Here is a 72,089-nt window from a genome sequence, read left to right as displayed (position 1 = left end):
CTCTTTTTAACTGTTTCACAAAGCAGAACAAAAACCTTCAGTGATGCTTTCAGTTATTACACTCTAACAACTCGTCTCTGGCTTTTATGTAGTGGAGTTTACTGTTTCATTATAATTGATTTATTTTGTGTGGTTTTTTATCATTTCCTTTTGGCTTTTTGTTTATTTTGCTGTGCAATAGTCTCGCTTGTAAAGCATTTTGAATTGCATTTGACTTCTCTGAAAGGTGCTTTACAAATAAAGTTTGATTTGATAATGAGAAGTTAGTTAATCTCAACCAGCGAGTGTAGATCAATGGCGTCATCTCACCCTGTGTTGTTTATTCTGAACCATTCAAACACCGGCTGCTCTTTGTAAACGCTGCGGCGTCCATGTTGAGCAGGTAAAATCATTTCTCCTTGTCTGAAGACCAAAGGCTCAGAGCGCTTTTTTCAACACTCTCTATCAACATCTCTGGAAAGAAGAAGTGTCTTGATCTTTACTGAAGAAAGTTCTCTCTTTTCTCCAAGCTTCAATCCATTGAGTCAGTAACCCCCCCCCGGTCGTCTGCGTAGCCCCGGGCGATGGTAGGAGGACGGGGAATGAAAAGCATCAGACGGCAGCCCTGTGGAATTAATCAATGAGAGAGGTGGAGAGAGAGAGGCCGTGTCAGGAGGAAGAGGAAGAAAGAGGAGGACGAAGAGATCAGAAGAAGAGTGTCAGAGAACAGATGAGAGAGAGAAAGAAAGAGGAACAGAGTGTCTGGCATTGGGTTTTATATTGGAAATGTGATCAGATATCATCCAATTAACTGCTTACTTTTACACTGGAAAATCAATTAATGTTAGCTAGGCGTCTTCTCAAAGCTCTTAACCTGGACTGCTTCTAATGAGAGACCTTTTTATTAGATTCTAGATGAATGTATGTGTGTTTCTTCACTTAATGGCCTGATGTCTTTTACAACAGTGGCTGCAATATGAAAAGTGATATTTCTAACCTAAAACATGTGATCAGTAGATCATATCGGGGCTGTCTTTTGCAAATTGTTTTATTTTCTTATTTAAAATGTATGACTTCAAAGAAATAGCATTTTCAGAAATACTTCAGGGAACATAGGAAACTAACCCCAACCCTAACCCCAACCCCCAACCCTAACCCTAACCCCCTAACCCCAACCCTAACCCCCTAACCCTAACCCTAACCCCAACCCTAACCCCAACCCCCAACCCTAACCCTAACCCCTAACCCCCTAACCCCAACCCCCTAACCCTAACCCCCCAACCCTAACCCCCTAACCCCAACCCTAACCCCTAACCCCCTAACCCCTAACCCTAACCCCCTAACCCCAACCCTAACCCCCTAACCCTAACCCTAACCCCCTAACCCTAACCCCCTATCCCTAACCCCTAACCCTAACCCCCTATCCCTAACCCCAACCCTAACCCCCTAACCCTAACCCCCTATCCCTAACCCCAACCCTAACCCCCTAACCCTAACCCTAACCCCTAACCCTAACCCCCTAACCCTAACCCCAACCCTAACCCCCTAACCCTAACCCCTAACCCCCTAACCCCGACCCCCTAACCCTAACCCTAACCCCCAACCCTAACCCTTTCTAAAATAATTTTGTTGCACAACAAACAGTCAAAGCATAACTAAATCCGAGTATCCGATTAGCTTGAGATGACTGGTTTGACATGTCACGTTTGTTCGAGTCGGGGAAATCTTCTTCTTCTGTTTATGGGTCATTTCCTTCGTTTCAGTCTCAGTGCTGATGTTAGTGTCCTGCAGGTTTTTTGTTCCTCCCTGATAGATAAAGAACTACACCTGGTGTCAGATTAGCTGCGGCTCATTAACCACGACGGAGGAAAAAGCCACATCTGGTCAGACAGTAGAAGAGAGAAACAACAGGGTCAACATTCTGCACAGCACAAACAGAAAACAATACTGCAGACAATAATGTGACACCTGTGATGTGATGCAATGATAATCTGCAACACCCTCCCCAAAAGGAGTTATATATTCTACAACTATGTTCATCCTCATTTCAAGTGGTGCCAGTTTTACAACTTTAAGATGACACATATGAGACAAAAGGACTCTGAGTGTCTTTAAACAGCTATAAACTGTTAAAGGCTGAATAGATGAGAAGCAAAACAATTTAGAGCTCAAATGTTTGTACAGAATAGACACAAACACGTCAAATCTTCTCAATCTGGGTAAATTATGTTTTTAAACATAAACATGATATCTAGTGAATGCTGACTTGTGCTATTATTTTATTCCCTCTTGTGTTTCTTTCTTAACATTAAGATAAAGACAGATGATGTAACTATTGATTGTTTGTTTGTCAGTAATGCTTTCTGGTGCTTTCTGTCTTCCACCTTTAATAGCAGTTCTTACCCAGGTCCAAATAGTCAGCATGTGTTGAGCTTATGGTCATCGGGTTGGGAAGTTACCAGAGGAGCAGTGATCAGGTTGATCAGACACTTGATAAACTGTCATCGACGGCATCCAGAGTGTCACAGAACCTGTTGTAGAAGTCGTCAAACTAGCCAAGAGAAGGCAAAGAATAAAACAGATAATAGAAATGTCTTGATGTTCATTTTCACCCCATCAGCTCTATCAGATCTGACCATCATCAGGCTGATCCTGGCTGGACTAGTATCTGGACTAGTATCTGGTCTAGTCTCTGTCTTGGAATCTAAGGAGGTTATAAAACCTTCCTTGTTTGGTCCGATTGAATCAGACTCTGGTATGTTTTCCCCCTCGGTGTGATTTGTTTGAGAAGAAACGGTCCACCACCTCCAAGTTCTACATGATTCTAATACAAGAAGCAGAGAGAACAAGTGTCTGCTTAAAAGATGAAGAGCGAGAGGGAGGAAAACTGGAAGTGGACCAGCCTGTGGACGACACACAGGGGGAACAGTTGTTGGGGAACTTTATGGGACATGAAGACCGCAGGGGGCTGTTGATTTACTTCTGCAGTGTGGTGCACACACAAAAAGGCACACACACACACACACACACACACATGCATGTGCAGGGAAGGAATCTGCAGCATGTTGAATGAACTTACACTGGAAAGCACAGCAGCTTACACACATACAAAAACACACACTGCTGCCCCAGTGCAGCTGTTAAAGCCTCCTGGTTTCACTATATGTGTCAAACAATGGGTGTCAGCGGTGGCAAAAGGCAGAGTCATAGAAATGATGATCCAGCAGTCAGCTCACAGCATGTTGGAAATGTGCTGCTGGGATGGACCTCCCGAGAAAAGAGAGAACAAGGACAGATAAAGCGTTATTACTCTCTCTTTCTGCTTGGGTTTTATTATGCGATATGTCATTTTATAGGCTTCCGAGGCCTTTCTTACTGCCGTATACTGCTACTGTATTGTCCTTGGTTTGTGCACACCAGTAAAACACGCTTTTATTGGTTCAAAGATTAGATACACAAACACATCCGACACAGACACACAAGAAATAAAATAGAACTTCAAAGAAAATCAAGAACAAAGCCAGATTAAGTGTCAGTGCTACAGCAGTGTGTTAGTCCTAATAGTACAGAACATATTGCATGATGTTTCCCTGGAGGCTGATGATTATTGTTGTAAATGTAACAGAAATGAGCAACTACAAAGATCATTATGGTTTGTAGAGAACATTGATAAGATAGAAACCCAGTTTGAGTCCTGCTGGATTCATCTGGACTCTCCTCAGTGGCTGCATCAGCTGCCAAGACAGTCAACAGTCTGTTGCCATCCAAATCTGGAAAACATATGAATGACATTTGTCTTTTGACTGTGGAATTTAATGACTTGTCGCACTGTTAATATAACAGACAGTGTACATATTAGCGTATTTACATCTTTAAACATGGAATCTCATCGTAAATCCCAGTGTCTCTGTAGTAATTCTGACTTGGATGTTGACATGAACACTTTTTACAAGTCAGAAACTCAAACCTACAATAACTGCTTGACATTTGTGCAGTAAAGTGACTTGTATATTTCTATATTATGAAGGAAACTGTCCTCCCAAGAAAAATATGGACCAAAATGAGCTTTATTTATGTTCAGGTGACAGATGTCATCCAGCAGCCTCAGGAATTATGACTGATGATGTCAATATAGCATGTAGGTAGGTCGGGGTGGATGGACGTTGCCAATGGAAACTGCTGTTCGTCTCCAATTTCCAATCACTTTCACATTTCCATCTGTGAGTCAAGACTGTTTTTCAAAAAGTGTAACTATGACCGTCCCCTAACCTTTAACCCCCAGGTTATTACTGTTGCCATGACGACCGAGGTGGCCTAACTTTAAGGCAGTAGTAACTTTAACCCACCACATGTTTCTCTAATCTTAACAAAGTGATCATTTTAACCCAAACCATCATCTTTAAACCTAACCAGACTTTAACCACAGCGCTGTCACATCATTAAAACATCATTATTGATTGAACAGTGATGTGTTTAAAGGTTTTATAAAACACAGGCAGATGATGTCGTCCTGCTGATTACTGCTGATAGAGGCGTTGGATTAGAAAACGCTGCTATGTGTCGTTCTGGAGTTGTAGAAGCGAAAATATGATGAACGTGTGGAATCGTGCTAAGTAATATGCAAAACACAAAGGGTTGCACAACACCAATGGATAGTTCTGGTTACAATCTCTGGGAAAACAAAACTTACCAGATCGGCTTAACCTATGCCGGTCATTGACCAATCCAAAAAGTGTTAGGCCACCAGACAAACAGGAGACACCTGGAAATATTAGGAAAGGGGGGAGCAAAGTACACCACACACACACACACAGCAGAAATTAAGAAAATGTCCAAATGGTGCAGAGACATCTATACCCATTGGTCAAAGTCAAAGTGATCATTTTCCCCACCAAAGTGCCAAAAACACAGGCAGGATGTCACGTCCGCTTTTGGTATAAATAGGTTTGGGTGTGAAGTTGAAGGAGAGCTGCGTTGGTGTTTTTCTGAGTTCTGTATGTTGGTTTGTAATGAAATAAACTCCCGTTGGTTGTCTGCTCATCTCTCTGGTCTCAGCGTTTGGTGTGAACATCTTTAATATAGCTTGATCTGAAACCCCTATAGAGTCACATGATCAAACCACATATCTGGTCGTTTAATGTGGAGGACTGGTTGTATGAATAATCTGAACAATCAAACCTTATGTATTTGTATTCATTCACAAAGTTGGTGAGAATTAACAAGTTCAGGGTTCCATAACTTGATATCTCCCAAAACCCTGATTTCTTTTGTGAACATAAAAACAAATGTTCTCAGACAAGTTTTCTTAACTACAACTCCAAGCTTGTGCCATTGTAACAGCTACTGTAGAAAGCATTCACCAGGCTGTAACTGACAGAACAGTAATTCAGCTACTTTTATAGTGATTTATACTTCAAGAACCTTCAATACTAAAACACTTATATGCACTGAAAGGTTGCAAACACTTCTCAGACGTGCTGTAAATGCTTTAATGTACACGTACAGGCCACTCTGTTGGAGTCAGTTAAATTGTTGCTAGGCAACGCCACAACATGACAGGGCAGGTTCATAGTGGTCACAGCCCATCACTTTGACAGGAGGGAGAGATCTCTCCCTCCTGTCAAAGTGATGGACATTTACAGCACATCTGAGAGGTGTTTACGACCTTTCTGTCCATGTAAGTGTTTCAGTATCAAAAGGTTCTTGAAGTATAAATAACTAGAAAAGTAGTTGAATTACTGTCTGAAGAACCACAAAAGAAGAAGGATAACCTGAAGTTCATGTGCTGATTAAAATGTCCCCGCCGCCGCCTCTGAAATTAAAACCACGTCTTTGCTTCATTACAGCTATTATCTGCTACAACCATTATTAATGTGATGATGAGCGTATATGAGGGAGAAGAAGAAGAGCACCAGCAGAGAAATCCTGCTGGAAACAGAAGAATATCCTCCTGGTTTACTTTACAGGTGATTGTGGTTTACAGACAGCAAGAAGCACCAACAGTTACTCTCTTTCCCTTCCAAAACTAACTTATATGTGTTTTAGAGTTTATAGAAGCAGCATTGCCTTTAGACTTTTAAATTCTCAGATAGTTACTAGAACTAAAGTGAATGTTTACTGAATTAACTGAGCTGTAAAGTAGCTTTTTAGCGCTCAACCCGCTCTAGTTCTTTTGTTTCTTATTAAATATTTAGTGTTACTGCTGCTGTTTGCGAAAAACATTGAAATTGAAAACTATTTCCTAAAACATTTTAGTTTTCAGCAAATGTTACTAAAACCAGAATACATTTATTTGGGACTATTTTAAGCTGCATTTGGTGCTCTAGTGTAGCGGACTCATATTTTACCACTGAATAAACTGAAAAACTGATATATTTCATGAATATTTCATGTTATATTTAATCCAAATAGTGAACTCAACGCCTGCAGGAAGTTAGTGTAATTCAACAGGAAATTTTCATGTTCATCATGAACGATTGAAATGATTCATGTAAAAATCATGTTTGGAAAGCTGAAGGAGACTCACACAACCGGCTGTGTTATACGTTGTTTTGCATAAGTCCTCATTCAGGATAGAGTACGTACTGTATGATGGACTCAAAATAAAACTACAGTGTTGATATTCATGGTAATAAAGGAATACCAATGTCACCCAATGTGCAACAGTGTGGCTCATTTGTGTGTTTTTAATGGCTGTTGGACAACAAGAGACACAGAGGACAAAACTTTATCATCAGGACATGAAGACACCGACAATACTTGTTATAAAGACAAAAAGTTTTACCAGACACAATTAATGCAAATAGGGATGCACGATATTGGATTTTTTGCCGATATCCAGTGTGCCGATATTTCCAACTCATTGAGGCCAATGCTGATATATGCACATATTTATTTCCAGCTGGCTGAGGAGACTATTATACATGCAAGCATAGATTGTACTACTTATGATCAAGAAAGACAATATATGAAGGAAAAACTTAGGAAGACTGGAGTTCAGGAGCTCAGCATTAAAACTTTAATGAACCTGCCAAGTGGGAGGAGCAGCAGAGTTTTCTTTTAGTTTATTAGACAGACAGGATTAATGTGTAGGATTTAATTTCTGGTCCACACTGGTGGCGGTAATGCACCTAATACGCTGGTTGCCAACCACCGTTATAAACCAAAAAGAAGAAGATGAAGTTTTTTATTCTTCAAACAGAGTGGTACATCCTGTCAGTTGAGGTGTAACCTATCTGTGCAGCCGAACATAGCAGCTCCCTGACGGACTGTTTCTCACTGATGGTCCCGGTGTTTTCTCTGCAGGCTGCACTTCACTCAGCTGCTTCTTCCCACTTTAACCTGAATAACAAACCGGGGCTCGGTGCTCCGGTTGGATCCACATGGAGAGTCGGGGCTAACGTTAGCTGAGTGGCTAGCGGGGGCTAGCTGGCTGTGCTTCCCTTCGGTCAAGCTGCGGCTAACGCTCCGCTGAGTGAAGTGCAGCCTGCGGAGGAAGCACTGGGACCGTCAGGGTGAAACAGTCCGTTGAGGGAAGCACAGTCAGGCGGTGGAGGGGAAGGCGACATATCGGCCTCTCATAATCGGCAGAAATGGCCGATGCCGATATTTCATTTTAAAGCTTTTTGTCAGCCGATACCGGTGACATGCCGATAATATCGTGCATCCCTAAATGCAAATATAAAATGTAACAAATAAAAAAAAAGGAGCAAATGTTAATGGATTTATTTTTAAAAAAAACCTCTTCCAAGTTTTCATAAAAGTGGTAGTAGCATCCAGTTTTTCAACGGCAGCATAAAAAGTGTTTTTTCCTGATGTCTCAGTAGGTTGTTTCAGTAAATCCCCAGGTTTAACATGCCGGTGTTGACCTTTTTACATGCTTTCAAACTGATGCCTCCTTGGATACTTCTGAGACAACAAAAGCCACAGTTTTTTTTATTGATGAGGCCAACAAGTTGATCATCCCACAGAGAAAAGGCTGTTAATTGGTAGAAAATGCAGCTTATTATAAGGAGGTTAGAGAGGGGGGCCGAGGGGAGCTTGTTGTGTATGCAGGGCCTGTGGTGTCTGATATCTGCTCTCCACATTTAAATTCAGTGTTTTACATTCTGCTTGGCGAGTGGAGTCCCACATCACTGATTAATTACAGCAAACATGGACCCACACTCTTAACTCAGTGGTTTGTGTGAGTGTGCATTTAGAGAATTTGACAAAATAATGTTCAACTCTGCAACATCTCTAATTAGTGGTGGGATCTAGAGTGGAAACGCTGACCACAGCAGGCAAACACTTGTTTATGAGACCTACTTTTTTTTTTTTTTTTTTTTTTTACTATAAATGCTGAGCAATACTATCCATATCCCTACACAGCCCGGGCAGCTTTGATCCTGATTATACAGCACACCGGCTGAAATGTTGTACAGTGCTCTGGTAGAACTCAGGAGGACAAAATCTTATGTTTTATGCCAGCAGCTGTGGGGTGAAACTGGGCTGGAGCCAGCTGTCCCACTGGAGAAACAAAGGTCCTGTTTGTTTTTAGCCACGCTAGCAGCATAGCTGGAGATCACAAACTCCATCTATCTGTCAGTCCGGGACTTTGCTCTGAAATTAAATATCTCAGCGGCTATTTGGATGGACTGACAGGTTCCTAGAGGACAAAAAAGTAATGATCTATGTGACTCCTTGACTTTTAATTTTAATTTCAACAAGATCAAGCAGGAAGTTGCGGGTCTGAAAAGTGAAACCAATGCAAAGTGCCTTAAACCTGCATTCTTTCTATTGGCCAGCAGGGGGCGACTCCACTAGGGGCAAAAATGAGTCAGTCTATGAGAAAATGACCCTACTTCTCACTTAATTTATTACCTCAGTAAACATTTCTTTGCAGAAGGGTGAGACCGCGGCCTGCTCTCCTATTGGTGCACGGTTTACCTGTGACTCCTCTGCCACCTTTGACCTGAGTAAGAACATTTCTTGGTCCCTACTTTGAGAGTCTGAGGTTGATTCATACCTTGGTGCGTTTGGGCTTATTGCTGTTGCTTTACATTGGCCAAAAGATGTGTGGGCAATACTTTTACAGTGTAAGTTAACTGGTAAGGCTCAGGAGGCTTGTTATTTTGTTGCTGTTGAAGATGGTCTTGTATATGAAAAAGTAAAAAGTGGGTAGAAAGAGATCCTGTTTGACCAATGGTGTTCTGCAAGGCTGAAGACCTCGATTCTGTGCGTGAGTTAATGCTGCTTGAGGAATTTAAAAACTATGTACCTGAGTGAACTGTGGTTTACTTAAACGAGCAGAAGGCAACCACTCTGCTTCTTTGGTGGATGAGTTTGCTCTCACACAAAGATGTGCTTACTAAGCATGATTCGTTTAATATTATTATTAATTAAAACAGTTTCTCCTGGTGGTCAGTCCACTACTCCAAAAGTGCCCAATGATTGCTTCAAACTCTTCATCTTTAATGGTTACGTGTTTGTCACAGGTTGCGTGACACTGGAGGTTCTCAGTCCTTCATCTTTTCTAATGCCCTGCCCTTGGGTTTGTGGTAGGGATGTGCCTGAATACAAATACGTTAAATACAAATTTCGGCAAAGCAGAAATAGTGTTGTTTTTTTTTTGTTTTTCACAAATATTTGTTTCATACAAATATTTTTAAAATTATTTGTTTTCAGGAAGAAAAATAAACCATGTCAAATACCAGAGCGCAGGTCAGTTACATCACTATCTCAGTGTCTCTCCTCTGCTCCGCTGTGACGTCTATCAGCAGGTCTCAGCGAGGGGAGTCACATCCACCTGCTACATGACGCACATTTCCTTATTTAGGCATCACTCCCAGAGTTGGGGGTGTTCCCCAGAGATAAAGCTGAACTACTGGCACACGCTTCATGAACACTTATTGCAACACTTTAATTTTTAAAAATTAAAAGAGTAATAAAAACAAAAACTTGTATGTACGACCACAACCAGCAGTTGATGCGTTGGGCTCTGCTGGTGAAAGGGTTCATCATTGAAATCAGGTACAAGAGAGGGACGTAGTGGATGACACCCAGTTCCATGGCTGAGAAAACTTACCAAAGTGTCTTTATTACATATCTCTGTTTGATATTGGGGTAGTGATGATGACCATGTAGGAAGGTTGCTGGATTGTGAATTTTTACGTTTATGGTGAGTGTAACAAACTGCATGTTAGTTCTTATGGGAGGGTTTTACAGTCGTAGTGTCACGTGTTTGTCTCTCCAGGTCCCCCCCTCCCTCCCTAGTCCTGCAGTGGGTGGATCACACCTATGATCAATGAGAATGATCAAGGCCTGGAGCTTAAAAAGCTTGAGAAGAGCTACAGACAGGGCCTGTGTATGTTTAACCATACTTGAATGGTTGTGTACTGGGTTCGGTAGGTTTGGTTTACTCCTTTTTGAAGGGACGGTGGTGATTGTTTTCAGTTTGGCTTGTTACTGTCGTCTCTGTTATAGGTGGACCTGCTCCCCCTTTTTGCAGAAGAAGTTGCTGCTCCACAGTCATTTTTGTTATACTGTAAATTAGAAAATTCTTTCTAATAAATGTATTTTGTAATGCACTTTTCATTCATAGTGAAACTTACAGTGCTGCAGTATTAATAACATAGAACAAACAATCTTTGGAAACAAGGAACAAATTTACAATTTAATTTTTTAAAGAGACTTTTTTGGCACTGGCACTGTAGTTTTTATTAAATATGACCAACTCTCAAGCAGAAAGTGTGTTAAGTGGAGCAGAGCAGGTGGACCCACATGCAGGAGACCATGAGCAGAGCAAGGCTGAAGAATAACTAATTAATTGAGGCTCATGCAGGCAAAACTAGCAGATCAGAACCAAATAGAGAAGAAGTAAACTGAATAAACACAACAGAGGATCCAACAAAGACTGAACTGAAAACCAAGACTTCAATACAAACAGAACTAATGAGGGAATGGAGAACAGGTGACTGGACGAGGACCAGGCAGGGAGCTGATAGGCCGAGGGAAACACTGGGAGCAGAGCAAGACTAATGAGGCTAATGCAGGGCAGGTGTGTAGGGAAGGTGTGAGAGAGGAAAGAAGGCTGGGAAGGAGCACAGAAACACAGGAGGGAAAACAGACAACCAAAAACACAGAAAACACAAGTAGGCTCAAGAAAGCTCTAAATGCCAGCAGGCCAAATACAAACAAAAACACTCTGTGCTGAGCAAGATAATCTGAGACATGGAAACTCTTCAAGTCCAAAACAAAGATCTCTTCCATAACCCAGAAACTGATTCACCACTCCTGAGTGTGAATTGCATGAAAAGTATTAAACCTGCAGCTCAGAGAAACTAACCTGAAACACATTATCTGATCATAAAACAAACAAACTCATTCTGAATCACATGAAGGCAAAAATATCTCTGATTTCACTTCTGTTTGCTCTTCCAATTGAGCACATGTATAATGAACATGAACATACAATGATCAACAGTATCAGACCGTAGTAAATGGTCCTTTAATATAATCTGCAACATATCTTATCTGTCCTTCCACTCAGTCCAGTTTAACAAATGGAAAAAGTCTGAGGGCATCTGGTGGACTGATGCAGGGACACAAAGCCAGACAAGGACAGAACCATGACCAAGTGCATTTGTTGGGGAATTTTTAATTTTTTTTTAGCTGCATATTTGTAGCAGTGAGTTGTTGACGAGGACTGTGTATGTGGGACTGACACAAAATCAACTGTAGTGGCTGTTTCATGGTGATTAAAGAACAAAAGTTTCTGAATAGTTTTTTTAGTTTTTCAATAGTTTTTGAGAGGAATAAGACAGGATTTTGCATGATTTTGTCTTTACATTTGTTGACAAGAAAAATATCACAGGAATATTAACATGCTAACATCAAGCAGCAACCTCGGGGGCTGTGAAATGGAAGCCAATGCGGAAGTGCCAAAAACTGCAGTTCCTTTGCAGTTTTTTTATAACTCACTCGTTTAAATTTTATTAAGCCGTAAAGTTCTGCATAATGAAGGACATGGCTGCTTTGAGTGACAGGTCCGCCAGCCGCTAGGTGGCTTGTTTCAGCCGTTCGGCCCCGCCTCTTTGCCCATTTTTGATTGGCTGGGAGTTAGGCAGCGTCACGCACTGCCAAGATGGCGACGGCCGGAGCGGCTCACTTTGAGCTTCAGAAACCAACGGGTGACATCACAGTAACTACGTCCATATTTTTATACAGTCTATGGCTAACATCCTACAGTTAGCATGAGTGGGCTCAAAACACAGCTGTAAAAAGTCCCATTACATCTCCCACAGTATCTCCTAAAATAAATACAAATGACAAAAATAGGTGTTCTCAGACTTTTCATACATATTTATCTGGTCTACTACTATGACGGACAGTAACAACACATCATTATAACAAGGATGAAGAAACAAGTTTTGTTAGCATTCAATAAAGCTCCTTTTTAGGCTTTAACTGCCTGCAGATGGCTGAGTTTAACACATATAATATGCAGAGGACCTCAGTAGACCTTTAGGGTTAAATATTACAGGAAAACCGAGGGAGGAACATTAGTGTTGTATAAGTCATGTTGATGTTACATCGAAGGAGAGCACATATTCATCTCTTATAAAGCATATCTGAGATGATGTCGCTCCCTAATGATACAGGCCGTCTGATTCTCGTCTATGAGCTGATTTTGTGAGGCTACTAAATGTGTCAAAGCCGATGTTCTCAGAGTTCATCTTGTACAATTTTTAGAAAGCTGCTGCTGCTGCTGCTGCAGAGTTCCAGCTGAGTGAAGTCTGTGGTGACATGAATCCATTAGAGGAATGCGTTTCAATTTTAAAAGTTTTAAAGGCAGTGACACCGTGCCATGAGAATTACTACGCCATATGAGTCTCCATGTGGCGCTAAAAAGGATTATCTATGACTACTGTAACACATACGACAGCTTCCAAGGATGCGAAAGGAAACTGTATGTGTGTGTGTGTCTGTCCACACACCCACTCAGGCATATAATCTTTAAATAAAACGCTTTCTCACGCATCATGGTTCTAATCCGGAAATTTCATTCACGGTTGTCTCTATTTAAAAAAAAAAAAAAAAAAAGGAAAACATATCAAAAAGGAGAAACACTTAATCTCCTCCTCTGATAAACCTTCTTAATCTTCCTCAGATTATTCATATTGGTTTCACATGTTAACAAAGGTAATTAATAATACAAAGTGTGCAGTGAGTGAGGGGGTTTATAATCCAAATTACTGGCTACATGTGTGTGTTTCTGATGATATCTGACACAAACACATTGTGGACATGCATGTACCACATTACTGGAGGACTGAAGGGGAAATCCATTCGGTCATGAGACACAACGGATGTAAAACTGCGTTTCTTTACTGAAAAGTCTGATGAATTGGAGGCCAGTCTTATTGCTAGCTATGTGGCTAATAGGAAAGCCTGCTAACCAGGCTCCCATCATAGACTGTATAAAAATATGGACGTAGTTACCGTGACGTCACCCGTTGATTTCTGAAGCTCAAAGCGAGCTGCTCCGGTCGTCGCCATCTTGGCAGTGCGTGACGCTGCCTAACTCCCAGCCAATCAAAAATGGGCAAAGAGGTGAAACAAGCCACCTAGCGGCTGGCGGACCTGTCACTCAAAGCAGCCATGTCCTTCATTATGCAGAAATGTACGGCTTAACAAAATCTGAACAGGTGAGTTATAAAAAAATTCACCCCCCGTACAGTTGTTATGAAAGAGGAAATTAGCTACAGAGACCAAAACCGTTGTTTGTACCAGACTGTAAACATGTTTATTTCTGCTGTAAAGTTGGGTATTTTAACATGGGGGTCTATGGGGGTTGACTCACTTTTGGAGCCTCCAGTGGTCATTCAAGGAACTGCAGTTTTTGGCTTCATTTTACAGCCCCGGAGGTCGCCGCTTGGCTCCCGTTCATCTGGAAAACAAGTCACTGCATTTGGAAAGTTCCTCACACAGAGTTGCTGATTTCTAAATATTTAGGCTCATAGTCTCCCATTTTTAACTGAACCCTGATGCAAGCAGAGAGGGAGAAAATGAGAGAAAAGTCTTTTGACATTCATGTTGTGTCCTTCACTTTTGAGCTGTTTCACTCTGTAGACTTTTAAGACGTTATCAGACAGGACACGGAGACCTACACCTGCCAATCACAGCGTCTGACAGAGTGCTTACAGTAGGTGTGTCTCAGTTTCCTGCTGGATGACACATGGTTACATACTGTATGCTTTCCTCTGAGACGCTTGGCGTGGATACTGGTCGCTAACAGAAACATAAGCAATGTACAAACATTACTGCCGGAGCAACATAGTGAAAAGGCCACTGCACATGTCAGCTGTGTGTGTGTGTTTCTGTTTGAAGGAAGAAAAATGAGAAAGACCTTTCAGTAACATTTTAAAGTGCAGTGTGATGCACTTCACCAACAGACAATAAGGACAGAAAAACTCTTTAATATACAATATAACCCTTACTCTGCTGGTATGACATCAAGTAAAATATGTGACCCTTTCAGACTTTTAGCAGGATGTTTATATCATGCTCTCATACACTAATAATTTGCACATAACGTTTGATTTTTTACTCACCACCACTTATAATTAGAAACAATACATTAGATGCTTTTGGTAAAGGAAGTTAGTGTTTGTTTCCATTTTTAGCACGATCCACATGAGATTTGATCAGGATGTAATTTACATATTAACTGTGTGGAGTTTCTTTCCATTCATGCATATGGACAATAGTATTTGTCTCAAACATGTCTCAATCATCTTGGGTCGTACTACTGACATGAAAAATGCTTCCATGTCTTAGTTCTTTACATGCAGGCAGTGAAAAAACACACAAACTTGCAAAGAGGCAGAAGCACTTTGACGGTTCTGCGGCGCCTTGAGGAGAAAAAGTCAGTGTTGCATAACTGTCAAAGTGCTTCTGCCTCTCTGCAAGTTTGTGTGTTTTTTTTTTTCACTGTCAGCAGTGACGTCTTGTGCGGTAGAGCTCACCTCCCTGCAGGTTTGAGTCGTAGACTGTATATAAATATGGACGACGCGTCTCCGCTTGCTGCCGCTATGCAGAAGTGAAGCCAAAATATCTCCTTTCCCGGAGCTGCCATCTTGCTTGTGTGACATCATTTGGAGCCAGAGTCTGGGCAGCAGAGTGACGGAGGTTTGAGAGCGGCTGTCACAGCTGTCAATCATGATGTCACACCCCTTTTTTTTATATCGTCAAATAACTAATTAAAAACAAACTTATCAGAAAAAATAGTACTTGAACAAACATCAGCATGAAAAGAACTTCCTAAAATGACAGAAACCATCTTTTGGAAAAATTTATTTCATGTGTACTTTGATTTTTTGTAGTTTGGCTCATGTCCCATCCGCTAACATGGAGGGGGCGGGACTTGTCCAGTTTCTAAAGTTAAAAAGCACCTAACAAACATTCCTCCTGTCCAGCGCTGCACCTTCTGATCTCAGAATGCAGGAATGATCTCATTGATCATACTTCTCATCATGTACCCGATCACTTCAACATCACCATGGCGACCGGAGGGAGGATGGAAACTGACTGCGTGTGTCTGAGGCTTCAGACTCATGGGACAATGGAGAACAGCTCTATTTTCTAATTGAATAATGATTCAATCCTCAAACTCAGCCAGCTGAAGTGTAAAGCAATTAGTCGATTGATGGTGACCAGTCTGGGTGGTGCAGAGAAGAGTGTGTGTGTGTGTGTGTGTTCTTTCATCACCATGCAGCCACATCAATCACCATCAATCATCTAATTGCTCTCTCAGTGCAGACACACACACACACACACACACACACACACACACACACACACACACCAGGGTTCCCTCCACACTTACCAGGACTGTGTGTGTGTGTGTGTGTGTGTGTGTGTGTGTGTGTGTGTGTGTGTGTGAAATTCCCTTGGCAGCAAATAACTCTGAGTAAAGGCATGAAGTCACAGTGTGAAATCCCAGTAGTGTGTGTGGTGGATTACTGCTACTCAATTCTCACTGGCCCTTTGAGAGACGAGCAGAGAGAGACTGACAGTCAGCCCGCCTCGCTCGGCTCCGCGTAATTATGACACACACACACTTTTACACAAAGCATGAAGAAATGCATGAGAGCACGACAGAAGGACGAACAGGAACATGGATTGGCGTGGAGAAGCTGATTTTCACAGAGTTTTGTTACATTACCGTAAAACACCTCCAGATAAAATTACAGTTGGATTTTAACAGGCGACACTTTGTCACAGAGACTCAGGTGTTAGTTTATAACACTGACAAGAACATAATGTCTAATACAGGACTGTAACTACTGATTATTCTCATAATTAAGTATTCGATTGATTGATCTGATGACTGATCAGGTAATCGGTTATGAATACTTAACAAAAAACTTCAATTACATCCCTTGAACAGTCTCACCAGTGAAAGACCTCCATAGCAGCTTATATTCATCTACAGCAGAAGTCACTAACTGGTGGACCGCGGTCTGGGTCTGGACCCAGAAGCTGTCCCATACGGACCCGGACCTACAGCAAAGACAGAAGGTTATGATTTAAAACCTGACGGGGTGCTTCTATTTTAACTGGCGCAGCTTTTGTAGTCTTTACGGTAGACAGTAGGGAAAAAGGGGAAATTGAAGCTTTTCCTCCCTTTAATTTTATTTTTCTGAAGTTAAGCACTTTATTTGAACATTTTATTTAGTAGATGAGATTATTATTATTATTATTATTATTATTACATTAAACATATCAGCGGTCATACATATATGTTTAGTATGTAAATACTGTCAAAAAGTTTTTGAATTGTACTGAATTATTTGATTTGACAGTCTGGTATTGATTACATGAAGATGTTGATACGACTACTAGGCTACTTAAATATATATCACACTAAATAGTTAGACATTATGATCTTTCTAACTGGACCTCTTTCAATTTTAGTTAAATGCTTCAAACTAGCATGTTTCTATCACCAGCGTCGTGCTTCAACCCTCCCAAAGCAAAAGCCAAATAATAACTAATCTTAACAAGCAACAAATCAATAATTAATTGGTGATAAAGTTGTATTTAGCAGCGTAGGTTCTGCTGTGTGAGCTGCACCCAGCAGACACGTCTTTGAGATGTGAAGTATGAAAACCGCAGAAGCCGAGAGAGACAACAAACAGAAACTTCTCTTCATTACTGATTCAAAAGAACAAAATGAGAACAATAGCTGAGAACAATAAAGATTTGTGTGTGTGTGTCTGTTTCCAAGTGATATAAAGAAGGGTTTAAGAGCAAATCAGCATTTTACTAGTTCAAGTATTGATCAGACAACATGCTGACTGGCAGTGAACCATTATTACACTGAGCTCTTTTGGAAAGGAAGATTGGCACTTCTGTCTTTAAGGGTGGAAATTGCTCTTAACTTGCTGTGCTGTACAGATATATCATCGGGTTCAAGCTCTACATCTTGTCTGAATCCTGGAAATGTTGCTCGAGTAATGATCTGACCAGCGTTCACACAAATTAAACACCTGCTTCACTAAAAAAAATCAATTCATTACAAGATATTGCTTTTTTGGCCTCCTTTTCCTCACACACAGACACACATATACAGCAGATACCCTATACATGCTCATTAAATTCACTTGTCACTGCAGATGTTTGAAAGCTTCTACAAAGAGTATTATCCTGCTTGAATAAAGTGCATGGATGAATGGCTCAATCCTCAAACTCTGGCTTGGATGTTATAATGAAATCTCCTGGGTAGAGTCCCTGCAGTGTCTCCCTCGTTCTCTCTGTAATTTACACGGGAATAGAACTCGGGGGTTTTGGGTAAAAGCCGGTCACCTAGTGGAAAAAAACGTGTCTGAGCACTCGGAACGCAACAGTGAGGAGGAGGAGGAGGAGGAGGATGAGGAGGAGGAGGAGGAGCAGCTGAGACAAAAAAAACAACAAAACAAACAAGGAAGAGAGAGAGACGGGGCCTTGATTGTCTCAAACAACAAGGCAGATTTCTGAGTGCCCTGCATAAAAACCCATCAATTATGAATGTACACTGCGGGGTGAAGCGTATCCACACAACGATGATGATAAACAGGGAACAGTTGGATCGGGGAGGGCAGCAGGCAGTCATTAGGATTTCTCACTCATCTCGGTAAGATTATTTTTTTTTTGCTCGAAGCCACACAAAGACACAGAGGCTCAAAGGCCTGACTTTCAGCTGGGTGGGAACGCCGAAGCCGCTCGGGAGAAAAAGGAAAAGAAAGAAAAGAAGGAAGATGAGCGGCAGAGACGACGAGGGGGGGGAGAAAGACTTGGGACAGGAAAAAGTGTGCAGTGGGGGGAAAAAAGTGAAAGGCAGCAAGAAAAACAGTCTCAGTATTACCATCCACATATTAGCCAGTTGTCCTCATTAATTGAGGTCAAGCTCTTTTAATGATTGTGTGAAAGTGCTTTAACCAAAATCCCCCGAGTGTCCCCGGCTGCAAAATGAGGTGGAAAAGAGTTTTGCACGTGTGTAATTATATGAGTCCTGAAGCTTCTTGAGCCATGAATAGCTGTTATTGTGTGTGTGTGTGTGTGTGTGTGTGTGTGTGTGTGTGTGTGTGTGTGTGCGTGCGTGCATTTAACCATGAGTTAAAGCGAATTAAGGTTGGACTGATACATCGGGACATTAGTGTCAGGACTCTTCTTAAAGGGAAATTACAGTTTCACATAACCTGGGTCTCATTTTTGTCATTTTTTTCCCAGAATTCCTATTGGTTAATTAAATCCCAGAGCAGGGATCGTCCAATCACAGCTCAGGCACAGCAGGTCAGTCAAGCAGGTCACGTCCTGCCTGGACTTTTATTCTCTTGAGTTTTCAGTGTTGCCTGGTTTTGGTTTTTTCTGTGTTTCCCCTGTATATTCCTTTATTCCTCCTGTGTTTATGTGCACCCCTGTTAGCCCAGTCCTGCTCCCAGTGTCTCCCCCAGTTTATCTGCTCCCAGTCTGCCTGTGTGTTGTGTCACCTGTTGTCTGTTTTACTTTAGTTTCCTGTTTTATTCTGAAATATTTTCTCCCTGTGTCTTTTCACCTTTACTTCCTGTGTTTGATTACCTCACGTGTTTCACCTGAGTTCAGTTTGCAGTCACATCCTGTGTATTTATAATCCAGTTTTCAGTTCGGTCTTTGTTGAGTCATCTGTATTTGCTCCTGTGGTCATGGTCAGTGTTCCTGGTTCTTGTGTCTCATTGTCTTCTGTGACTTTTGACATTAATTATTAAATATTTAGCATCATATCCTGCCTGCTCCACTCATCCTTGACAAGATTCCTCTATTAGATTCCTCTAAATGTCAGAGTGATGTTCATGTGGCTCAAGTGAGAGAAATACTCGGCATCCAAAGAGTCGAGAGGGTGATGTCTTCTTTTATCCTTTCTAAAAACTAAAAATATAAGCAAACTTTTAAAGAATGGATCAAACAGCATGTTAGCCAAACTGTCTGTTGTAAAAAATCCATCACAGTTCACGACTTATCAAAAATAAGATGAATGTTGTAATAAACCAGAAGTTTCCTTTAAAGCATCTAAAGAGTTAAGAAGTTGATGTCTTCTTTTAGGTTTTGGTTTCTAAAAACCTAAAACATAAGAAAAACTGTAAAGAATGTTTATCTGAATGTAAGCTGCAATTGTTAGCATATATGTTAGCAAACCGTCAGTTGGTCACTTGGATCATTTCGTTCCACAGGACAAGAAACACGAGAGAATCAGACTTCAGATTTCATACAAACCGAGAGATTAGTCACGAATCTGAAAGAGAAAACAAAGACAAACCAAAACAGTCTGTTGTAAAATCCACCACATACATCTTTATCCGTTCACTGTGAGTCTTCGTTAAACCTCGGAAACAGAAACCTCAGGGTTAACAAAAGCATTTTGTTCTTTAGTTAGTTCATTTAGCTTGTTCACAGCATGTAAGCATGACAAAGCACCTGCTCCCTCCTCTGATGTTTCTGCCTCTTCGCCACTGTCCTCATCATCACCTGCAGACTGCTTAAACAGATCCGTTATTTTAGCAGATTTTCGCAGCGTCAGCCGGCAAAAACCTTTTTTTTTTTTTGTCTTTTTGTGTTGCAGCTTCTCTGCACCGCCGGCTGCAGGTTTTCTCTTTTCTATCTATGATTCAGCAACCAGTGCTGGAGACTCCATACTTTCAGTTTCACTGTTGATGACAACTGCAACTACAGATTACAGCAGCTAAAATGACTTATTGAATATCTAGATATGAGCTTTATAATGCTGAGGTTGGGATAAAAAAAAAAAACCCTCACAAGAATGACCCACTGGTTCAGTTTAGGCCTGAACACTGGGACACACAGACATGTTTCACTGGGTGTTTGCTGCCAACCTTTATGAGGTTACTACATACAGCCTTTGCTTCACAGCCAAACACGCCGGCTGTTTTATGCTTTGTTGCTTCCAGCTCAATACTCGTTGTAAACAGCGGACTCAGCAGCGAAATTCTATCTTGTTCAAATTTGGTGGTAAGAAGAGGATTTGTAGAGGAGTAGTGGGGGGGAGTAGTGGTAGAGGATTATTTTAAAGTGTAAATTTAGACAATTTATCTTCCTTTGCGGGTTTGTAATGTATTTTTTTTTCTGTACCTACAGTATATTTGTTGATGTTGTTGTCATCTTTGTTCCCATTTAACCTCAGTGATTTACGCTCTGTTTCATTTAGTAAATGGATGAATAAAAACATGTGATGGCATTTTCAGCTACTACACTCTGCCTCAATTTGCTTGATTTCCCAACAATAAAGGAAAACAACCTGCGCTGCTGTTTATTACTGATTTCTTGTACTTCTTCTTTCGTCCTTGGTGGTGCATCTTCAAGAGTACAAGACAGATTTCCCTCCAACTGCAATAAAATGTATCTTAATCTCAAACTGCACTGACCTGAGTTTCTATATAGCAACTCCTCCATCAGAGTGAGTGAATGAGGCGTTCACACACTCTGCAGAAATGGATTGCTCCGGAGAAGTAGGAGCAGGTACACAGATAGCGCTGAAATATGTGACAGATATGGTTGATAAATCACAAGGCTATCTCAGGTTTCAGCATCCATACACTTAAGAGAAAGCATCACTGGCTGCTGCAGCTTTACGGTGGGCTTTCAGGTGACATAATGCTCGCTCTCGGCAGCCATATTGGAGGGTTTCATGTCTCGGCAACAACGTGGTAGAACAAAACACAAGGCTGCTCAGATGGTTTTTATTAACATAATAAGGAACAGTCTTTTTGTGAACATAATGTTGACCTTTTCTGGTCTTAACCAGAGTGTTTTTGTAGCCTACATCTCAACATGAACTCAAGTCTCTGGTGTTGATGTCCTGTTCATTGTACGTCCAGCATCCACTACAACCACTACAACCTCCCTCCGACCTCTGTAGGGCACAAGAACGTAACTCTGGTAGTGAATCTACACAGCAATTATGTTTCCACCAAGCTATAATATGTAACAACTAGACCTGTTCTATATGTTGTTGAGTTGTGTACTTACATTATCCCAAATGTTTCCAACAATTTTCAAACTCAGAGAAATCACCATCATTCTAATCAAGGTAACGGACCGTTTCATTTGGTCGCCTGTCGATGGCGTCATTTCCCTCTAGCAAAGAGTAAACATGCACAAGATGCATGTTTGTCCGCTACAATTGCGTCTACCGAAGAGTATACGCACATAAGATAATACATCGGCGTTGTGGTTGTTCAATAGAAACTGTTATAAATGGACTTTTATTCAGTTTTAAGACCCATTTTTATGATAAACTTTTTAGATTTTGGTAGTTTTTAACTATATCTTTTAACCGGAAGAAGGATTTTAGTCATCGGACGTTGACGTCAGTTATCAGCTAGAAGCCCCTCCTGGACAGCATCAGAGAAACACTGATTTTTAACATTAAACTGCTTTATTCAGTGTTTTTACCTGTTTTAATCACCAGGTCTGTTTGTTCTGGAGAGGAGGAGACCTCTGTGGATAATTCAGCTTCCAGTAAAAACATCCTGAACTCCCATAATCCCTTGCTACTTCACTCCATCATCACACTCCGTCTTTTGTTATTGTTTTGATTGAGACCCCTAGTGGCTGACATTACATATTGTGCATTTAAAGCTGCTATAATCAATATCTTTTATAATAACAATGTATGAAATGAGAATTATCAGTGACTCTGCAGCTCCTCTCGGCTTCACGGAGCTTTATAGTGAGTTTCAGCTCATTGTTTATCTGTCCGGCTGCAACTTTTACTGTTCTGGTTCACTCTCAGCGTCTCATAGCAGCTGTTTTCAGAGAAAAAGCTGTTCAAAAGCCGCTGTACACTACCTGCTCAGCACCAAACAGCAAACAGACACAGTTAGCTGTAGACTAGCTGGTGAACATAGTGGAGCATTTAGCAGCTAAAGAGCCAGATATTTCCCTCAGGAGTTGGTAGAGAGTAAAAACAGAGCTAAAAGAGAGTGAATATTGGACTTATATTCACCAGGTGGACAGAAACACGACTCCACATGAATGATAATGTTGCTCCGTAACTGCTGGATGTGGAAACTGTTTGCTAACAAGTTCAACATATCAACTTAAAAGCTGATGATGTGAGTTGTTTCCGCTGCCTTCAAGTGGCCAAAAAACAAACAGTTAATGCAGGTTTGATGTTAGTTCTCTCTGTTGACCCTCCAGTGGATCTCCATGATAGAGACGACTACGGAGGAAGAACGAAAAAACCTTTTTTGTAGACGTGAACAAACACAACATCCAGTAAATAAGTGATGTTTACTGCACGGTGAACACTTATCTACCAGTTACTGATGCTTCATGACCTGCAGGAACCTATTGGTTTGGCTTCGAGTTACCTGTTATTTGTCCATTTACACACTCCAACGCCTTGTGCAGAAGCCTGACTCGGCAGCATCAGAGGTTAACCAAGCATCCTGCACAATTTTCTGTCCCTTTTTATTTGGATCACAAGCGCTCGTCTCTACTGTCTGCGCTGCTCTCATGTTGCTTTCCAGGCTGTTCGAGACCTCAGAGAATGATCTATTTTAACACGCTATTAATTACTATGTAAGGTGTAATGACATTACCTCCACAGTCTGGTTACCCGTCCCTATCCCTGCACCACCCCGAGTCTCTCTCAGCCTCACTGTGTGATGTCTTTGCAAAGTGAAATATTCAGCCAAAGCACAAAGTGTTTTTTAGTGAAGCTGCAGCAAATTCAGCAAAACACCTGATTCACAATCAGAGAAAGAAAATGAATTGCAATGTTTCACCAAAATGTGAGTAGGATACTGCATACTGACAGTAAGATGCTATACTTTAAAAACATAAAATAACATTGTTAAAATATTAAAAAAGTTATTTTTTTGGACAGATTGTGTCTGAATTTCGGTTGTTAAATTGGTGTGAAATTGAATTCCGACGGGGCTTTAAGAGAAGCCGGCGGAGGTGATCCCTGCACCTGGTTAAGATGCCCGTCTGGGGGGGTTTTAGAGGACAGGACAGACTGGAGGAAGACCTGCGGGCAGAGCTGGGACATGCTGGGGGGGATAAAAACCTGATAGCTGGAAGTCCCAGGAGAAGCTGTCAAGGTAAAGAAGGTTTCGTCTGCTCTGCTGAACAGAGAACCTGAGTAGAAAACAGATGGATGAAACATGCAGATTTACGACCTTAACTGTCAACTCTTCATTCCCCCTTTTTCCCTCCTTTTTTTTCCTCTAATAGTTTCTCTCACATCTGTCTCATTTCCATGCATACAGCGGAGTTGTTAATGTTTGTGGCAGATGGCCTCGCGTGTCTTCAGCTACATGTGAAGTCAGAAATGAATGAGACTTGTTTTTTTTTCTTACTCGTCGTTCTGTCACAACTTATCTCCTTCAGGTCGTTGATGAGTGTAAGCAGAGAGCTCGGAGCGACAAGATAATTGTCACTCTGCTTACTACACCCACGTATAATGTGTGTGTGTGTTTGTGTACCAGAGATCTGCAGGCCTTGTGGCAGTCTCTTCTTCTATTATTTCATCTGCCATAATTAGCAGACTTCTCCGTAAATGTTACACACACACACACACATAAATAGAGAGAACCACAGACGTCCATGTTCCCTCCAACACTTGATGCCTTGCAAACACTCCTATTTTCAGGTTGAAATGATTGTTGAAACCTGTTATTTGCTTTATTTCTCCCCGCAGGTGATTAGTTGTAGTGGAGTCCCGCAGATGGGAGAACATGAAAGGGTCTCTCGTGGTGAGCGATCGACTCTGTCCTCTCAGATCTCAGAGCGGCACGCTGATCAATAAGAAGGTATCGTTTGGCATAAGAAGACATGGAGAGGAAGCCCGCTGTTTGTATGTCTGTATGTTCAGCGTGATGTTTGGATGCTGGAACCAGAAGATGTTTGTCGTTTTAGAAACAATTATTCAACTGTTAAAATAGCTGCCAATTAATTTTCTGTTGATCGACTGATCATTGAACCTCTAAATAAAATGGAAACAATTTTATGTGGATCCAGAAGAGAGGATGAAGAAGAAGCAGGTTAAAAGAACATTTTAAAAAATCACACTCTACATTTCTAAACTTCCAAGTGGCAATTTGTTTCACGTTGGATATTAAAGAGATGGTTTTTTTATGCAGAATTATGAATGAACTTAGATTGTAAGTGCATGAAGGGATCTTCTAATGGTCAGTGTGAACAGGAGGAATGATTACAGCAAGAAAAACATGTCCTTTTAAAATGTAGAGTAACCATAAGCAACTGGTGACACCAGACAGGTTACAGCAACGCTGTTATGACACTTATGACTTTTATTTGTTAAAGGAAAAAGTCTTGGAGAGTATGAAACTTTTGAAAGTAACAAAGATTTAAAGATAAAGTCGGTGATTCTAATCCAAAACACTTTTTTATCAGATTCAGTGAATAATAACAGTGTGTGCTTTGATCATACACAGCCCGGCTCTGTATATAGACGTGTAAACACTGAGCCAGACACAAAACACTATTCCAACCAATCAGCAGGGGGTATTGGTGCTCGTGCAACAGAACAGATACGCTTCCATTTTATTAAATGTATGGATTCACACTCATCAGAGACAGTCTCATGGAGATCTCCAACATCTTTCTACCCTCTGAGTCGGTTTCTGTCGCGTTAAAGTGAAGCGTAATCCGTGCAGGCAGCTGTTTAAGTCACACTAATGTCCCGCTTTATATGTGTTTTGAACATATTAAGTGTATCAATGAATCAATAAATACAAACACTGTGGATTTCTTCCCGTGGAGCCGACGTGAAAACTATTTTGTTTCACTAAATTTCTGCAGTCTGGTGAAGACAGAAACAGGGAGGCTGAGTGCAGGTCGACCGCAGAGAGGCGGACGGTGTTATTAGAGATGTGCAGAGAGACCAGTATTTGTATTTGTATTTGTATTTGTATCTGTTGAGGCAGCAAAATTATTTGTATTTGAATAAAAGTTGAAAGAGGCTGTTTTGTTTGTATTACGCTTTTGATTTTACAATAAGTGTTCATGAATAAACTACCTTATGAAGGAGGTCCCCACACCGGGTCTGGAACTGGAGTCTCCCAGGTCATAGACGACTGCGCTGATTACTGAGATAAAACTTTACTAAGACAGACCTCTACCTATTTATACACTCATAACACAGACAGCACAGCATGTAACATGTAGAAGAACTTCAAAGGTGATTCTTGCTTTGCACTTTTCATTTATTGCCTATTTTTTACAACCTAACTTTGTGGAAAGGAGAAGAGGAACAACAGGTTATGAGAGTCCGTTGGGAGCACTTTGCTTGTGTCAGTAGTTCAGTTTTATCTCTGGGGAACACCCCCAACTCCAGGACTGATGTCCAAATTAGGAAATGTGCGTCATGTAGCAGGTGGATGTGACTCCCCTCATTGAGACCTGCTGATAGACGTCACAGCGGAGCAGAGGAGAGACACTGAGATAGTGATGTAACCGACCTGCTCGCTGGTATTTGACATGTTTTGTTTTCTTCCTGAAAACAAATAATTTGAAAAAATATTTGTATGAAAGGAGGGGTGTATTTGTTTGGATGTTTAGTTCAAATATCTTTCTCCAGAATAACTGACTCCACCTTAAACCCTGACAGATCGGCACCGAGCGTCTGATCCTGTGGCAACAAAACACGTATGACAGGAAAACATACCGATCATGAAAAATGAAGGAGGTGATTTAATTCCCAGGTTTAAATACAAATGAGATGAAATTAACTTCCAAACTGTACGATTTGCTGAAGGGAACTTGTATCATTTTTATCTTAATGAGCCATGATACATAAGAGTCCTCTGGGAAAATAAACATACACAAGCGAGATTAAGCTGAGAGGGTTTTGATTGGAAAATACTACGAGATGCCAAATCAAATCAAATCAACTGCACATTTAGATTCAATGTTATTCACAGTGTAATAAGCCTCCTTATTTATTTATTTATTTATTTACAGAGGATGTTTTCTTCTTTCTTAGTTTTCCCCCCCTCCCTCACACACCTCCACCATCCCATTTCACCTTCTCTAATCTTTAAGCTTAATGGTTAAAATAATTAAAACTGAATATTTAAGTAATAATGGAAAAAAGGAAAAACAAGCTTCCATAACACTTTAGTATGTAAGTTTATTTTTTCTACTGCACCATGATGTTCTTACAACAGGTTTAAAACATCCAATTTGTGAGATATTCTCTATGTTTGTGTTGAAAATAAATAAACTATTCTGAGTAAGATCATCACAATCACCATTTCAGATACACACAGAGTTCTCCTACCGAGGAAACTCCACCATAAAATGCTTTAAATCTGAACAAAAAGGTAAATTTAAATGATCTGCTGACTTTCATTCAGGTGTTTTTAGAAAAAGAAATGCTATGTGTGTTACTCCTGGTGAGATCTTGCAGTCTGGCTGTAGTTACTGTATGTGTGGTCATTATGTGCTACTTTCTCCTCTGGTGCTTTGTTGGAATAAAACCACAAACAGCAGTTGTGAATTTTCTATAAAATCACCGATGAGTCACGTTTAACACCAGCGTTTCCCAACTTTCACCTCTTACATGAGATGGAAAAGCTCAGGCATGATAACTCTAAAGGGAACCATTTACATAAAAATGATTAGCTTGAACTAGACAAACACAGCTGACTAGCAGACGTTTCAGTTTGATGGGAAATAAATGTGCATTTGCTAAAATATTTTAGTTCTATACAGCAGCAAACTGGAAAACTGATTCCTTAATTCTCTGTTCAAATGAAATAATGCATGAATGTATATTTTTAAAAAAGATGAATACTGACCCAGTGATGAATCATTTCTGCAGATTCATTTTAAGAATATTGTGCAGCAGTTGTGCAGGAAACACAAAACAACTTCATGTTCTTTGTTCTAGAAAACAGTCTTAACATAATGAGCCTCGGTGTCCCGTGAGAATAAAAATAAAAGCAACAGAGCAGCAACATCTACACAATAACATATCAGTGTTATTACATCTCCCATGTATAAGTATATATGAGTTCATCTGCAAAAACAGATATCTCTATTTCTGTTATTGTGCAGGTAATATCCATCAAACTGCAGTCGGGTTGTTTAAACTCTATTGAAAATTTGTTGGGTTTTTCTTTCAAATAGTTTTTTGCAAAAGCAGATAATTTCACATTTCATGTTTCAGAGTTAAACAAAACCATGTGATGGATATAAGTTAACATTCTTTGACATAAAACAAGCAGGTAAAATGCTGAAAATTGCAACAAAAACAGCCCATTAATGGTCAATATTACACATTTATATGATCATACCTTAGAAAAAAACCTCTGAGCATGAACGTGCAGATGTTTTAACCTGCAGATTGTCCTTATTTAAAGATCTACCACAGTGGTGAGCAGACAAGCTCACTGCAGAACTGACTCATCGAGCCTAAAGAGTGAAACTGTGGGAACTGCATTAACCTGAAAAAACATGAACTATTTTACAGTATTCCATAGTTTAACTCCATATTCCACATTATTTATTGTTACTCAGTGTTTCGCAGTATTCAGCATAACTCAGTTCTCAGCTCACTACTTCTGTTTTACACCCTGAAGGAGGAAACATCACAGGCTCGTCAGTTTTGTCCAAATGATGCATCTTTTAAAGATGACTTTGAGCCAAAGTTAGACGGGAATTTGCTTTCAGACAGCAGGACTCCGGCTCATGGATGCATGAAGAGAACTCAGTGCATGAAGCCAAAAAAGCCACTTCATGCTGTAAAGGAATTACCCAGATTAAGACATGCTGTGCACACACAGAGCATGCTCACTAGAGACTTCCGCCGGCTAATGGAGTCGGCTAACTTCCTGTTTAGCCCTCCGGCTAACTTGAATGGGGATAAAACAATTCAATCGTTCGGCTTTTCTAGATGCTCCTTTTCTCATGATTGCATGCAGGAAAAATGCTTTCTGGGTCCCAGTCGGACCTGGAAGTTGTAATTATAAAGTTTTGCCACTAAATCAAATGAGCTTCAAAGCCCGACGCTGTTCCTGCTCCGACTGAACAGAGTCACGACCATATTGTGTCACCAGACCTGAATACTGTGCGCTGATTCGCTGAACGGATCGATCAGGTTCTGTTCAAGAACAGCACTGACACTTAATGTTCTCTGCCGTAAAACGTGAACTCGCAGCACATTGATAACGGACAATAACGGCTTCTGTGAGAAACCGTATGTAGGGTTCAGAATGTGTTAATAACTCACAACAGTCAGTTCATTTTTTTAAAGGATGGTGATTATCGGTTTTTGCAAATGAAGTCGTCTTTTAGTATCAATATACTGTAACAGGAGAACAGTGATGCAGCATATTGCCTCAGTGGTTTCATCCATACAGTCTATTTCATAAAGGAATATGTTCTATATTAGTGATATGCACACAAACACAAAAAGCAAACATACTATATTTCCCCTGGCAAATAAGATGAAATAATCTGTTTGTCTGTCTGCCGTTTTATCTGCAGTGTCCACCGTCCTTCCTCCTTTTCTCCCATCCAATAAATAAAACAGAATAAAAAGGAAGCAAAGAAGACGCTCACAAGGAAATGGACAGTTAACTCTCTTAAGACAGCAGCAATATTTATCATGTCTGTCTCTCTTGAAGTGCACATGTGCTCTTACTGCTGCAGGTATAACTCAGTAAAGTGTATCTGTGCTCAGAACTATTGATTCATCTGGAGTTTGGATCGCCAGTGAGCGACTGTGACAGAAGAATCTCTCCTGCCTGGAAAAACCAGAGCTGCTCCAATGATTAGAGTGACACTAAGCAAGATTTTTATGTACAAATGAAAATGTATTAAAAGCCTAAATCACAAAGTGGGGTCGCAACAGTGCACCATCCAGTTTTGCCTAAATCAAATTCTGGTGATGAGTGTGGTCACTTCTCTGCTTATGGAAAGTGATGAATCACAAATTAGAACTGAAGCGTTGGATCTGTAGTCTCTCTCCTCCCTTTGGAAGCCTTTTTATAAAGCGTCACAGGTTGGTAAACATCAGCATGTGTGTACGTTTAACGTGAATCTTGGAAATTGAAACTTACATTTTTTGTGCCAACGTGAAGCAGCTTTAAAGACACAGTGAAATAAAAAAATACATTTTCCAAGTTATAATTCTGTGTCTTTGTGTTCAATTATCTGTTGTTATATATGTTAAAATAATCACATATGAGTTTTAGGCTTGGTTGAGCATCAGTATGAGCAGGTTAATTAGCTTACACTGCTTCTACTGGAGGCTAGTTAGCCTAGTTTGCTAGCCTCCACTTCTTGAGTCAAATACAAAAAAAAGGGGGGAAGATGTCTTGTATCAACATTCGTGGGCTGTACAAGGTTATGATCCAATCAGTGGCCCAACAACGGATGTATTAAGGAGAACTTTCTCATCTCACAGGAAACCCTGGGTTGCAGGCCAAGCCTTCGCAGTCCTGTTGGCGTCCTTCCCCGGCTTTTGCTATTGTTGCCGTTATTGTTATTGTTATGATTGTTGTTATTCTGTCCCAACCCCTCCTCCCCCTCTTTCTCTCTCTCTCTCAACCCAACCGGTCAAGGCAGATGGTCGCCCACCAAGTTCTGCTTGAGGTTTCTTCCTGTTAAAGGGGAGTTTTTCCTTACCGCTGTCACCAAGTGCAGCTCATGGGGGAATTGTTGGGTCTCTGTAAATTAAAGAGTACAGTCTAGACCTGCTCCATGTGAAAAGTGCCCTGAGATGACTTTTTATTGTGATTTGGCGTTACATAAATAAAAACTGATTGATACTGTGTTTGAAGAACGTCCGTTCATTTCTGTGAGAGTTGCACAGTGGCGCATAAAGCTGAAAGAAGTCTGCCATGTTTCTGCAGGCTTCCTCACGCTTCCCTGAGCATGCTCAGTAGAGTCCTTCTCCAGCGTCTCTGAGACTCCCGTTGACTGAGCTGGTTGACTTCCGGTCGGCTCCTCGTTCACTTGAACTGGGATAAAGTAATTTAATCATGTACCTCTTTTACTCTTTCCGAATGTTATTGGACCACATGGATCAAATTCTGATAATAACATAAATTATTTCGTGGCGTTTAAGATGCTCAGAAACGTTTATTCACCATTTTACAGCTGCTCGTTTTCTAATGACGCCCAACCAGACACTTAGTTTACAAGCTTAGATGCTTAAATATTCAAGTTCAAGTAAAAAAATGTGTTATACTCTTTTGAAAAATGGAAAAATACATTATGCACAATAGCTCTGTTATTCTCTTTTCATGCTTTGTTGTCCTGCTACGTCTCTCTCCACACTACAGTGACGACATAGACGGCAGCGTTCGGTAATTAGAAGAGATAAGATGCAGGCCTCGGATGGTGAGCGTTGACTAAGCTCGGGACGAGAATCGCACACAAAAGCTTCTGCAGTGGTCAGCAAAAGGCGTAGAAGGCGTCTCGGATCAAAGAAAGGCTGGAGGAAGAGAAATGAGAATATAGGCGCGGACAGAGGGAAGAGGACGGAGGGATGACGAAAACTACAGTCGAAAGATTTCCTGCATCAAAGAAAGGTTGGAGGAGGAGGAGGAGGAGGAGGGGAAAGAAGCAGGAGTGTCAGGGACATGAGGATGTGGGAGGACGAAGAGAAAAAACTCAGCAAAATTTAAGACTTCTTTTGTCATGAAGAGGTGAAAGGAAGAAGGATACGAGGGAGGAAAGCTTCTAAAAACTTTTTTACACTTTCTTGACAGGAAGAGATAAACAGCAGTTATCTTTGTACTTCTATCAATCTAAGTCACTGAATCCTTTTATACCATTTTAGATCTATTGGTTTTTTTACCAGAATCATCTGCCAACACGATGCACTAATGCACTCTCTATAAGGTCTGGTGCTCTATCTGACATTATCCATTAGTTCCTGTAGATCTCTTAAAAGGCTCCGACCCTCCCCGCCTGCCTGACTCATTTCTTTCTCATCCACTTTCTCTTTTCTTACATTCCCACTTCTGTCATTACTTCCCACCCCTTAATTTTTCCCCTCTCCCTTCTCTTCTCCACTCTCATCAGCTCAAGTGACAAAAAGTATCACTTGGCGTCTAACGTTTCATACAGCGGCAATCTGAGTCATCTCAAAGGACCCGAATGTGGCTAATGATTCTCAGAAATACGGCTCAGACCCTCAGGCCAACTCATACATGAAAGGAAACTCGGAGAGAGGAAAGGTAAGGAGCTAACTTGCTTCACAGGGCCTGCTGTGCTAATTATTCATACCACTCTTAACTATTTGGTACATCAATCCATGTACTGTATAAGCCCTGACAGCAGCCCACTGAGAATATGCATTCAAGCTACGGCCAGAACAAGGACATCATGAGTAATCTGTCTGAATTTCCCTTTTCTTTCTTCACAGCACTACACTGCCACCACAAGAGAAATAATTATGGACAGGTTCCTTCACTCCTTGACAAATAAGCCTATAAATGTAAATATTCATGTCTGTCTCCAATTAGAAAAAGTAATGAAAAAAAAATGTGCAAGAGAAGAACAGCTCAAGGTGTATTTGGTACCATTGTCATAATTACTCAAAAAATTCATATGAAGACTATTTTTATCAGTTGATACCAGAGAACAGCACAGCAGAGCAAAGTTTACCCAACCGTCCTCGCAAAATAGGTGGCGCTACACGCCTGGTGCCCATTTTACAAAAGTGGTTTGCGAGTACTGCTTACATGGAGATTACAAATAGTACCAGTGCCCCGTTTCACAAATGTTTGGCACTCGCAAATTGCTGATGAATTTGTGCGTCCTACAGTCCTCTCGCATCCTGGTGCAGAAAGTATGGATCTCCTTTTGATTAATTAAACACATCGAAATTAATGTGAGAGGAAATTTGTTGAAACAGGCTCCAGGTGATGTATAATGATTGACAACTCACAGATTTAGATGGTGAACTACTGTAGCTGGTGAGCTAACTGCTAACACGTTAGCCAGCTGCGAACATGCTAGCAGTCAGCTAGCAGTATTCACTCACAATAGACTGGCTGTAGCAAGACAGCTAACACAATCACTAACAAGATGACTATTACACACAGTTTATCCAAGAGATGTATTTGTACCATTGACCCCTGTCTCGTAACTGGATCTGGCAAACCATGCCTCTTTAGTGGAGCAGTTTATATTCCAGCAGAGATGAGATAAATTTTCATGAACTGGCTAACAGAAGTGCAGAAAAAGCAGATTTAACCAAAATGGCAGCCAAAGATATGGAAATGGAACCCATTCCCAAATTATCTTCAATATGCAAAGTCAGCAAATGGCCGTGAGAAAATTAGAAGAGATTGGCTTATCTATAGTGAGAGTGTTCAGGCTCTGCAGCATCCGACGCCTTCTGTTCTGTCACGAGAAGACGAAGCCGTCCGCAAGTGCACTGAACAGCAAGGATTGAGTTCAGCTAGCAAATGGCCAAAAATGTACAGAAACTTACCAGAATGTGTGACAGTGCGATTTAAAATGGACAAACCCTCAGCACGCAGCAACATGAGATGATTCTCACATAAAAACACAACTGCAGACGAAGAAGAATAAAGCTATTTTACAATGTTTGGATACAGCCCTTCACCTGGCGTCCAGACATCTTGCATTAAGAGGCAAAACTTCCGATTTAGATGATGTTCATAATGGAAATTTCCTCAGAACTCTTGCCCATTATTTCTTGTTGTCCTACTATGATCCCCTTTTGTGCGAGCACAGAAGAAAGGTGCTTAACTCATTATCTGCTGAGACACAGAATGAGCTTATTGAGCAAAGTGACAAAAAAGCACTTAACACCATCCTGACAGAGGAGGCCATCTATTACTCTGTGATATGTGATTCAACGCCAAACATAACTCACACTGAACGAACACTTTATAGGAGAAAACAAGATGCTCTCCTCACCGTCTCTCTGACACTCAACAGGATGATTTTGCTGTTGTATGAGTTGTGGCAAATCACTTACCTTCAGTTATTGAGGCACTGCAATGTGTCTTACCCACAAGCAGTTTGACTAGTGAAGCAAATGACCTGAAGAAAACCTCTGATGCTATTGTTCTAGCTGTGTGGGTAAAGGTCCTACAGTGCATTGAGGAACTTGATTCTTCAGGCAGGAGATAGATATTAGAGATGGATATTTCAAAATCTGGACAAATAAAACCTTTTATAGCCTTGCCCGACATACGCTTACCTCCACTAATATTATACATAATAATCACCTCCAACCCCCAAATATTTGAATCTCACTCCAGCTGGTGGTTAAAAGTTGGCAACCCTGTTAAACAGTTATGTTATGAGTTTGTGCAATGCATGCATTCATCAATGTCCTGTGGCAGCAGAGCAAATTACTTTCCAATCAGATGTAATAGTTAAAATTAGAGACCAAAGCTTAAAGTAAGGCTGTGGTTATCTCCTCGGGCATAGATTGCCCTGGGTTTAGAAAATTAATTAGAGGCTGCAGAGAGAAGTGTTCATAACAGACAGGATGGCATTTATTCTACTCAGCAGTCTTCCTCCCTTTTTATCAGTGATGACTGACGAAAAGGACTAAATGAAGTGGAGAACAATCTTCTATTACCAAAAGGGACAAGATGACAAAACCGAAATGTGAATCTTTAATAGTACACTAATGTACAGTAGAGTTGGATGGTGGTTCTTTAGGTGACGTGAATAATTAATCTTCACATTGTGCCAAAGTCTAAAAGGCCGTTTGCTCCTGTGTGAACTACCTTAATTTGAATGCAATTACCGAGTTCAATGCCTATCCAATATCCAGGGTCAATGAGCTCATGGAGTGCTTAACATTGGCTTCTTTTTATTTAACACTGGACTAAACAAAAGGCAGATTTCCCAACAGAGACAAACAAGAGAAAGGCTTTCTCCACTCTATACAGCTTGGAACAGATTGTTGTCACTGGAATGACAAACGCTGACAATGAACCGTTGGGAGTGTTTAGAGAAAGCTTTTATTTCTTGATGTCCGCTATTATATGCACCAAACATCTCTCCTAAGTGCCACTGATTCACCAGGCAAACTAAGTAAAACAATTGACTCACAGAGAATGTGGACTATCTGGTATTATATGCAAAAAAAACTCTTGCAGCATATAGACAGACTTAGTTATAACCATAGACTGTAAAAAATACGGACTTAGTCACCGTCCAGTAGTTTGTGAACCGCCGTTCTGAAGCCTGGAGTTTAGTGATTTGACAGTCACCATCTTGGATTTGACCATCACCCTAGTGCTAGATGCTAGCTTGATTAGCATGGTGTATTTACAGTCTATGGTTAACTGTGATAATGCCATTGCCAATTGCCAGGGCTATAACAATTAAAACAAAATGTACTTACCGGAAAAACAGAACAGCCGACTCCTCAGAGGGTCTATTAGTACAACGAAACACTGAACAAGACTTTTTTAGGCGACAAAAATGTCACAATTAACTTTCATGAACTGAAAACAAACTGTGAAATAGCGACAGCTACTCCTAGTTGTCCACATACTAGGAAAGTGTTTAGTAGGGTAATAAATCAAGTGAGAAGTAGGGTCATTTTTCTCATAGACTTCCATATAATCGGACTTCTTTTTGTAACCAATGTAGTCGCCCCCTGCTGGCCATTAAGGAGAATGCAGGTTTAATCACTTCTGCATTGGCTTCACTTTTCAGACTCAGAGCTACCCGCTTAGTTCTAGCTTTTGTAGTGTGTACTTGTAATATTAAAGGGAGTGAGGGTTGACAATAGACAACTACACTTGCCAAACAGTATTTGCCAACCAATATCAATATAATGATACTGGTATTGGTATTTTCAGGGATCCAATACAGGAATCCTTAAGCAGTGCTGCAGTGCATAGTCTATAGTTTACAGCACAGATCGCTCAAGCTGAGAAAATGAACAGCCCAGCTCAGATTTTAAACTTTGTTCCCTGTTGTTTTCTTTAGACTTTTCTCTAAATACTGCCAAACTAATGCCAGGAATCCATCTGATCTTCCAACGGCTGGGTCGATGACCTTTCGGGCAATTAATCACGTCTTGCAACTCTCCGCTGCTCTACTGCTTAGTCCATACAGAACTTTATCAACCACAACACAACTTTGTCTACTCAGCATCTTGGATTTAATTTAACCGAATATTCTTTATGGTGTAATTATATTTCCGAGAAGTGTTTTGGCTGGCAGTAAGATTTGAGTTTTAAAGGCCCTCTGTAAGCGTTGCATCAGGAAAATTGTTAAAATGTACTTATTAAGTGCATCAAAACTGCACACACACGCTGGATGGATGATTGTCATTATAAACTTAATTTAAAGACTTGAATAAATATCAGTTCAGAGTAAGCTGGGGTTTGTCATTAATGTTAGTGGGCAATTAAAGGACAAATCTGAGGAATTATCCCTTTTTTGCTTGTACAGTTTAGTTTTGACTTTAAAATTAAGGGTTTCACAAAAAAGTTTTCAAGACCGTGATATGTAGTTGAAAGCTCATTGCACACCAACAAAATATTTACTAAAAGGCATCCATATCCAACATTTGAGCATGTATTTGTATTAATTGCATTACTTGTATCAGTGTTTTGTGTCTACCAGCCCAGTGACTATAGATGGAAATTAGCTAGCAGCTGATTCTAGTACAATATAACCTTCTCATACTGTATAGTAGTACTTGGAGTCAATCAGTCACATATTCAATATCTATGGTATGTGGGTGTGTATATAGTAAAAATCATGTTACCTGTAGAGGGCGCTCAGATTACACACAGGCTACTGATGAAGACTGTGTAGCTAAAAGCTCCAGAACAAGCGAGTAAGTGGACCTTGAGCTTGACTTCATTCATGACTTTGGAAACAGCAGCTGACGAAACAATCTTTGTTTCCAACGTCGTGAATGAACTGTTAAGCTCAAGTATGAGAAGCCCCAAAGGTGCTCAGATTGATTGATGGAAAGTTCAAACATCATGCATGCCATTTCCATGGCAACTGAGCAAATTTAATCTGCAAATGAAAGCTCCAGAACAAGCAAATAAGAGAACCTTGAGTTAAGATTGTTTGGTCAACTTATTTTCCACTGTTTCATTTAGCTGTTTTTGAAATGTATCTACTGTATGCTTCCTTCCATCAGTATGTCTTTTTGATGTTAACCATTCAGGCAGGGTAATCCAGAACTGCTACCCTGGTCCTCTAACTGCAGCCCGTCTGTGCCCCTCTTTATTTGAGAGATGATAGGACAAAATGCGAAGGCACAAGCCTGGAAATTGCACTTGACATCAAGGCAAAACCTCTCCCATTAGACTATGACTTTTCCAAAAAAAAAAAAAAAAAAAAAAGTGGCTAGTGAGTGGTGAGGTGCCGTAAGGAACACCTCAGATCTCGACATTATAGTAATGGACTTCCTGACACAGGCACTACACCAATGGGCCTTACATTACGTATTATTGGGGGCCATCTGCAGAGCTTTCAGCTTTGATGCACTGTGAGATGCTACTTATTATGCTGCAGCAGAGGAGTGCCTGCTGGACACTCACGATTGTGCGAATGTGTGTGTGTGTGCGTGTGTGTGTGTGTGGCTGAGGAATGCTGGCTGGTGAGAGGACTGATCTAATATTTGTGAACCACCACATTACTAACCCTTTAGGAAGTTTGTCCACATACTAAATGTGGCCTCCGTGCAGAGAGGGCCACGGCTGCCAAGAGGACTACAGAGTGAGGAAGTGATAATAACAAGCAATACTGATGCAAACCACAAAGCTCTTTAGTCCGCAGAGGAAAGAAGAGCACATTAAAATATTTCTCACATAAATATTAAGCTTAGATAAGACAGCAGTGTAAATTACTCCCATCATTGTGCTTACTGAATAATGTTGAATCGTTGAAAGGATTGAGTAGCCCCTGTTTATAAAGAAAAGATCTGGTCATAGTTTGTTTTTCATCTTAGACTTGAGAATCGCCTGGAGGGTCCTGTCTGAGCATCTTTAGTCTGCAAATGCTCAACAGGAGATTTGAAAGCACTGAGATGCTGCGTAGCTGCATTTAAAGTCAGAGTCAGTCTCAAAAGCTTAAATATTGTTTTATGATTTCTTCATTGGGTAGCTGGCAGCGCGATTCAGGAAAATCCTGAAGCTGTGAAATATTTTTTAGACAAATAAGAAAAATATACTTCAGTATTCAATGCAATATTAATGCATTTTTTAAGCCTCTCTGTGATAACATGATTAAGACAAATCTAATCTTTGTTGTGTTTATAAGTTGATAAAAACAGATCCAAGCCAAGATTTAAAGGATGCTTGAAGCTTGTCTGTTTTTGTTTTTAAATTTTTATTTATATATCATAGATTGGCTGAGCATGCATAATCTTTAACTCTAAAATCCTAACCTGACAAAAAAAACCATTATATAACAAAGCAAACAGAATCACAAACAGAACAGAATAATGAACCAACAGTAATCACAGTTTCTTAAATATGATTATGTGTCACAATGAGACCAACAGCTTTACATTTAGAGGTGGTTGAACATTACTACACAAATCATTTATATAAAATTATCTGCAACATACAGCACCAGTCAGAACTTCGGACACACTTTCTCATTCAAGTCAATGGGAAAGTGTGTCCAAACCAAGCAGCAACCTCCGGGGTTGAAAATGAAGCCAAAAACTGCAGTTCCTTGAATGACCACTTGAGGCTCCAAAAGCGAGTCAATCTCCATAGACCTCCATGTTAAAATGTCCAACTTTACAGCAGAAATAAACATGTTTACAGCCTGGTACAAACAACAGTTTTGGTCTCTGTAGCTAATTTCCTCTTTCATGACAACTGTACGGGGGGTGAATTTTTTTATAACTCGCCCGTTTAAGTTTTATTAAGCCGTAAAGTTCTGCATAATGAAGGACATGGCTGCTTTGAGTGACAGGTCCGCCAGCCGCTAGGTGGCTTGTTTCAGCCATTCGGCCCGCCTCTTTGCCCATTTTTGATTGGCTGGGAGTTAGGCAGCGTCACGCACTGCCAAGATGGCGACGGCCGGAGCGGCTCACTTTGAGCTTCCAAACCGCTCTTCAGAAACCAACGGGTGTCGTCACGGTAACTACGTCCATATTTTTATACAGTCTATGGTCCAAACGTTTGACTGGTCCTGTATGTTTACTGTGATTTTGACCTCAAAGTTCTCAATCAATACTGTCAAGAAAAGGAAAAGTGACAACATAAATACAACTGTTCTTTGAACTTAGATAAAATTACCATTTGCTATCTTACGTATTTGCTTGTACCCAGTGTGAAATTGAAATAATAACTGATGGTTCTGTTATGCTAACAGAGAAGACATGAAATATATTTGTTGTGATTTGAAAACATCTGTACATATTTAATGTCTTCTGTCTTCATTTTATTTTACTTTTTTTTTTTTTTTTTTTTTTTTTTTACTTTTTTACAAATTTCACTTTCTAACTTTGAGCACACATTTGCATTTAGATTGTCTCGTACTTTTTAACAGATATGGCTCTGACATTTATTTGAAGTTCTTCAGACATTTTTATCTGTTTTTCTGATAACTTTGGGTAATCAGTGAAGTCTACTCCTTGATTACTTCTACTATCACCACTTCTACAACTAAAACACAATGTCCTGACGCAGCCTTACAATGTAAAATCAATTGACATACATTGCTGGTTGATAAGCAAACAAGCCCAGAACTGTCATTGTGATTCAAATGTTGTTTAATGCTAATTGATAGACTGATGTACAGCACCAGTCAAAGGTTTGGACACATCTTCCCCTTCACTTCAATGAGAAAGTGTCCAAAAATTTGACTGGTCCTGTATGTGACATCATATTTTTTCCAACTCAGCCTTCAAACTGCTCAGACTAGTGATGCTGGATGGAAAATACAGAAAATCTCTCAAGTGAAATAACCAAAAATGTTTTATCTTTGGCAGAAAATGGTGTGTTTATGTGGGAGCCCGTCACTCATAGTCAGAAGCTTATTGAGAATATAAAGGCTGGAACTTTAACATTACAGAGGATGTCACAATGAAAGCGATTTTATAAGTTAGTCAGAACTACCTGCATCAATAATGTAAGAACACAAAGAAAATCACAACTATGTGACAGATGAAAATATTACAGTAGCATCACACCAATTAAGTAGTTACCCTGCTGCACCGTACAGTAGAGCTGCATTAATGTTTTAAAGGGTTTCTGTATATTTTGCCTGTTTTTCTCACTGTTTTTACTTTGACATGTTCTATACAATGTGATTTATGATTAGGGAGGCCGGGAACTCCTGTCCTGCTGTCCCATGGAGAAATAAAGCCGCAAGCAGACGCCGCAGTCGAAATGGGGAGTCCAGACTCATCCAGATAAGACAATAAAAACAGAGCCGGACTGTCTCTGTACAAATGACCAGAGATAACATGAGGAAATAAACTCACTCAGCGTATATACAGTACGCTACAGACACACTGCACTGTATGTAACTGTGTCACACAGTCTGACTGCAGTACTCATATTTTTGAGATATTTCATTTGTCATCGACTTGCTCATTCTTGCTCCTTCACAGCTCATTTAGCAACCACTTTTGTTTGTTTGTTTGTCACTCAACATCGACTCCAGATACCCGTTATACTCATATTTACACATACCAACTACTGCATAATAGCTCTCACCAAACACTAAAAGCCAGTGTTCAAATAATATGCACGTGTCAAATAATACTCAGTAGTGCCTCAGTAGTGGAACCTATAATGGATCACATGGTAAAATCAGCTGTTCCAATGATCGATAGGTGGCTGTAATGCACCAAAACCGCAGCAATGTGCCAACAAAGGCAGGGAAGAACAAGACTGCAAGCTGGTAAACAGATGTAAACAATGCAGAATTTAAAATAAATCTTAAAAAAAATGGACTTACAGATGTTTTTTGAGGAAGGAAATACTTCTGTTACACCGTGTTAGACCTCAAAGGGCCTCCACATGTCCCCTTTAACTAATTCTGACTGATTTCCCTCAATGTCAGGCTGCTGATAATAAAACTCAAGACCTCCTGCTGATGTGTCATATTAATATCCTTCCAGGAAAGACAAGGGTCAACCCGTCATAACATCCATAAACAGTGGAAGCGTTTTACTGTGAGTGAACATAAGAGCAAACATCAGCAAGACTTGACATGTCAATGATTGTTATGTCATGCCATTTACAATTTTCTGCAGTATTTCCACATTGCTAAACTGTAGTTATGAATAAACTCCTGTATTATTAAATACAGTCAACTCAATAAGTTGAAAAGGATGATTTTTAGTTTTGTTTTATCTGCTCACAGAATCCAAAGGCTGACTGTGGGTCAAGCCTGAGAGGTGATTAACAGTCCAGCCTCCACGGACACAAATGAAGAAACTAATGAATTCCATTAGGATTTAGCAAATGGCCTCTGTCAAGGAGTAGCGACCGAGGAATCTATGCGAGTGTGTTCGTATGTGAGAGTGCATGTGTGCAGGTGTTTAATCACTTGGCAACTTTTAATTAAAGTCTACGAGATTACCTCAAGCAAACGGAGTAAAAATCTGAAACACTTAGACCTTATTTGGTATCAAAGTATGGCTTAATGGCCGCTGGAGTACTGTTGCCGAGGAATACAATGAATTAGTCCACTGCCTTTCAAGCTCTGTTTTAAATCCAGTCACACTTCACTGGCAAGAGAACAACAGCCCTCACAGAGCAGAGCCATGCATTTCAATTTAGAGCTCTTTGGCCGGTTTAAATTGCTCACCAGTTATTCTCTGTCTCACCAGTTCAACCTCTTTTAGCAAACTGTAGGACCTGATTACTGCCAGGGGTGGACTATAGGATATAATGACAGAAGCAGGTCTGGGGATGTGCTTTTTAGGGTTTGCTAAAGTATGCACAGGCAGTCTGTTGCCAGGGCTGAGTATGTGCACAATGTTTATTGATATACTCAGCAGTTACCTACATTTTAAGATATATCACAAATAAAAAAAATACCTCCGACTGGTATTGATGCTCAGTTGCTGTTACACATACTAGACATACTTAGATGAGAGTAAAGCCTGAGTATAACTAGTCTTGAGTATAACTACACTTATTGACACAAATAATGTGACCTGTAGAGCTGAAACTATTAGTCGATTAGACAGAAAAGTCGATTAATCATTGAAATCATTTTGGTTCCTTGGTTCCTCTTTATTCCGTCTTCTACATCAGACAAACCTCTCTGTCTGCTGAGGGAGCAGCTCATGAATTATTGAACACAAATTGGACCATGATTCACATGGAGCTGTAGGTCTTCATGATTATCTTCCCTTTAATACTGAAGTCTGAGGCTCTTTATAAGAGATACTGCATGTATCATGTTTGTTGAGGGAATTTGTAATGGACCCTGAACCATTGTAATACCATAACAATTACTGTTTGCTTTTCTACTCGGATGGTGACTCAGGTGGTTTCTCTTGGTTTCATCATGGTTTTAACGTTTGTTGATGACTTTCTAGATAATAGATTAGAATTCATTGTGTGAATCCTTGAGGTCTAACAAAATGTTGAATGCATTTCCTTCCTGTTGAAAGTTTGAAACCTGCATTACTTACATCCGTGACTACTTACTCTCTTCGTCTTCTTCTTCACTGCCTTCGCTGTGCGTTTTTGTGTGTGTGTGCACAAGAGGAACAAAACATGGACACATGTAAAATTCATCCATAGCACGCGTAATCGAAAGAAGCTCTACAGGGTACTTTTTCAAGTTGTTTTTTCATTAGTATTAGTTTAGTAATTTAAATGTGTAGCAGCTTTTAGTTTTTTTCCGTATATTTTTGGAACAACATCATACAGTATGTTCACCACTATTCTCCTGTTGTCTCTTCACCTTTGAATACGCGTATGTAAACATTACACAGTGTATTATACGGGACACAGGAGACGTTCCTCACCAGGAGAATGACAGCAAATCGTCAATAGTTCATTCAAATGTCAAATGTTAAATGCCAAACACACCGCACCGTAGTAAATGTGATGTCAAAACATCTTGACAACGGGAGGTTTTTCCTTATCCACTCTGAGAGTTTGAGGATATAAGATGTGATGTGATTTGTGATTTTGGGCTACATGAATGAAAAGTGACTGTATGAAGCATCTAACTCTAACAAATAGAATTACTGTTCTCATCCCATCTTGTACCAACAGCCAACATATAGTAGGTTTCTTTTAACTGTGAGTATGATCTTTCTCTAACTTAACGTATACAGTAAGTACTTCCTGGGCTTAAGCATAGTGGAGGTATATCAGAAAGCTGTCATATGAATTGTTTTTGTAATGCTTATATGTGTTTTGGAAGGCAATAACAACCTATTTCACCCTGCTGATAGGTCAGATCAGAAAACGCTTCAATTGTTCATCTTTGGAAGGCAGTGAAATCAAACTATTAATTTGGAGGACCTGTTAGTACACAGATATCTATAGGGACGTGTTTAGCCTAGCCTAGCTTAGCACAAACATTGAAAATGTGGGGAGCAGCTAGCCTCCCCCAAAAGACAATAAATACACCTTTAAACAACTCCAAAAACTTCTTATATACATAATTATGTTGTTAGCTATCAAGCTAGACATTAATTCGCCTGAGTCTGAGTTAGAAAGTTGTGCAACTTTACTTTGAAGATAAACACTGGGACCAGCTATTGCTAGCATTCTTTAGATGTTTTGTTAAACCACAATGTGTTTTAAATCACCATGTCTTGACTTTCCCACAAGCACTTTGTTTGAAGCACAGACCTGCTGACTGCTGAACAGTTTCCTCCCCTGCTGTGTTGTTATCAGGTGTGTAGATCCAGTTCTAACAAGTGAAGCCAATGCAGAAGTGACTTAAACCTGCATTCTCTCTAACAGCCATCAGGGGGCGACGCCACTGGCTGCAAAAAGAAGTCTGAGAAAATGACTCTACTTCTCACTTAATTTATTACCTCAGTAAAAATATTACGTATAGTAACACCAGATTAGAACAGGAGTGCAGGCGTAGCGAGAGCTGTTGCTATTTTAGTTAGTTAATTGAAAGTTAGTTGAAAGTTAATTGTAACATTTTGGTCACCTAAAGAAGTCTTGTTCAGTGTTTGGCTGAACTAAAACACTTTTTTCCAGTAAGTACATTTTGTTTTAATCCTGTTTTTCGCTAGCCAAAATTAGCATTAGCGTTATCACAGTTAACCATAGAGTGTAAATGCACCGTGCGAACCAAGCTAGCAGCTAGCAGCTAACATTAGGGTCAGCTCCACCCTCTCGTCCAAATATGGTCACTTCTGGCTCCAAAAACCCAAGATGGCGACAGTCAAAATGCCAAACTCACGGTTTAAAAACCATTGAGTGACGTTATGGTGGCAACATCCATTATTTTATACAATCTATGGTTGTTATTGATCTTTAACTCCCAGTAAGAATGCAAACAAGTGTATTTCCAGGCGGCAGAAAATTCCTTTTAAGCAAGCTGAAGCAGGCCAAGAATGAAAAGAAATGAACCGCGCAACATCTGACCTGTAAAAGGGAAACATAACATCATGACAGCTGAAGTCCCACATGCTCTGTATAACATGAATAAATGAAACTGACTTAAATAATGTGTGAAAAAGAAATGTCAGGAGAACATCTCCAGAAAGTATCAGGATGAAGAGATAACCACTGTCAGTGACAAGTGTCTATCAATCTGACATCTCCATTGAGAGATGTGGTTTCTGCTTCTATGTGGTTTGTCTTGTGAGTTTTTTTTTTCATCTGCAGCCTCCCCTGAATTCACCAGGAGTGTTTTTAAAATAATCTGTTGACTTTAAAGTGAAAACCAACCGTAGTGTTGTTCTTCCCCATCCCTGTAAAGCCCCTGGAGGAAGCATTTGATAACAGATAATGGATTTACTGTGCTGAGGAGGAGAAAACTTGCTTTATTATATAGTCTTGGGAGGGAGGTTGGGGTAGAATAGAAATGTATGGATGTACATTTCTATTGCTGCTTGTGTCTCTTTCTTTTCAAATTTTTCTGTCTCCTGTGAATTTTCTGCTTTTTGATGTCACAATGTTTTTATAGACAACCGTGTGGTTGCACTCAATTCAACCTCCTACACGGCATGTTGGATACAAAACACTTTGAACTTCTTGTGGTCTGACCTCAAAGAATTTTCAGCATTTTGACAAAATAAAATTATCTTGAGTGGGATGTACACAATTCATGGATCCGCCCAACTTTTCTTTTTCATTTAACATTTTTATTCAAAACAGAAATTCCTTTCAGTCTAAGGAATAGCTTATATTTATTACATCTCACACACTCTGTGGCCCCTGACAATACTTCAGTAAAATGCAGCTGTTAACATTCATGTATGCAGATTGGGACTTGACTATATCGCAGGTACTGTGGCACAAAATCAGTCGAAGCTATCCTTCATCCCAAGCAATGTATTCATAAAAAAACATGAAATCACACACACAGATACTTCAAAGACATTTCCCTTTGTCCTACTTTACATGCAGGCCACACATGAAAACAAAGATTAAATGCACACACACACACACACACACACACACACACACACACACATGCAAACACACAAGAGTGCTTCTCTCTCTCCTTTCTGTTCAAGACACAGTAAATAACCACCTCAGCGCCACCGGAGCCCAGCAATTTATGCATGAAGAGGATGCAGAGAAGAGAAAGATGCATCCATATTCTCCAACACACACACACACACATAAACACACACACACACACACATACAGATTCAAGGCTACGTGTTGCTCTCAAAACAGCAGCATGTGGCTGTTGTGGAAAGCATCACGAGTTGAATTACAATGTGGTGATTGAGACATAGCACATAAATGAAATTTAAAATGGAAGGAGAAGCCTCACAATCAAACACACACACACACACACACACACACAGCAGATGGGTTGGCCCCATTTTCAGATCAGTTAGCAGTAACAGATGGCAGCAGTGTGTATGTGTAAGGACGGGTAAAGATAAGGAGGAATACATAATAAAAAAAAAAAACACCTATACAATCCCATAAAATCAGATACAGTATCTCTACAACAAGGCTGATAATGGTTTAATTTAAACATCAACAACTTTAGCAACAAACAGAAGTTGAAACACCAGTGATCTGGTCATAAACTAACAGTCTTTTTCCTTGTTGTAGTCCAAACTCTAATAAATTAGGACGAAATTTAGCAAAAGGTAGAAGTGATATTGCGAGAGGAGTCTCCAACACAAACAAGTAAGTAAAGTTTATTTAGTATAGCACAGAGAAACATCATAAAGTGCTTCACAAGGGTAAAGATTCAAAATAAAACCATAAAACAGTAAAAGAGAAAGAATTCAACCTAACACACAAAACTACAAACACTAGACAGCAGGAGGCGACACAAAGGCCAGTCTGAATAAAAGAGTCTTCAACTTCCTCTAAAACCTTTGAGATAAAAGGCAGCTTAGAGATATACGCCTGTAGTTTTCAGGAAGGGATGGATCAAGGTGAACAACTGCATGTTTTAAAGAAGCTGGGACACAACCAGATAGCAGGGAGCTATTTATAACAGAGACCAGGCATGGACTAACAGACCATAGAAGTTGGTAAAATATCTGCAGGGCTGGAGGAAGGTTTTCATGCTGCCCACCAGATCAATGAGGTCTTGCAGGGAAATATAGAAGAGAAGCCGTCCGGAATTGACGGCTGAGTTTTGAATAAGCAGAAATGAGAGTAGAAGAAGAAGAAGGGGGGGTGATGCTCACCAGGACATCTCTAATCTTATCCACAAAGAAAGAGAGAAAGTTTCTGCAATCTTTATTTGAAAAGACACACCAGGAGGTTCAGGAGTGACAGTGTCGATGGTGTCGAACACGACTTTAAGCCACTAGAAACTGGAGACAAATCCCTTGTATGTATAAACATATTTGGCCATTTAAAAGCTATAATATGTAATTATTCCACATTAAAATGTCTAAAAACAACTAGACCTATGTTATATATGTTGTTGAGTTGTGTACTTACATTATCCCAAATGTTTCCAACAATGTTCAAACTCAGAGAAATCTGTAATTTAATCAAAGTAACGGACCGTTTCATTTGGTCGCCTGTCGATGGCGTCATACCTCCTCTACCAAAGAGTAAACACGCACCAGATGCATACGGCGGCGCTGTGTTTGTCCGCTACAATGGCGTCTACCAAAGAGTGACTTACACACATACAAGATAATACATCGGCGTTGTGGTTGTTCCACACAAACTGTTATAAATGGACTTTTATTCAGTTTTAAGACACATTTTCATGATAAATTTAGGTGGTTTTTAACTATATCTTTTAGCCGGAAGAAGGATTTTAGTCATTGAACGTCTGGATCTTAAGTTATCAGAGAAATAAACTGGACAAACGTTAACAGCAGCTCGGCTAACAGCCCCTCCAGGAAGTCCGATGGTCACCAAACATCGTCGGAGAAACACTGATTTTTTTAGGTGAAACAGCTTTAATTAGTATTTTTAACGATTTTAATCTGCGTGTCCGTCTGTTCTGGAGAGGAGGAGACCTCTGCGGGTAAAAACATCCTGAATGATGAACACTGGAGTAATCCTATCCCAATGAAGACAACAACTCCCATAATCCCTTGCTACTTCACACCGTCATCACACTCCACCTTTTGTTATTGTTTTGATTGAGATGCCTGGCGGCTGAAATTACATATTGTGTATTTAAGCTGATTCTGGTAAATGTTCTCTTTACATTTCCAATAATTCAGATATGTGCAGCTGTGTATTGAGACATATTTTGGGTATATTTTTTATGTTTGCAACATATAGACCACACAGACAGAAGCTGGAGAAGTGGATTATTGGGAGTTACATGGATGGAAAGAAGTGAAAGTGAAAGTGGGTCATGTTTTGAATCCTCTGCAAAGGAAACTACAAACCTTTCAGAGCCACTTTTCAAGCCTACAGGGGGTCAGTGTTTGATACTCAAAACACAGATTTACAGGGAAATATCTAATCCAATCATCCCTACTGTATGTATAATTGATTAGTGCTGCAATTGTCTACAGGAAACCCAACAGAACAGAAACCCAAGATCACCTTGACGAGGAGAGAAGACACCATTAGAGATGCACATAGAGAACACAGAACATGCTACGAATAGATAACTCAGTGACTGACACACATCCATCTACTCACCCAGCAGCTAATGCTTTTTTTTTTTTTTTTACACAGACGTCGCTCCTTCAGACTGGTATTGAATAATAGCTATAATAGCCTGGCTCTGGTGTGTAGACTCGGTTGGAGGTTTATGGGTTTTACAACAAGAGTAATTAAAGTGACTGACAGGCAGACTGGGGCAAAGGACATACCAAAGCCAGGCTGTTGAGATAATTATTGAATTCTGTTAAAAGCTTACAATGCTGCCTGCCTGGGAGGGGGGGGGGGGGCGAGGGGGGGGATGGAGGGGTTAATAGGAATTTAGCAGCAGAGGTGACGAGGACTGTCAGCAACTCTGCTCTCTCCACGCCGCATGTCCTCTAGAGAAACGGTAGACAGTGTAGTTAACACTTCAATCATCCTCCACTTCTAAACGTTGCCTTCGCCGTCGCTACCAGATGACAGCGTCTCTGTGAGTCTGTGATTCTCTGTGTTAATGCGCTTGACAGCGGAGGCCACGCGTCTGTTGGAAATGTAAATGGCCGTGACGGCGGCGCTGACACAGTTTTGGATTCCACGGGCATTTCAAGACGATTTTATTGTTTTGGGTTTAGTCCGTTAATAATCGATGATAACGATCCAGCACAGTTCAACTTTGTTCTCTCTTCTGTCAGTGTTGAGCAGAAATCTATAAATACTGAACGTAGCGGCTCAAAACGACGACTCTCAACATGAGTTTCTTCTTCTGAAACTTTTGGAGTTCAACTGCAAAAACTAGTCAGGTTCTTTCAATTCAACTGTTTCTATGTCTAACGACGAGCTAACAGTGTTACACTATTACTACGACTCCGTTGGACAGAGCTAGGCTAGCTGTTTCCCCGTTTCCAGTCTTTATGCTAAGCTAAGCTAAGCTAAGCTAAGCTAATGCCTCCTCGCTCCAGCTTCGTATAAAGCTTATAAACATGAGAGTGATTTCACAGCTAACTCTTGGCAAGAAATTAAACAGTTTTTTAAAATCATAAAACAGGACTTGAGACATGAAGCCACACAACATGTTTCTTTATTTAGACTCTGACACTGAAGGGACCTGGTTTCTACTACTGACAGCTTTCAAAAGGAAAATATCCAAATGCTGTTATTTTAATGGTCAGCATTCAGACCATTAAAATAACCTGACAGACTTATGAAGAATATAAAACTGACATGAAGATTCTCTAAAAGGCCTCAAAGTACTTCAGACATTCAGTGTTTTCCTTCAAAACTTTAATCTTGTCAGAGTTGAGATCATCACAGGTCTAATCTCACTTATTATCAACCAAAAATATGGTTCTACTTTTTCTGTGTAAAGAATTATGAGCTAACAGGACTCTACAACAGGGGAGATATTGAGGGAAGAGGGATGAAGAAACCCGCACACTTCTCTTGTTTTCACTGGTTTATGAAGGCAGAGAGCGCGATGAACACACACATTACCTGTTTGTACTGTTTACTCTCCGGCTGGATATTCTCCACAGTAATAACCTTTAGCAACATAACCGAAATAACAATAAAATGATGTATTAAGAAAATAGAACACGAGATATATAATTGCATAATTCTGAAAAGAAATAAAATTATGTTTCTGAAAAATCAAATTATTTTTAAACTCTTTACCACGTTTACCTGCATGCTGTCACTAGTTCCAGTGATTCCCAACATGAGGGGACGTTACGCTGAGAAGTCGCTTAATAATAAATAAAGTTTTAACAAAATGATTAACAAGAAAGCAAAGAAGAAGAAAAACATATCTGCTGCAAAACAAAACTTTCTTTTTTCTTGTTAAACATGTCATTGCTTTACCTCTGCAGGTGTCTAAAAATGTATTCAGATGAAACAATCTGAGGGGAAAATCACTGTTTGGTTGAACTGCTATAAAACCCTGTGATGAAGCTCGATATGATCCGCTGTGTTAACTCAACATCTCTGAATGACTGAAGGAAGATAACAGAATATCAACAACATGAAGATGTTCTTCACAACAACAAATAAAGAGCAACAAACAATATTTCGTGTGAGATTCTGTTAAATTAGATTCACACAGAGAAGTAAAAGAATCTGTAACTTCATCGAGGATCGATCGTCTTCCCGTAAAAAAAAAAAAGGACTGCAAAAACGATCACCGCAATTAAAGCGGCTCTGTATCAAAATCAATCACAGAGTCACCTGAGAAGCAGAATATATCCCAGAACAAACACACTCACCTCACCAGCACAAATACATACATGCATAATAAGGTTGTACAAGTACATCAAAAGGCCTCCGTTGACCTCGTGAGATGTTCCACTCTAAGGAAGCATCAACTATCAACACATTATCAGCTGTACACAAACACACAGACACAACAAGATGTCTTTGTTCCATCAGATTCATGTCAGCAGCAGTTTTCTCAGTTGGCTCTAACTGCACTGAGACGATGGATTCAGCCTCATAAATAGTTCCATGTAAATTACCCTTGGGTGCTGATATTGACTTTCTAAAATGAGCTAGGTTCGCCATGTTGTAATAAACCAGATGTGTTTTTTTTTTTGTTTGTTTCACACACACACACACACACACATACACACACAGGCCTTAACCAAATGTAATTTACCAGCTGCTTTCTAATGGGGCTTCATCTTTCAATATAAATGTTAATAATCTATGATTACTCTCTGCGCTGCTGCACAGGGGGCTGAGCTTCTCTTTCATGTATTTATGGAAGTTTCTCTCTCTCTCTGTCTCTGCTTCTCTCTCTCTCTCTCTCTCTCTCGTTGTTCACTTCATCTCTTGCTTTTGGGAGAATGTTTTTTTGAATACAGACATCAAGTCAAAAAGATTTTCATCTTTTTGTTTTTCGGCAGCATGCAGAAGCATCTCTGTGCGTCGTTAACCTTCATTCTCTCTCTCTCTCTCTCTGTGTGTGTTAATCATCTGTTTCGTTTCCTCGCCGTTTTGATTCCGGGCAAACTGGCTAAATAATGCAGCAAGTAAAATGATCAAAAGTAGGAATCAGGGAAGCAAAGCTGTCAACACTGTTCAGAAACGTCTTGAGCCTGAGCAATAAATCACTTCTTGTATCGTTACTGGAATAAAACAAATCAATTAAACATAATTAATTCCTTTTTATATTCACCTGTTATGACGTATTTCTCTGCAGTCGTTACGTTTCTATCAGATCACTGATCGGTGGGATGATACAGTATCAATACTCTGAAGGAGTGTTCAGACAGAACATAACTGCGAACAAATTCTGTATTATTATTTGCACAATTACACGTGTTTATGTTCTATAAACATCTGCATGTTCCTCGTTGATATTTTGTACATTCAATGCTCTTTATACTGCTGAATATGTTGCTTTATATAGTACATTTCTATTTCTGTTTTATATGATTTACTTTAGTTTTGTGGTATTTGTATATTTTGATGGTTACACACAACAACAAAGCAAAAATCATTTGTAAAAGAAGAGTGAAGGACAAATACTTTGACCAGATATTTGTCAGACTAAATAAAGGAAATGTGGCTGATTTTATAATATTTTATTGAGACAAAGTTTGTTTACGACTTCTTGTGTTAAAGTCAACATGTGTTTGATCATGAAATTTCCAACTTTGTCTCCCCTGACAGCTGGTCTGACTGATGAGGGGTGTCTGGTACATCAGGTCTAGACCCAAACGCACGACTAGAACAACAGGACCAAAAAACAAAGTCTTTTAATTGCAGGTTCGATACAGACGGGCAGTCAGAGACAGAGACAGAGTCAAAAAAGCAGATCCGGGGTCAAAAAACACTCGAGACTATAACAAAGGGCGAAGACGAACTGGCACGGAGAGCAGGGATCACACAGACTAAACACACAAGGACAGGAAGTGGATCTGAAACGAGAGGAGAGTTAGAAACCAAAATAAAACAGGAAATGCAAAACTAAATGAGAGAGAAAAAACCAAAACATAACCTAAAGATTCATGACACTGACTGATCCAAACACAGAGATTAATGACCTGAAAGCAACACATCGATGGCACCAACTTCCTCTAAGATCGTTTTATTTTTCCACAAATACAAACTATCATCAAAATAATTTGTAAGATATTATAATAACATTAAAACATCTGACCTGTAGAAGCTTTAAGATGACAACAAACAGTGACGTATCTGACATATTTCGCAAAAACGTTAAAAAGGATTTTACAGAAAATAAAAATTCCTCAAATTAAGGTATCAGAATTAAATTAACTTAAAAGTCCAAACTATCCCTTTAAACCCTAATGACTCTCACATATGCACACATAGCTGTCCCTGTCATGACGTGAATGTGGAGGCTATCTCCATCCCATTTATTTTCCATTCGTCAGTGTCTGAGCGAGGTTATAATAGCTTGGTAAAGAGCCACATTAGCAGGATGTGGCGCGACAAAGCTATGGATTAATACTCTCTGATCCCTCGCTGTCAAGCCCATTAAAATGTATGCAATTTGGTATTATCTCTGGCGCCATGCTTGCCTGTCTGCTCCGCACGGCGGTGACTGAGTTAAAAAAAATTATTCTGAATGTATCAGTCCCTCATTTGCTGTTTAATGACTCACCGAGTCTTCTGTTTTTCTTTCCGTCGTCGTCTTTTGCCTCCTCTTCTCCTCTACCCTCCGTAAAAAACTAAAGATAGGGCATGCCTGTCATTTGTCTGCACCTGTCAATCATAATTCACTGCTGAAATTACACCCCCCCCACCCCCCCACCCCCGCATCAGGCTGGCTCTGTGGAGGGTAGAGCAGGCTATAGTCTCATGTATACCTGCAGATATTCTGCTCCTACTCCCCGAGTCCAGAGAGTCCATCTGTATTTTTTCTCTTTATAAAACAAGAACTTGTGCTGGAATAAGTTAATATTGATTTTCATGTATTGTCAGCGTCTGCCTGCACACTGCGTTGAGGACTTTCATGTCACTAAATATATTACAAATGGACTCAGACTTGTGAAGTGCTGCCGTTTGGCTGCTGTTTGATGATATACTGGTTTTCTTATGAAAAACACGTCTTAGTCCAGTTAGTGTAAACAGTAGGGATGTGCAGATGGACCAGTATCTGTATCTGTATCTGTATTTGTTGAGGCAACAAAATTATTTGTATTTGTATTTGAATAAAAGTGTTTATGAATAAACTACCTTATGAAGGAGGTCCCCACACCGGGTCTGGAACTGGAGTCTCCCAGATCATAGACGACTGCGCTGACTACTGAGTTAAAACTCTACTATGACAGACCTCTACCTATTTATACACCCATAACACAGAGACACCACAGCGTATAACGTGTAGGGAGGAACTTCAAAGGTGATTCTTGCTTTGCACTTTTCATTTATTGCCTATTTTTTACAACCTAACTTTGTGGAAAGGAGAAGGGGAACAACAGGTTATGGAGAGTCCGTTGGGAGCACTTTGTGTCAGTAGCTCAGCTTTATCTCTGGGGAACACCCCCAACACTGGGAGTGATGTCCAACTTAGGAAATGTGCGTCATGTAGCAGGTGGATGTGACTCCCCTCGTTGAGACCTGCTGATAGACGTCACAGCGGAGCAGAGGAGAGACACTGAGATAGTGATGTAACCGACCTGCACGCTGGTATTTGACATGTTTTGTTTTTTCTTCCTGAACATAAATAATTTTTAAAATATTTGTATGACACAAATATTAATAAAAAACCCACTATTTGTGCTTTGCTGAATAACGTATTTGTATTCAGGCACATCCCCAGTAACCAGCTGTAATATGGTGACTATAATGCATCTTGATTAGTATAGTAGTGATGGTGATTGTACAACTGATCAGTACCACATCGTTAACTGGAAGCCTCATCCTTGATAACCAGTATAAAGGTCTGCTATGCTCAGCTGACTCTTCATTGGGTTTCATTTGTGTTTCATTGACATTAGCAAAGCCTGTATTAGTGCAAATTGGGTTTCCAGTGCTGTCAGATAGAATTAATGGAAAATCATCTGCAGGGTCGAAGCTGCAGCTGAAGACACTGAGGTCTCGTCCTCTGGTGGTGACGTAAAGGAAACAAAAAATACAATAATTTGACTGTTTCCAGGCAAAAATGTATACATTTAGCCCCTGAGCCTCTTTCTAGATATATAAGATATAAGACAGTACCAGAGTAACTAGCAGCACGGTGAATGGCAACTGTTAAATACCATAAATACCATATCGTAGATCTAAATTTGGACAATCAGCCTTCTACATACAGGGCTGTCATCTCTGGAACACATTACCAACTGAAATCAAATTAATTTCAGATATAAAATCTTTTACAACAAAGGTTCAGTGCTGGCTAAAAGCAAACCAGAGCTGTACCCATTTTTAGCTAATTGTATCGTATTGTTAATTTTTTTTTCAAATTATACATCACAATCAATGTAATTAAGTATGTGTATTTTATTGTACTCCCATATCTGTAGTTCACTGTGGTTTTTGTGATGATGAAAGCTGTATATTTTAATTAACTAGGGACAAGAGTTGAAAATTAGCAACAGCTATAAACTCTGCTCTGTATCGGAATAAAAATAAATAAAAAATAAATAATGGAACAGTAAAATGACAATGTAATATTTAGTCTACAGCGCTGCTCATCCCTGTCTCTGATACAAATCTACCAATGATAACCGTGATCTTAAGTAGCAGCAATAAATCAGCTGGAAGTGGTTCAGGAGTTAGAGAGAGTACGTCCTCTCTTTGTGGAGTCGTCCTTGTGCGTCCTCGAGGTGCTCAGGTGTCCTTTTTAGTGAACTGGAAACTCTTAACATGAGTTTGAATGACAGTGTGAGTGTGTTTGCAATAAACAGGTGACTTGAGCATGTTTGAACAACCTTCACCACACACATCACCACCACCAAGCCCAGAACCCTGAACAGGAATAAGATGCAACTTATTCACATCCAACAGCTAATTTAAGGAACAAACTTGTTATATTTTATTAAGCTTTTACTCTTTACAACAGCTGGTTGGCTGAAAGATGTGTGATTTCACAAGTTGTACTGTTTATATCATGGATGTGTTATTTATATGCAATTTGTGCTGAAAAGGTGAAAAAATGTGAACCTTGTAAAACTTCAGGTTGTGGTCGGCTTTGATTTGATGCTGTAGATGTTTTTATTCTCTTTACATCTCAGTTCATGTCAGTTGTCCGGTGAATTCTCACTATTCAAGCTGTTCTTCTTGCTTTTCCCTTCTTTTATTTATTTACTAGTACGTCTCCCTCATACAAATGACGTTGCGGATGAGAACGAGCGGCAGCGACTGGATCTGAAGCCTTAACATTAGATTTTTTTTTTACATATCAACACCAGCTGATCCAGACTGGAACAGATCAGTCGTCAAGCCCGAATCATATTCAGCCTCAACGGTCGTCATGCATATTCCCATATTAAAGCCGCGCAACACCTACGATAATGTATTTGCAATGCAAATCAAAGACAAAGCTGCAAACTGTGTGACAAAACGATGACAGATGAGGTTTTTTTTTGTTTTTTTTTTGATCACAGCCCGCGACAGTCTTCATTCCAGAAACTTCTTCATTCCAAAAATAGTAGCCGTCAAAAAAAAAATCCATACTTGTCTATTAGTGGTTTGAACTGTAGTCAGTGCAGCATCTGCTCATTATCTCGGAGCTCTGAGAAATCCACATTCTTCACGTCACATTGGTGTGAAAGATATGGAACAGAGGCAGAGTGGACTGCTCAGTGATCACAGTGCTGAAAATAACGCAGCTGGATGAGCAGTGGAGCACTCAGAGAGGGTCTCTGCTGATTAAGAGCCGCCGATCGTCTCATTCACACTGACACATATTCTCTCCTTGTACATTTGATGCCTTCAGCGTGGCCTCAGTCTACTGAAGACGCTCCACAGATCGGCTTTCTTCTGACATTAGACAAAAAAAATAAATAAATAAATTAGGTTGGTTTTAATGAGAAGAGAAGAACTTTGCTGTTGTTGTATTTGCTGTTTTCATGTTCATCTTGACCCGCCAGCAAAAGCAAGAAAACAAAGAGAAAGAGAAAGTTTATAAAGTTTAATAATTTCCAAATTCCAATTAAAATCTGGTTTAAAAAATATTGGATAGTGTCGTCCTGCCCGTTGTGCTGCATCATAGTGAAGTATGAGCTCCACTAGTCATCATAGATTTACCAACAGAAGCTTTACATGCAGAATTTTTTACTTTTTTTTTACACGTAAATCTCAAAATTAAAAATACTCCTAGAAGAAGTAGCAATGTAGCAATTTTTAAAAACACACACACATGCAAACTTGAAACAAATAGATTAATAAAATAGACAAACACGACACAGAGAGAGAGAGAAATCAACCAAACTGAAATAAAACAGGACAAGAAGGGAGGTCTATAGAAAGGCTCGCTGATATAACACGTAAATGGGTTTTTAGGCGTCCAAGGATTCAGCAGATCTAACAGAGACGGGGTTAAGAATGCAAATGTGTGGTCACCTCGTGTGGCGAATAGATAGATAGATAGATAGATAGATAGAAGGGGAACAAGGAGCTCAGGAATGTAGCTGGAGGCGAGGTCATGGATGCTTTACATGTTATCAGCAGGATCTTGTAATTTATTCAGAATTTTACTGGAAGAAGGAGACAGGATGTATCTTGCTGCCCAGTATGTACCAGTATGCCACAACCTGAAACACACACAAATTCATGCATAGGATATACTATATGTAATTAATATATATCAGTCTTAATGTTGTGTTAATGTTCATATTACTGTTATTGTGCACTGACCAAATATTCATACAAATTGTACTTTGATGCTGTGGCAACATTGTTCTTACCAATAAAGACCTTTAAATTGAATTGAAATGAAGTCTCAGGTCCTGTAATCAATCCAGATTAACAAAGTGATTGATCTCCGCCATCTTCAGACATAAAACATAAATAGATGCAAGTAAAGCTTTCAGATCGTTTCCCTTTTCTTACAGCAAACCGTGTCGACAGATGGCTGAACGTCTGGCCGTCTAACCACGAGCATCTGCATGTATCAGTTCATTCAGGCTTCATGTTGTCTGTTTGTAGGACTGATAATAGTGTTTTTACCTGATGGTGGAACAACACATCCTGTTGCTAACAATGGCTGAGAACATCTACATGTTACATTACTGTGCTGTTCTTCTCACTCCGTCATTTTATTGAACTTTAATAACACTGTGGATATGAAAAGTGCCTGCTGTTATTTTTTATGTGTAATAAGTCTCATTAACATCGTTAGGTCAGTGATTTTAAGAGATGAGTAATTTGATGATACAACTGAGATACTAATGATTTGACTGGGGGCTCTCGCACAGATGATTCAAATCATCAACTTTAAAGGAATAATTACGCATAAGGTTTAGAAACAAGGAGACACAGTTAATCTGGTTCTGCTCAAAGGTAACCAGCAGCATCTCTTTACTTTAATCTGTACAAAAACAACAATATGTGGTTTTACAAGGGATTATGTCATGTGTCTTGTGTATATATATAACAGTGAGGTTATGCCATGTTTGCGATATGTCGAATGGTTGGAAAGGATTGCAAAGATTCCCATGTTAATCATCTATGTGCTCTTTTATCTTCTACTTGCACCATAGTAAGAAAAAAATGTAACTAATATCACTAATCTAAAGAACGTTAGAAATACTGTATAACTCTGCCATGTTATTTTCTTCCTAGTTCTTTTCAAATTAGCAATGAACAGCACTGCTCCATGTATCACTGATGGTAGAATAGAAGTTACCTTTACTTGTGAAGTTAGTAGCAACGGCTAACGGCTTATCATACTTGCTACAGTACTACTAAAAACCATAGACTGTATAAATATTGCTTCCCCTTATTGAGGCTAACTTACTCTTGGGCAGCAGACGCTCCAGATTCCTGCATATTGGTCAGCTGGCGCAGTTGCTACTATGTTGCCTTGGCAATGGCGTCCACGAATTTGGGGGGGCGGAGCCTCTGAAGGAGCACATGTATTTGTTTTGGTGTTCAGCTCAAATATCAACAGCCTTTTTCCAGAATCGCTGACTATACCTTTAAGTGAATGTTCATGTCATGTTCAACTCAGGATGGTTGGATGATAACTGAGTTGGTTTAATGAAGGTTTAAAAAACTGTCCATCGACAAAATGACATTATATCCGTTAAATTTGGGTTTAATTAGATTGAATGACAAACTTTGGCAGATGTGAGGCAGCCATGTTTGCTCGGTTTTCAGGTTCTTGCATATTATTATCATAAGTACCAAGTTGGATACATCAGAGCTTTCAGAAAAATTACGGTAATTACGGTAACTCTGCAGCATTACAAGGCAACCAGTGGAGACTCCAGGAGGTCACTACGCTTTACAGATGATGTTGCATCACTAAAAAGAGAAATATAGGCAATAAAACCTGGTAGATGAAGCAAAGCAATGATTTAAGACATTTTGTCTTAAATATGTGAAAATATACCATTGTCTGGGTGAATACTCTTTTCTGATTGGCCGGCAGGTGCGCGTTAAAACTGTTTAATGCGCACGTAGTTCAGCTCGAGTTTAATCACAGCTCTAAATTCATCTGCTGCTCAACCTGTAACCATGGCAACATCAAAGAGCACAGCTGTCAAAGCTTACTTGTTATGAAGTTTTAAAGAATGAGACGCAGCAGAAGCAAAAAGAGATGGAGAAGAAAATAAAAGGCACAAGGAGCTGAGACCTGAAGAGCTTAAAATGAGGAAGAGGAGGAGATTAAAATAGAAAAGGCAACAGAGTGTGCAGTTAATATATATATATATATATATATAAAAACAAAGGAACACTGATTGGAGACAAACTCTGCTGTTATGCTTAATGACACCTTATGTGAATTCTATACCTCGGTTCAGGCTGGCGGCGAGAGCAGTGTGGCAAGTTGTCATGACAACGGTCATAACCTTTCGATTTTAAGTGCAAAACTTTTACCAAATATTTGCGAATGCTTTTATTTTTATATTGTTGGCAAACAACCATGGTATAAGCAGGATAATCGACTTGTAGGTGTGCGTTAAATGGTTTTAAGGCGCTCCGCTTGGCGTTGGGTGGTTCTTCGCCTCCACGTTGTACCTTAAAACCATTTAACACACACCTACTCGTCAATTAAACCTGACATATCCCACTTCTCTTAAGTAAGTAAGTAAGTAGACTTTATTTATAAAGCGCCTTTCAAAACCAGAGTTACAAGGTGCTTTACAATGCAAATAAAATAGAATAAAAATAAAAAGTGTAACAACACATAATATCAATATAAAAACAATAAAAGCAGAAGTCGGATACAACAATAAAAACAGTGAAAGTGATACAGAGCGTAATCAGATATTAAGCAATAAAGTGCTTAAAAAACAGGTGAGTTTTTAAGAGCTTCTGCATTTTTTATTGCTAGGGGAAGACGGTTCTACAGGGGGAGGGGGGACAACCGTGAAAGCATGGTCACCCTTGGTCTGAAGCCTAGATTTCAGCACAGCCAGAAGAGACCCCAGTGATCTCACCGTGGTCAGGGGACACAGTTATTCAGAGATATAGAGTGGGGCCAGTCCGTGTAGCGCCTTATAGGTAATTAAAAGAATTTTAAAATAAATTCTACAAGCTATTGGTAGCCAATGTAGGTTGGCCAACACTGGTGAGATGTGTGCCCTACGCTGTGTATTAGTTAGCAGTCTGGCTGCCGCATTTTGGACCAACTGGAGACGAGACGCAGAAGAACGACTCAGGGTTGTGAATTTCAATAGTCAAGACGGGTGGACACAAAAACTTGAATTATTTTTTCCAGATCTTGATTGTATAATATGGTTTTGATTTTTGCAATGTTTCTTAGGTGGAAGAAACAGGATTGGACCACTTTCTCTATGTGACACTCAAAGTTCATGTGCCGGTCAAAGAGGACTCCCAAGTTTTGTGAGGCTTGCTTGACATTTACTGCTAATGGACCGATACACTGCTGTACTTTTCCAGAAAAGCTCTCAGGGCCGATAATAAGGACTTGTGTTTTGTCAGGGTTAAGTTGGAGGAAGCCTTTGTCCTTCATGTCAGTCTTCCAAACCAAAACATTTTTGAAACTGAAAGTATTGGTATGACATACATACTTATGAATTACAGGGAAATTTCCCCACATACAACTTGGGTTTAAAAAAAAAATAAACTGAACCTATTTTTACCACATGTATTGTTCTGAAGAAAATGTGTTTGTGCTTTATAATATTCTCTGATCATCTGACCACCAACCTCAGAATATAAAACATTAAGATGAACTGTGATGTTTCATTTCAGTTGAACAACACAACAGGTTGAGCAACCAAATCACGTCGCACTCACAGGGTGGTCAAGGTAACACAGTGGCTCATTAAGCACATCCTACACACACATACACACATCATTAATAGATTATTATCATAATTAGAACAAGATAGTATAGAAAACATAATGTACAAAAGCTTTAGGGGGATGACTATTCTCTTTGGTGACTGTATAATTAATATCAACCCTATAATAAGCTCATGCTGTATTCGTGATTAATTATTAGTGTCATGTTTTGCCATGTGATTACACTGTAATCACATAAGCACGGCGCATTAGAATATCTTCAGGCTACACAAAAACACTTGAGCGGAAGAGCTGCACACTCCTGCAACCTTCACTGCATTTATACACACGTTGCCTCCATAATCTTGGAAGGATTACTGCCATCACTGAAGGGTGGAATATAAATTGTTGTAATAATCAGCTGCCCAAACTCTATTTAGAGATAATAAGAGGATTCAATAGAGGATGTAATAGGCTTACCTCTAACTTCACATCTTTGTCCTTGATGTCAACACAACGGCGGCGCTCATTAGGCACAAGAAAATCCCTCCTCTCATGATCTCTCCAGTGATGGTGAAATCACAATACGCACTAATAACACAGTGATAATGAAGCTTCGGCACGTCCTGAAGAGTATTATCACATTGTTATAAAGCATGTGACACTCAAGCTGTACCTACAAATGGCTCTGTGATTACAGGTAATTACAGGCTCCTCCAGTTCCAGCCTAACGGGGAACGTCTAGACTGTCAAGATTTCTGGTTTGGATCAAAGAAGACGCACACACTGCATACAGCAGCAGACCGAGAAAAGTGTTTTGTTCCATTTGACAAGATGTAAGAAATTACTGTCAAACTGAATTTAAAACTATAGCTTCTTTTATAACTATAACTTCACTTCTTTGTGGCCCCAAAATGGAAAACAAGGTAACTTAGAGGTAACTGTGTCAAACTGAGATAATCTTAGAAACTGACAGCACATGTTTTTTAGTACATAGTCTGTCAGAGTTTCCAACTTTAAGTCCTCTGAATGTTGAAGAGCCTGAAAAGGCAAAATCTAAAGAGCTCTTTTGATTTTATTCCACTATGATGGACATCAAATATCTTGCTTTGCTTTTTTAAACTTGTCTAATCCTTCCCAGATAATTAAGTATACAGGAACCAGCATTTAATGACTCTATAGCTACAGTTTAATTGTTGCAGGTTAACTTTGTGATTTAAGCTTGTAAGAGAGGTGTATTTCTACTAGGAATGTGCAGAAAGCGCAGTATTTGTATTTGTATCTGTATTTGTTAAGGCAGCAAAATTATTTGTATTTGTATTCGAAAAGTGGAAAGAGGTTTAAAAATTTGTTTTTATTACGCTTTTAATTTTAGAAATTTACATGTTACGATAAGTGTTCATGAAGTATTCCCTTGGGAGCACTTCACTTGTGTCAGTAGCTCAGCTTTATCTCTGGGGAACACCCCCAACTCCGGGACTGATGTCCAAATAAGAAAATGTGCATCATGTAGCAGGTGGATGTGACTCCCCTCGTTGAGACCTGCTGATAGACGAAACAGTGGAGCAGAGGAGAGACACTGAGATAGTGATGTAACTGACCTGTGTGCTGGTATTTAACGTTTTTTTTTTTCTTTCTTCCCGAAAACAAATAATTTTTAAAATATTTGTATGAAACAAATATTTGTAAAAAACCCACTATTTGTGCTTTGCCGAATAATGTATTTGCATTCGGGCACACCCCTAATTTCTACATACTGGAGGGACCCAAACATTCCTGGAAGCCATTGTGAGTTCAGGAGTAGGATGCAGTTATCAGATTTGTTGGTAGCGTTTGCCTACAGCTTGGTCAAACTAAAACTGGGACTGAAATGAGAAGATTCGTCATCATGGAAGAAATCCAGGAAGAATCACAGAAGGCTTGGTGACAAAAGATTGTTCTTGTCTTTTTACTCCAAATTTTCTCTTTTCTTTTTCCTGTTCATAAAAAAATGTTGGTCTAATTCTATTAGATTGCTGACCCAAAGCATTACCAGTCCAGATACTGTGATATGGGTCTGCTTCAATCTCTCCTCCCATTTGGACGTGCTGGGAATACCACAACAGGGAGGAAGATACAGAAAGTATCCTGATCAATTGCTCCAACCACCTCAATTGTCTGGCTATTATTTGAGGACTATTTGACAGCTCTGTTTCACTCTTCATACAAGTGTGCAAGATACAACAATAATGGATAAACCCATCCCCCTAGAGATCTACTGAGCCCACGCTAAGTGCCCCCTTCAGGACGCCACATAGAGGCAAGAAAGCCAGATATTTTCAACATAGGATCTTAAGAAGTCAGAGCTGTCTGACTTGACCTTTCTTCCTTGCCAGTGATGCTTTGTAAACTCGGAGTATCAAAAGCTTCAGTGACTCTTCAGCCTCTTTGAGCCTGTGGTCTTAATAAGTGAGCACTAAAGGTCACAAGCTCCGAGTGTAGAACTTTGATACTTCCCGAGACTGCTGCCGTTCTCTGTGCACCTTGCGAGTACTTTCGGTAAAGTTGTGCAAGAACGGCTACTCCTCTTTCCCTCTATAAACCTCCATTGATGTCCCAGCACTGTATAATCACCCAGGAATCAATTTTTTTTCTTTTTCCACCAGAAGGATTGATATACTTCCAATGCTTCATGTCTGCTAAATCAAAACCGTATAATGCAGATAGCTTGATTTGTTCTTCCTCTCATTACTCAGCTTTCAATCATGCTACTTCCTTCAAACTGTCCGATAAAGGTGTTAAGCTCTTTGAAGAAGAAATTAAAACCGCCTTTAAAGTCCTTCCAATTCATTCTGATTACTTGCGCTGTTGCCAGAGTGTGCTGGCAGGCCTACCACCTCATCAGACTCTTGGAACTCGAAGGCAATACTTCCTGGGTTACCTGAATAGCAGCAATGGTCCCCTGGAGTCCTGTCGGCACCTAAACTTACCCCACTGTCACTGCTGCAGTCCTGTGGGGATATAAATGATGAAATATTAGTGCTCATCTACTGAGACAATCAAGTAAAAGATAATCCCATATTGACCCCTCAGCTGGCAATATCACATCTTTTCATATTTGGTGCCAAACACAGGCTTGGTTCTGGTTTCTGAGTCATTTGTCATTCCTCCTTGCAGTAATTGTGAGAAATCTCTCCGCAGTCCCTCCATTTACAGCTACAACATTCAACATTTAAGCGCTACCATAGATGACTTCATCAATGTTTGACAGCTCACCATCATTAAGAGCCTCGCCCTCGGCACCTTCTCTTCATATTAGACAGATCTGAATTCCTCCTGCTCCTTCCACAATCTAGTTAAACTCATTTTTTACCTCTTTGAACATTGTCACACTGACAAGCTTTGTCTCCTGGATCCATTTGTAATTTCCTTGACATCACTAAAGTCTACCTGAAGTGAGTTTCTTTTTTCTAATCTACTGGTATCCTCTTGTTCCTCTTGTTTTCCATCAACACATTCCCAGTTGTCCCAGTTTTCTCTATTTCTATCCAATATGAGCCATCTCACCACTGTTATGTTTCAGACCTGTCAGAGAACCACCTGATCTTGCCCTCATAAATGAAACAAAACCAACCAAACTGACAATTTATCCATACAAATTTCAACACTGTTATAATAATTAAATGGATAAAAAAGTTTGCAAAGTCATGCTAGAACTATTAGCTGAGAAATTTTGGTGATCAATTAAAATTCTATGTCAATCATCAAGCAAAAATGCCAAATATTCCCATATTCCAGTTTCTCTAATGTGAGGATTCTCCTCTTTCTTTTCTTTTGTCTTCGTCTTTTATCGTTGTAATTGAATATATTTGTGTTTTGGACTGTTTATTTAGTTGTGACGTTGGGATTTGGGAATTTTTCAAGATGAAATATAATCCATAGATTAGTCAAAAACAAACCACAACCACCTTAGAAAATGCAAAAAGTAATTTAACCAAAACGGAGAAAAGATTATCATTTAATCACATATATAATAAGTAGGGGTGTGCCCGAATACAAATACGTCATTCGGCAAAGCACAAATAGTGGGGTTTTTACAAATATTTGTTTCATACAAATATTTTTAAAATGATTTGTTTTTGGGAAGAAAAAAACAAAACATGTCAATATAGTTGCTATCTCAGTGTCTCTCCTCTGCTCCGCTGTAATGTCTATCAGCAGGTCTCAATGAGGGGAGTCACATCCACCTGCTACATGACGCACATTTCCTAATTTGGACATCAATTTAATTTTCATCTTTAAAGCTATAATATGTAATTATTCCACATTAAAATGTGTAAAAACAACTAGACCTATGTTATATATGTTGTTGAGTTGTGTACTTACATTATCCCAAATGTTTCCAACAATTTTCAGACTCAGAGAAATCTGTAATTTAATCAAAGTAACGGACCGTTTCATTTGGTCGCCTGTCGATGGCGTCATACCTCCTCTACCAAAGAGTAAACACGCACAAGATGCATACGGCGGCGCTGTGTTTGTCCGCTACAATGGCGTCTACCAAAGAGTAACTTACACACATACAAGATAATACATCGGTGTTGTGGTTGTTCCACACAAACTGTTATAAATGGACTTTTATTCAGTTTTAAGACACATTTTCATGATAAATTTAGGTGGTTTTTAACTATATCTTTTAGCCGGAAGAAGGATTTTAGTCATTGGACGTCTGGATCTTAAGTTATCAGAGAAATAAACTGGGCAAACGTTAGCAGCAGCTCGGTTAACAGCCCCTCCAGGAAGTCCGGTGGTCACCAAACATCGTCGGAGGAATATTGATTTTTTAGGTGAAACAGCTTTAATTAGTATTTTAAGGATTTTAATCTGCATGTACATTTGTTTTTGGAGAGGAGGAGACCTCTGCCGGTAAAAACATCCTGAATGATTAACACTGGAGTAATCCTATCCCGGTGAAGCTGGTTATTTAACAACGAAGACAACAACTCCCATGATCCCTTGCTACTTCACACTGTCATCACACTCCGTCTTTTGTTATTGTTTTGAATGAGACCCCTAGCGGCTGAAATTACATATTGTGCGTTTAATTTTCTAAAATTATGAGTGTAATTAAAAAAAACAGGATTTTTAAGCCTCTTTCCGCCTTTATTCAAATACAAATACAAATAATTTTGCTGCCTCAACAAATACAGATACAAATACAAATACAAATACTGCACCCTCTGCACATCCCTAATAGTAAGTACTGTAGAAGAAGAAGAACAGCATAACAGAGATGGACTTAAAATACATTTTGCACATTTCTAAGAGAAGGTTTCAAATACTGTGGGACTGACTGAGTCTGCTTCTTCTACAAATGAGCAGCACACATTCATCAGAGCTCATTCGTACAGATTGACCTTTCCTTTTTCGTGATGTTACACATCATCAGTTTCATGTTGCTGAGTATTTTTGGTCTCCGAAGCTGAATTTGTCTCTCCAAGGCCACAGCGTTGTAGTAAAAAAAAACCCCAAAAACGTACCTCCACCAAATCCAGCTGTCTTTGTTTGCGTGTGACGGCGTCTTCTGTCCTGAGGGACGCCTTTCCTGTTCAGCATGCCCACCCGCCTGCCTGCCTGCCTGCCTGCCTGCCTGCCTTAAAGCTTCTCTCTTGTCACGCGTCATGCCCAATCAGGCAAAATCTCAGCTTTCTCACAACAGAGGCAACAAACTCTATCTGTGTCTCTCTCCGTCAACCCCTCCAACTTTTCACCCCCACCAACAAATCTCCTTTTTAAAGACCTATCTCTGCCGCCTTGAAACCTTGAAATTACTTCAGAGATACAACCAGCAGAGGTGCAGAGAGAGAGGCTGACAAGGGAGGTCCACACATCTTCTCGTTTGGTGTCAAAGCTGACAGCCCATCAAGAGAAAACTGCAGCGGATTAGACAGAACAAGGAAGCACCAACACACACAGAGAGACACACCTAAACACACACAAACACACCATTAAAAGCTTTTTCTGACAAGACAGCAGCTAATAGACCACACACACACACACACACACACACACACACACACACACACACCCTAACACACACAGAGTTGTGTATTTGCTTCTGAAAATTCAGTCACTAACAGAAACACACACATTAGTATTCTGGGAAGGTAGAGAAAGAGAAGTTTGACTGACCTCCTTTGTTGACCTATAAAATAACCTTCTTGTGTGTGTGTGTGTGTGTGTGTGTGTGTGTGTGTGTGTGTGTGTGTGCCGCTGTATGTTAAACAACCAAATGTTGAACGTCATGATTTACAGCGGCTGTTAAATCCACAGAGCTGCACTGACATCTTACTGAAACTGTTTATACTGATGAACTCATCAAGTCAATTAAATGAACTGTTTGGGTTTTGGGGAATTGGTCGTTCTGGGCTCCTAAATGTCTTTTATTCATTCAGTCTGAAAGTTCTTTGTTATAAATCACAATGAGTGGGGCTTTTTTTATATACTTAATCAGATATGTTTTAATTAACTTGTTTTTAGTTTATGCATTAGAGAGATTAAAATATGTACAGTATGTTCACTCTGGATGAAAGCTTCAGCTGAAAATTATGGGTTTATTAAACAGAACAATGAGTGAATGAAATGAGGTCACAGGAGGCTGAGGATCAGTGAAATATGTCATCATATTATCTCAGTACTCAGTTTTCTCATGAGAGGAGAGATTTACCCAAAGTTCAGCAGACAAAATACAGATTGAACTGATCGTCCCTGAATCATTTTAGCATCAGGCTTAATTTCCAGCAGATCAGCTGTTAGTTGATCTTCAGTTTGAAGGAGCTCAGTAAGTCTGATTAATTACCTGAACAATCAATAATCAAGCTGTTGGACAATCTGATGGATTTGTTGCAGGTTGTAATTTTGGTTTCATTTCCAACATGACTGCTGTCCAAAGATCTGTTTGAAACGTCTTAAGTCAGACTGTGATATAAATAAAACTCAACTTTGCTGTAAAACAGACAAAGATAAAACATATCTTTCATTCAAAGTGAGTTAATGTGAGTCTGTCCAGTTAAAAATATCTGTATCATTTTCTTTCACATGATATATTACATGAAACAGAAATATAACATTAAAGCTGCAAGCAGCGTTTGTCGGGACCTCGCACTCTGGCCCGTTGGGATCAGATCATTTTGCTTTTTAAAAATGAGGGATATTTATTACAAGTGTGGTGTGCTTTTATTTTGAAAGATTGATTGACAGGATGAGAATTTTCTGCAGGGTGAGACATGTCTGTCTTGCTCACACCTGTGTCCTCAAAATCATGCAAGTTTTGGGCCCATTCACTTAAATTTCAATTAGTAAACTGAAAACTCTTGATGAGTTTGTGTGTAAAACAAATTAATTTCCTAATTTTCATCAAGTCTATTTTTAGAATAGGACTTATGACCAGTGTCATAAGTCACGTATCAAAGTTTGAAGCCGATACCATTAATGCCCTCGGAGGAGATAGCATTTGTTCAGGGTCCAAAATTGGGGCAAAGTCTTATTTTGAAAGGCTGATTGCGGACTTCCTGTTGGATTTAGGTCAGGGGTGTCAGTGTATGATTTGTAGGTCTTGATGAGACAAATAATTGAGTTTTGGTTTGATCTCTCTACGACATTCCTACGGGCCATAGCGGCCATTTTTGTTACATAGGTGGCGCTAGAGAGCACATTTTGGCACTATGGGGGTTAATTTTTACATTTTATCAATTTTTTCACCAGACCTGATGTGCGTGCCAAATTTGGTGAGTTTTTGAACATGTTTAGGGGGTCAAATTTAGGGTTTAAGTGGCGTAATAATAAAGAAACAAACAAACAAACATGAAAAACAATAGTAGTCCTCGCCCTTAGGTGAGGTCTGCCTTTTGGGCTCAGTCCCTAAAAATGTTTGGAGCATTTTCAGGCCTTATTTATGTTTATTGTATTTATTGCTGAAATTCTTTCATATAGTTGGTGATGATTTGTGCAGCTCCTAAATTCTTTCTACTGTTTTAGAGTGATTTTTTTAATTTAGTGTGCACTATTCAGATATTTATGTGGGTTATACTTGAGATAAACTGTTATAATACCGTATGGCATTTTCTGAATAATACATTTACACATGGACCACTGAATATGTAAATGCAGGCAGTGTAGAAATTATGGAGCACATAAAACAAAAAGAAATCTAAATAAAGGCTTAATGTACGACACTAAGTCCACAGTGTCGTGTTAATTAGTGGATATGAATCATTCTTAACGTCTTCAGATGAATCACTGACTGTAAACTGTTTGTGTTTTGAAGGAGAAGAAGCAAAGTGTGCAGAGAAAACTGAGAGAAAGTGAACAGGAAGTAATTTAACGAAATGTGTTGCTGCTCTCTCTCTCTCTGTTTCTTCCTTTCTCTATCACCCACACACACACACACACACACACACACACACACACACACACACACACACACACACACACCTCTATCCCTTCACAGCTTATCACTAAGTGCTCCAGGTGAGTTGGTGATTTAGACCAGTCATTTCCGAGCCTCTCCGGCTGTAATGACTCTATCCTGTGCCTGCTGGCAGCCAGAGATACTGAGAACTAAAGTGAAGTGCTGAATAGTGACTACAGGGGATGGACCCACCGCAGTGACTGATGGTCAATTAGACCTGGGGTTCTCCAACACCCCCCCCCAATCCCCTCCAATCCCCCCCAATCCCCACCATGGGCCTCCAATGGATCACTCTATCTGAAAAGATTTTGGACTAAAGACCCCCACAGTGCAGAACGACAGGAGAATGAATTGTGTCTCAGCGAGTGTCACATTCACAACTGAACAATTCTGCACCTTCTGATACCAGCAGACGTTTTATGTTTTATTTATTTATACTCTTTTGCGTCGGATGCCCAGACAATCACTGACCACTGTGATTTGGGGGAAAACATGATAACTTGATAAACCTGCTTGATTTAGAGAAATAAACACAGTTCCTGTCACATCCTGCCTGGACTTTGTTTGGTTTTTGGACTTTTTGTGTTCTTTTGAGTTTCCGGTAGCTTAGAGTATTCTGTTTTTTGGTTTCCTGGTTTCCCTGTATCAGTCTCGTCAGCCCTGATCCCTGTCTTTCCATCAGCCAATCAGCTCCCAGGCTACCCTTGTGTCTCGTCACCTGTTCCCTATTCCCTGATTAGTTTAGTTTGTATTGAAGGTCTGGTTTTCAGTTGAGTCTTGGTTGGATTGTCTGTTTTTGTCTTGTCAAACCTGTTCTGTTGGAGGTACGCCTGTGCTGTCAGCTTTTGTTTGTTTGTTTGTTTGTTTGTATGCTCACATCAAAACAAAGCGTTTTTCTTCAGTCCTGCTTTCTGGCTTCTGCATTTACATCCTGACAGTTCCAGCTTCTCCTCTGTGATCATTTGCTGCTTTGTTGTTCTTATATGATAGTAAACTAATTTCACGATTCTATTTTATGGACAATGATTCAAAGATTATTCAATAAAATAGTCGTTAATCAAAATAATGGCTAGTTGCAGCCCAGTTGATTTTCCACATTTTTATAGTTTGGTTTAACAACCATAAAAGACAGAATTAAAATCCCCTGACATTGGATTTAACTGAGCTCAAACACACAGAATAATAAAAAAAAAGCTGCAAACCTCATAACACTAAGTCCATTCATTTCATGCTGAAAATATTGATCTCAATATATGTTGATGTTATCTGTTCCCAGTTATTGCTTTAGAGTTATTAACAGAAGTTGAATATGTTCTGATTGGCTAACAGGGCAACTTAAAACCTGTTTACACTACATTAGTAATGTGATGTGTTAAAAGGTTTTCTGTCTGTCAGAGACGATGGTTAAAATGTTCCAGTACATTATAGTGAACTAACCGGACTGTAATCCATCACTGCAGAAGCAGGAAGTCATTTATCAAATGTCACTGATAATCTGTCGTTATGCAGAACAGATTTGCTCTCCGTCACCAGACGTGACACGTGTATCCGTACAGTCCTGAGTGTCACTGAGATCATGCTTAGTTATGATGGATAACACCTCATCTTTTTGCTTTGCTGATTAACATTCTGTCTCTTTATCAGAGTCGTATAAAAAATTCTTCATGTCATGTGCTCAAAAGGTATATTTAGGTTTTTTTCGCTGCTTTCTCTCTCTGACTGTCAGTGAGTAAAGCTTCAAATAAAGTGCTCGTCGAATTGTTGAGCAGATGTACAAAGACAGAGTGTAAAACTCTCTGAAACTGACAATCTGACATTCACATCCTCTTCTCTCAGTGTTCGGTCAGCTGTGTGGAGGTGTGAACGTCTCTCCTGAACTCTCTTCATTCTTCTTTCTTCAAAAAAACAAAACAAAAAAAAAACACAACGACTTCTGTCCCTTTTTGTTTATCAAACAAGGTTTGTGGCCGTTTGAAACACTTCATATAAAGCAGTTAGAAACCCAACAGTCGAGCTCATTTCTGCAGCATAAGTGTGAATGTGGCAAATCTCCAGCACTTCACAAACTATTTTCACCGCTGGACAGCAGCAATTACCTCCGTGCTGGCAGCGGTGGAGCAGCAGCGTGCCAGTATGATGGGCTACAAGCCCTCACACCCACTCTGGTTACACCTCAGTGCCTCGTATTTAAACTAAACTCTCACAGGTGGAATTAGCAGACGCTTCTCTGAAGCCGCTTTGACTTCTGTACCAAGTGATACTTTTGTTTTATCACCTGTTTATTACTATGATGTCCAGCGTCTCAGAATTTTTGGCAAAAGCTTGTAACTCGTATTTTTCAGTTCAATAAATTTAAATTTATATTTAAATATACACATATCTTATAAAATATCCCTGTACAAATACCTAAAGGACGTTAGCTGTCGATATTTTAACGAGATGGTTTGATTTAGACGCTCTTGGAGTTCATGTCCTGAGATTTTGGTGCCAGACGTCGTCCACTGTGTTCTCAGTTGCATAGCAAGGTAACATTAGCGTGCATAAAGCTACACCGTGCTATTGTATTTTGTTACTAGAGAAAATGTACAGGTGTTACATTCATTTGAACTCTGTTTGAAGGTAAACGACAGTGTGTTGAGTTGTGCAGTCTGCAGGAAGTTCCACATGGTGAAACTTGTGAAAAATGTAAGTATACTTCACGAGTATACCTTGTACATTTCCAGGCTACTTTTTAAATATGTATTTATCTGGGTCTATTTTATGTTTTCTGTTGATAGTCATAGCCCACTGCTGTATTTTGTTTTTGTTATTTTTCTTTTAAATCATTTTTCTGTGTTAACTCAGCACATGAGCTGCTCTCTACAAGGACTCAGTAGTTTACACACTCTGTTAAAATGACCTGTTGCAAATGTGGTCAACAATAAAATTAAAGCTACAAGAACCCCGGAAGTAATTGTGTCCTGTGTGGCAACTAATACCACGGGCTACACAAGAATAAACATTGTCAGTGTTTGTGTTTTCATTTTCATAAATTTACTGCCTGTCAACCATTCAAAGAACCACAAAAGTTCTTTTTACTCTCTTGATACTCACAATGAACTCATGTAAACCTGCAATTTTTATTTTTTTACTTTATGTATTTATTATTTGTTTTAATTTGTCCTTTCTTCTCTTAGATGTTTCAAATATATAATGTATTGTGTTTGTCCTCTGTTGTCCCTTTGTGTCCTTGTTTGTTGCTTTTCATTTAATACACGTTTTTTTGTACATTGTATTTAATTTTTGTCAGTAAAGTTGGGAGTGAACCACCTGACCTGTTTAACATGGTCAACGACGCGCCATCTGACCATAATCTGACCTTTCTCCGGTTCTGTTTTCTCAGATATTTACACTGTGTGTGTGTCGCAGATCAGGATCCCACAGGGTTTCATCAGTGCAACTATTTGAGTTTGGACATGTGTGTGTGTGTGTGTGTGTGTGTGTGTGTGTGTGTGTGTGTGTGTGTGATTGTATGTGAGTTTGTTCCCTCAGATGACTTTTCAGTGTTGGCATGTGGGGGTCTGCTATTTATACAAACCCTGAGGCTC

General features: G+C 39.7%; 1 long non-coding RNA gene across 1 annotated transcript; it reads left to right on the top strand.

The window, feature by feature from the left end:
- The first annotated feature begins 31,549 nt into the window (after positions 1 to 31,549).
- Positions 31,550 to 42,600, top strand: LOC122999516. Its single transcript, XR_006407761.1, has 3 exons — positions 31,550 to 31,718; positions 31,907 to 31,978; positions 39,790 to 42,600. It is a non-coding gene; the product is annotated as an uncharacterized LOC122999516 (long non-coding RNA).
- The last annotated feature ends 29,489 nt before the right edge of the window (positions 42,601 to 72,089 follow it).

The sequence above is a fragment of the Thunnus albacares genome, chromosome 16, assembly GCF_914725855.1.
Source record: "Thunnus albacares chromosome 16, fThuAlb1.1, whole genome shotgun sequence".
NCBI classification, from domain to species: domain Eukaryota; kingdom Metazoa; phylum Chordata; class Actinopteri; order Scombriformes; family Scombridae; genus Thunnus; species Thunnus albacares.
This window is presented reverse-complemented; position numbering and strand designations above follow the sequence as displayed.